The 63,335-nt window shown below is 39.2% G+C and overlaps 3 protein-coding genes across 4 annotated transcripts; all 3 read left to right on the forward strand.

The window, feature by feature from the left end:
- The first annotated feature begins 13,716 nt into the window (after positions 1-13,716).
- On the forward strand, positions 13,717-21,411 carry fam83b (family with sequence similarity 83 member B). The gene is made up of 5 exons (XM_022212144.2): positions 13,717-13,819; positions 16,166-16,639; positions 17,668-17,832; positions 18,349-18,473; positions 18,799-21,411. Exons 2-5 carry the CDS (start codon positions 16,190-16,192, stop codon positions 20,837-20,839), a joined length of 2,781 nt encoding a protein of 926 aa, XP_022067836.2. The 5' UTR covers positions 13,717-13,819; positions 16,166-16,189; the 3' UTR covers positions 20,840-21,411.
- Positions 21,412-30,762: 9,351 nt separating this feature from the next.
- On the forward strand, positions 30,763-55,787 carry hcrtr2 (hypocretin (orexin) receptor 2). The gene is made up of 7 exons (XM_022212148.2): positions 30,763-31,200; positions 46,467-46,645; positions 49,525-49,768; positions 50,706-50,821; positions 50,935-51,155; positions 51,401-51,522; positions 51,735-55,787. Exons 1-7 carry the CDS (start codon positions 30,990-30,992, stop codon positions 51,902-51,904), a joined length of 1,263 nt encoding a protein of 420 aa, XP_022067840.1. The 5' UTR covers positions 30,763-30,989; the 3' UTR covers positions 51,905-55,787.
- Positions 55,788-56,804: 1,017 nt separating this feature from the next.
- gfral (GDNF family receptor alpha like) lies at positions 56,805-60,686 on the forward strand. 2 transcript variants are annotated; one of them, XM_022212145.2, is made up of 9 exons: positions 56,805-56,991; positions 57,277-57,405; positions 57,833-57,988; positions 58,174-58,233; positions 58,339-58,654; positions 59,737-59,996; positions 60,083-60,157; positions 60,269-60,350; positions 60,446-60,686. In XM_022212145.2, exons 1-9 carry the CDS (start codon positions 56,955-56,957, stop codon positions 60,513-60,515), a joined length of 1,185 nt encoding a protein of 394 aa, XP_022067837.1. In that variant the 5' UTR covers positions 56,805-56,954; the 3' UTR covers positions 60,516-60,686. The 2 variants fall into 2 exon arrangements, with proteins under 2 accessions (XP_022067837.1, XP_022067838.1); XM_022212146.2 differs by having other exon boundaries at positions 58,177-58,233.
- Positions 60,687-63,335: the final 2,649 nt, after the last annotated feature.

The following is a 63,335-nucleotide window of genomic DNA, read 5'->3' on the forward strand; positions in this document are numbered from 1 at the left end:
AATTGCAATAAGACACTTGTTTGAAGTGGGATCTCACAATGATTTGTTTTCTCATAAGTGAAGCAATTTTTTTTCCCTATTTAACCACTTGAGAATAAAGTTTGAAGATGAAAACATACCAATGTATCTGAGAGTGCAATCCCTGAGCAAAAGAACAACTAAACACAGCAGAACTTGAACACAGTGGGGAAATACTTCAGAGTGGATTTTCTAGCCATTAAAAAAAAAAAAAAAAAAACTTGTAGCATCACAACTAATAGATGATAATGAATGTTTGCAGCTCTGTATTCTACAGAACCACCTGCAGGTCAAAGGCTGTGATAAAGTAAACGTCTGTTGATCTGACCTATTTTTCAATGCTCTTGTTGTGTTTGTAATAAAAACGGAGTCAGAATCTCAAGCAGGCACTATGTAAAAGTTTAAACTGCAGACAACCTGAGGGGATTCTTTTATACAGCAGGATTCTGCCTCTAAATCCTCCATACTGTAGTATGAGAGCTGCATAAAAATATGGACATAGAGAATACCTCATTAGCACCAAAACATGAATACACACTCAGCTCCAAATACAGGGTGGAAAAATAGAATATAAAATGCTTTAAACATGTCCAGTTCTCTCTAACATATCCAAGGTGAGGACTGGAGAGCAACATAGTCAGATCCTAGATGGCAAACATTAATGCAGAGTGCGTATTCTGCATTTACCAAATAATTCACACTATGTGAGTAGTCTAAACTCTCTGCTCATTGTACATGTATTGCTAGCTGTTGTTTTTGTACATGTGTAATATAAAAATTCATCTTCCTGAAGTTTTTTCTCCTTCCTTCACCTTCTATGAACTCTCCTCCCTTCTGGATTCCTGCAGTCTCACCTTCAGTGCAATAAGAGCATTTCAAACAGCAGAGATTTACTGAGGCTCAAAAGACACATTTAACGCAACAGCTTGTGTCAAGGCTTTTGAGTTTTGATGACTTCTTATTAAATTGTGATCCAGCAACAAACTGCAGTGAGTTAAGGGAATTAGATTTTCTTTCACAACAATATTTTTAATAACCAGTCTCAACCACCTGATATTATCAAGACATGTTAAAGCAGAGGGGCACTTGAAGTCTTCAAACCGACATGAATTAATGGAGACAAAAGCTTTAGCTGAATTTCAGGAGCAGGAAAATGTTTAAATAATATAGGAATTGTATTTTTAACTCTTTTAAAGCTCTAATGTATCATATACAAACCAGAAAAATCTCAGAATGCTTCAGTTCGCTACAGAGACCGGTCAAGTCACAATCTTATCCCAATTCCTCTTCCACTCCGAGCAAGTCCTGAAGGCATCCAGAATCCTTGCATGTTCTCTGTCCACTCCTTCCATATTGATGCAGCTTCCAGCCTAGGGGTTAACGGTCACTTAATCAAGGCCGTGGGCTAAAAATTTAAAAGTGTTTTCCGTCTTGCAACCATGCATTTAATTAAATGATGATAATAGGCCCATTTTATACCTTTTTATAGTGTGTTCTTTTGTATAGCAATACAACATTTCTGTCAGGTAAGTCCTATCAGAAATCATTTTGGAAAGAGAAATTCATCATCAGTGTTTAAACTGGGCCCTAATAAAAATATATTATTCATATTTTAGATGATCAATCAAGATATGGATTTCTGTCTTGCAAGCAGGCTGTTTTTTTTTCCAATCCATGCATAACAAATGCATGCCCTGAATATTTTTGTTCAATTTTCCAGTTTCACAGCACTTGAACTTTAATTAGTAAGTCACAGTTTTAGGTTCAACAGATGAGATTTAGTGAAATAGTTTACAGAAGCTCAGTGTAGGTTTCCAATTAATGAAACTCTCAGCTTGACACTTTTACTCTCTTTTAAATTCATATCAACAAACCCACAGGAGCCCTCAGCAAAGCTCAAGTGTTTACTTCAACACACAAACACAAATACTTGATGCAAAACTTGTAGTTTTTCAAATTATTCTGAAATAACAGTAAAACAGGGTTCAAAAAAACTCCACTCTCAGATCATCTGACAAAAGCCCAGGTAAGCCACTTATTCCCAACTATAACAAAAGTAATATGAATGCAATTGAAGCATTTTGAAATGATTCAAAGTGCAAGAAATAAAAACATTTGCTGACATGTCTCATGGAAAGAGCATATTTCTCAACTGTGTTTGTGTCTCAGAGGGGTTTCAATCAATTTGTGGTCTGGCACAGATAACAAAAGGGAAAACGGAGGAGAGCAATTTTGTACGACCTTTCAGCGAAATTCAAACACACAGACTCAATGTATTTGTTTACAGGAGGCGGTTTAAAACATGACCGCTCACTGAGATAAGAGCACAGAGTGTTAGAACTGCATGGACGCTGCATCCACAATCATTACACCTAAAAGTTGTACTTTAGTTTGAGGTTAAGGTTAGAAGCCTAAAAATACATCCCACACAGCAGCCACAGCATTTTGTGCTCAAATTACATGTTTCATCTGCAATCACTTGGCACCTCTTTAAAGAACGCTTTTGCTCCTGAGATGAAATCGAAGCAGGCAGCCTCGCATGCCTGATCCCATCAACCTATTTTCAAATTCAAAGCATGCCATTGTTTTGTTGATCTAGTCATTGAAATGAATTTTATTAGTTAATACTTGCAGTGTCATGATGGACCTTTATTCATAGCAAACACGAGGAAAAACAAAAGTCACATTCAATGACTTTAAAAGTGACATTCATCCGTTTGAGTTAGTTTTGGGTCCAGAAGTTATTCATCCTGACCTTTCTTGGCACTGCTATTTCAGAGTGAAAAAGTCTGAGCAGAGCAAAACATCAGCTGTCTAGGAGACTAGCTGGAGAGAGATTGCCAGTCTATCACAAGCCTACATATAGAGACAAACAATCACACTCACATTTATACCTCAATTAACCTCAGCATGTTTTTGGACTGTGGGAGGATGCCAGAATACCCGGAGAAGAGCCACACATGTGCAAGAGGAACATCCAAACTCCATGCAGAAAGATCCCAGACCCAGGCCGGGACACGAACCGGGAATCTTCTAGTTGCAAGGTGACAGAGCTAACCTCCGAGCTACTGTGCAGCCTTACTAGAAATTTAACAGAAATATTTTAAGAATTTTAAGAAATATTTTGAGTTAATAATTTCAATTTTCATTACTTTGTTAGCTCGAAAGCATTTAGTGAATGTGGGATGCCAAATATGGAATGGAAGCCACTGTCATCTAAGGTTATTTTTTTTTATTTTACCACATATTATGGCCATAAATGTAATATAAATTAATGTAATATTACCTATAAGCCATGATATATTTTTAACAAGTAAATGAAATGAATGCTGAACTATTGAATTCTCTCCAATTATATGCACAGAAGGATAGGAAATTAGATATCTGTAATGAATAACTTCAATCACAGTGTGCATACAGTCTTAATCACTGGACCTTGAGTCGGCGAGCAGAACCTTGACCATCGTATGTCATCATTAAGTATATGAAATCTGAGGAAAACACTGAATCTGCAGAAATGAATGAAATAACAATACTTTAACACGTTAGTCTCATACATAGCAGGGTTGTAATGTGCTCTGTACACTCTTATAACATTTATTTATTTATCTCTTTAAACTGCTCTAAATAACATTCTGTTTTGCAAAACTACACTGAGAAGTCTCTAATGTGGTCGAACACGTGCAGGCTCATGAGACCAAAAAACCTTAAAAGGCTAAGAAACACTTACATGCAGCCTTTTCATAGCTCTGGTCTGAACACATGAGTCAGTGGCCTTCTCTGATGAATAGATGTACAAACATGGACACTCCTTGACCTTTTCATTTAAGCATATCACATCACTTACATGCAAAAACACACTGCCACATAGAAGAAAATACATTTGATTTTAAAAGGAAATGCTCTCATAATGTAGTATTTTGGGACAGTAACACATAATGTAGTCAGTTTACCATGAAATCCATTCATTTTATTCATTCATGAGAACAAGATTACATTTTTATGTGTAACGCGCGTCATGTCAGCGTCTACATGTTTTGCTGCTGTGACTTGTGTACAGATTAAAGCGACACAGTGAATGTGTTTCTCCTCTCTTTATCAGATCCAGCTTTTCACTCCACCTCTCAGAACAGTCACTCTAATGCACACATTTCATAGTTCATAAAAAGAAAAGCAACATCTCAATAAATGACAATAAATATCCCATTTTTCGCCTTTGCAGTTCTTGTCCATTATGTGTGTTATGATCCTTTATTGTTCATGTTCCTAAATCCATTCTGACTTTCAGACAGCATCCTTACTAGGATGGATCTAATAACATTTCCATATCATTTCCAACAAGTCTGAGCTGCACTCACTCACATTAACAGATAGACTCACACAAACAACAGTAATTCGAGCTGCATGAAGTGACTTAAGGAAGGCCTTTTGTTTTCTTTTATATTACCACACCAATATCGGTCCATAAACATCACAGAGAGTGCAAAAATACACAACACACACAGCAAACCTTTGTCATTCGCTTTCTTTTACAATTATGAATCTGTTCGGCTTATTTTTTTGTTGAGAAAATGTTAACTAAAGTTCAGTTTATTGCTTCCAGCTGTTTGTAGGAGTATTTTCTTTGAGGTTATTAAAAACCTGCAGACTCAAACAGCAGTGGGATTTCTATGAAGGTCTTCAAAACAAGAGAGCTGCACACATGTAGAATAACAACAACAACACCTTCACAATGAATTAAAATATAAATCAGAGAAGGATCAGTCAGACTCAGAATCCATTGACAAATCACACTGTGTTCTTTTCTTCATCTCAGACAGATGAGCTATGACAGAGCCTCGGTTTATGAGCTCAATTTTTATCGTTTGTTTAATAGCGACTGTCCTCAGGGTGAGTCCTGAGTTTCATCACAGCTGTCGGTATATTTCTATTTTTATTGCTTCTAGAGCAGTCATTAGATTATCGTCACACACGGCCAGAATTTTCTGTTCTTAGGAATTAACTAAGCTGTCAGTTATTTGGGCAGTTTTACAAGCTTACTATTAGTTTAGAATCATTAAGTCAGTAGATCACTTGGTATCACAGGTGTTTCTAGCCCATTTTTGGGGTGCTCAAGCACCCCCAAAATTGAATCCCAGCACCCCTAAAATTTGAAAGATTTTTTTATTGCATGTCCTTTTTTAACAAAACCAGGAAAATGTAAAAACCATACAGTACTTGGTTGCTACATACTGTTTTAACAACAAAAACACAGACACCCCCCCCCCCCCCCCCCATCTTGACTCAAAAGTGGTTTGATCCAGCCAAACTAGAATATGTGGCACAATTCTTAACTTCTACCACTCAATACCAACACATTATTATCATTACAAGTCCTCATTTTTGCTGCATTTAATCATAGCTTACTGTTTATGTTGTTAGGTAGGAGTTAGCTGATGTTTTTTTTCCAGCTGGCAAACATTACAGGTGGTCAGTGTCTGTTTGAACTGGACTGAGAGAAGCTAGCTGTTGTGTCAGTGCAGATGTTAATATTAAAGCTAAGGTGCTACTGACTAGCTAACTGACTGGATGCCCTTTAAAATTATAACTCCTATTGTGTGTGTGTGTGTGTGTGTGTGTGTGTGTGTGTGGACAGACAGACAGACAGACAGACAGACAGACAGACAGACAGACAGCCTCATCATGGACATAAGATTGTTTTGTCGAAGAAAAGAGCCAGGTTCAGTAAGAGTTTAAGATCAAATGATCTATCTATCAAGAGTAATGTTGTAAGTTGGATCAATGTATCAATGTTTATATTTTTTATTACATATAAAATGCACTGTGTGGTTATTTGCCTTTAAGTTGACAGTACAAAGAGAGAGAGGACGTTATTTATTCGTATTCTTATTGGTATTTTTTCATATTTATGTAAATTTTCATCTAATTGAATACAATCTATTTGTGTATGACTGTCAGACCAAAGAGGGAGAGATGAAAAAGGGGAAGGAGAGAAGAGAGTGCAAGGTCAGGAAGAACCAGGTAAGAAAACAAACAGAGAATAGTGGCACGCAAAGCAGCATCTGTTAAAATGACAAAGAAAAACATTCCATTCACAATATAATTTTATAAGGTCCATTTTTGGCATTTTTGGTACTTAGTATAGGGGGCTGGTTTACTCCAGAAACATACATGCTGTTTATATGTATGTTGAGGAGCTGCTGTATCTAAATGAGTTGTCTTTTCCCAGAAATTAGGGTTATGATATGTTTCTTTTATGATTCCAGTGTATTCCTCCTTTGCTGTGACTCAGCATTTAAATAACCTTTACCAGATTGAATGGTTTAGTCACAGACTTTTTCAAAAAGTGTTATGCTTTTCTTTCACAAATGTGGGAATAAAATTGCGTTAAAATATACAAAACTGAAATGTATCTTGCATGGCCGGGCACCTCTGGGTGCTCAGCACCCCTAAAACCTCTGATCCTAGAATCGCCCCTGCTTGGTATATTATCTGATCTCCTGTGAGTGACAAACGTAGCATGCATATGCAGTTCTTTCATTTATTGCAGTGAGTATCTCTGAGAAAGCTGTGGATAACTTGAGTTTAAACGTGACTTAGGTCTGAATGACAGAATACTGTCACTTTAATGGAATGAAGAAACCTGCAGTATTATGTATCACATGTCTGAAAAGGACATATGTCAGACAGGTGTGGATCGATCAAGACTGAAAAAAGGCAACAACAACAAGCTACTTGTTTTATTTAATTGATATGTCAATGATTTGTCACATCTCCCTCTATTTCTTACAACAGATAAAAGCCTGCATTGACAAAATTAACTTGTGCTTACTATTTGCTTGTATAGTTTGAGGTGCTGACCATGTATTTATGTATATAGTGATAGATCGGAATCTACCATCGTATTATTAGTCAGTCATTTTCAAAGCCATTTTTTTTTCAAAGTTACACCCTATTTTCAATGAGTTAGTTGAGTTATTAGAACAATGATGATGCAGAAGCACATACGAGGATTTCACAGAGGAATATATTAGGAAACTGTGGTGGTGGAAATGGTTTCTTATGCCTTTTAAAGAGCATAATTGCCAGTGTTGTGGGAAATGGTTCATGCTCTGGTTGAGGTGCCTGCATGGAGGTAGGTGGGATCATGGGCAGAGTGTCAGTATCCTTCAAACATGCATTTGAGTGCGAGCAGCAGTGCAGATGCAGTGGTCTGTGAGCTTCTGCACAGGAGACCGTTCAGTCTGTACAGCGGGATGCGTGTGGGACGAATGACTAAAAATGTGTCTGACACTATTTGACAGCCGTACCTGTGGCTGAAACCCAACAACCCTGCCTGCCTGATGTCAAAATAGCGGGGGCATGCTTCCAGCAATTTTTATAACGTTGTAAATCAGACAATTTGACAGCATGTTTGGCTGTGGTTGGCTCAGATACTGGTTAGACAAAGAAATACATTCCACAAGGGTTAGCGCCAGACACCAGAACACTGAATGGAGGGGATCCAATAAGAAAGGACAACTTACAGCAAACATTATGTTAACTTGCAACAACGGTTCCACTCAGATTGCAAAGTACACTACTGGGTGTTCTGTTGCCATAAAATGACACCCCACTGTGTTAATGGAACAAACCTGGCCTGAGTGCAACCTTATCAGTATTTGTTTTCATTGTGTCAAGAATCTGAAGTAAAAACTCTCAAAGAAACTGCGTGCAAGCTTTTCATTTCTCATTGAAACAGAGCCACACTGAGCAGATGATTTTGCTTTTGTCAACAAGTTGAGTAACCTTGTTTGTTTTTCAAGGATATTAGACTGACTGAAAGAAAAATTAACTGCAGTGCAGATGGAGATATGCGTAAGATGTGAGTAAAGCATGAAAAAACACCCCACACATCTTAAAAACTTTGCGCATGAAGCACAGCATCATAAAAATGAACTTGCTCCATGTCAGCTCAGTGTCAGTGTGGTGCTTTGATGTTCTGCTTCCTAACAAGTGTTCCCAGCTGAGGAACAGTGTAGCCTGACATAATCAGTTGGCAAAAAAGCACAACTCCTACCGAGAGAAAACCAATAATAGGTTGTTTTCTTTCATCCCAAGCTCAACCTGTGTGGACACCTGTTATTCTGTTGTAGCCGAGGCAGAGGGGGTTGGATTGTGACCACCCTGAGACAGTTACACAAATGAACGGAGGCTGAGCAAAAAACTCTTTACAACAGAACAGTCTGCAGTATTGTTTTTCCTTTTTTTTTTTTTGTAGTGTGAAAAATGTGTGCTGGATTTTCATTCAGTGAAACTGTTTCCCACATCTCTCCTCTTTGTCCCTGTCGTTAGACCAGAAACTGTGCAGCTATATGTTATATAATTAGAATAAACTGTGTACGTATGGATGTGAGTTTGTGTTCAGCTAAACTTGATGCTCAGAAGTCACTACAATTCTACTTGTTATTTCCCTTCAGTGTCCATCCCTTTTCTTTTATCTATTTTTATCTTTATGCTGGGTGTGGATTCACCTCAGTTTGCGAACATTGTTTGCAGTAACACCATGTGTAAAGTTTACTTTGTGTATTGTTTGAACACAGTTAAAGAGTTAAAACTATTAGTAATGACATTATACAGTACAATCCTTTTAACAGCATGGTTATGTAAAGGTGATATCACATTTGGTCTCTTCACATGCCTAGGCTGTATATTAAAGTGTACGAAGAGTATGAAGAGCCAAAGCATAAATGACTTGACATGCATTCCTTCTACTAGCCAGCAGGCGGTGACATCTTCGCTTGCAAAAAGAAATATAGAAGTCTATAGAAAAAATGTTTTTACTTCCCATTTGATTTGTTACCTCAGTAAACATTTTCCTAATTAGATTATGGTCTAAATTGCTACATTAAGGTCTCCTTTAACGTATCGTGATGTTCATTTTGCAGATTATTTTTCAATTTAGAGTGAAAAAGATGATAAAACAAGGTGCTCATTGCACGTGGTTTCAAAAGAAAGAGGTAACAACAGCTAAATTCCAAAGTTGAGGCTTCAAAACGATACACACAAACTTCTGGGTGATGTCAAAGAAGATGAAATCCATCTCTTATATGCAGTCTATGGCTGATTCAGGGCTCACTGGCTTGCAGGGGCAGATGTGGGGAGTGACTCTAAGTAGTGAATTCCAGCCATCCATTATCGTTACATTGCTCAATCCTCATTAGAGTTGCAGGGGGCTGGAGTCTACCCCAGCTGATTTAAGGCAAAGACAGAGGACTCCCTGGACAGGTCACTAGTTGATTGCAGGGCTACCCAGAGAGACAAACAAGCACACTCACATTCACACCTACAGACAATTTAGAACTACCAATTACCTTAGCATGTTTTTGGACTGTAGGAGGAAGCCAGACAACCCGGTGAAAACCCAAGATGTACAGGGAGAAAATGCAAATTCCACGCAGAAAGATCCCAGGCCAGGACGTGAACCGGGGATCTTCTAGCTGTGAGGCGAGCCACCGTGTAGCCCTGCATAGTGAACTCTAAAATTAACTAGACCAGCCCTCAGTAGATGGCAGAACCATGCCCAGACCTCTAACTCCACAACTGAGCAGGGGACCTTAGACCGATCTTCAGTGCCAAGTTTGATTATCCTGACTTCAGCACTTGCAGAGATATCTGAAGGGACATACACACATACATACTTACCCAGCCAGGCAGATACCGAAGCGAATCCAGTAACCCCACTGACGTGTACGTCAGGCGTGGTTAATTGATTTTTTTATATGCTGTGTTCAGCTGTCAGAGGTGAAAGATGAGCCAATTAGCCTCACCATAGACCTGTGTGCAGTCACTGTGACTAATGCTAAGCTAGCTGTGGTTTCCATAAGTGGTTGTTGTCGGTAATTACCTGCAAATTTTAAACTGCTTGTCATTGAACAATAAAACCCTGAAAGTAGCAGTAGCTCGTCCAAGTAGAAATATAGCTCACTTGTGACCCACATAACCTGACCTCTTTTTGTCTGAGTGCATTTCTTATGCAAATTTGTCCTGGGAAATGGCACCTCAAACTGTGGTTTACATGTCAATATTATTAGACTGTTGTGGTCTACCCACGTTTAAACCCAAATCTTCCGCGTACAAGCCACACAACAAGGTGTGATCCGTCATCTGTAATAAACTGGTTAAACAACTCCCTTCCTCTGCTGTGTGCTTCAGTAGAGAGTTTCAGAACCAGCATTTACAGTTAAGCCTGTAATTTACATCAGTCGACACCTTTTATCTCGGTTTGTGGGAACAGGCTGTTGTGTTGCTTTCTATTTAAACACCATCATGATCTAGAGTGTTAATTTAATTCATAATAATTCTCCATGCATGGGGCTAGGCCATGAAATTAAATTAGAGTATAGTGTCTCTCAGTCACTGCAGGATATTTCTGAGCCAAATCTAAAATACTTAGTCCTTAAAGTCAAACACAGAGGGAACCCCAACACAAACGTATTGGTTTAATGAAAGACTATTGAATGCCTTTGAAACTAATCCATCCCCTTTCTATTTTGAGTTTACACAATGATCAGTTTCATGCTGATGTTTATCAAAATGTCAGTGGTGTGTTTGGCTGATTACAATCGCTTCACAGCAACACAACAACATGGCACTTGCTCAGACTTGCCGGCAGGAGCCGAGAACAGCCTTAGGAGCTGATCATGACGACAGGGATTGGGTGTCACAAAAGGTGACTCACAAGAGTGCTGCTTCAGGAAAAGAAACTCCCTGTGACTGAGTGCATACGTTACTTAATCTACACACACCCAGATTCAAGACACAACTGAACAATGGTGCGCAGATCTTGTTCTTCATGGCTCTTTTCAGCTGAAGAAATGTGGAACTACCAGAGGTGTTTGGATCTTAATAAAGGAGCAGAGCGTCCACATGTTATCACGCACTGCATGATAAGGCATCATGATAGCATTAGCATAACTTCCTCTAAGTCTTTGTCAATAAATGTGTAATTTGAAAAGTGGGGGCTTATAGGAGGCATGGCTCAGTGGGTAGAGTGGCCATCTTGCAACCGAAGGGTTGCCGGTTCGATCCTCGGCCCGTTGTGCTCATGTCGAGGTGTCCCTGAGCAAGACACTGAACCCCTAATTGCTCCTGATGGGTCGTGGTTAGCGCCTTGTATGGCAGCTTCCGCCATCAGTGTGTGAATGGGTAAATGTGATGTATCTTGTAAAGCGCTTCGGGTACCTTGCAGGTATAGTAAAGCGCTGTATAAAAACAGACCATTTACCATTTTTAATGAGATTGCAGCATATATCTACTTCTGCAAATTAGGGTCATTAATTAGTGTTATTGAGCATCATACTAGCACAGAGATGATTTAATTTCCTGCCCATATCACAGTGGTATACAATGGAAAGGACAGGAAAGGAGAAAATACATGTTCATATAGAAGTCAAATTATTAATGTAACTTGCTAATTACATTTTTCATTTTTGATAAAACGAAAAAAAAATATTTTCACACGAGAATTGATCAAAGATGACTGACAGTCCATCATCATATCTAGAGTTTTCTCTGATTTAGCACACTGTGAAGCTCGAAATTGAAAATACAATAGCCCATGATCAGAATTTGATTTCAATCTACTCTGTCTGACAGAATGAAAATGATAAGAGAAAAGGTTTTTCGAGTTTGATGGAAATTATTTTCAGCAGAAGAGATATGAAGTACTGATGAGCGTTGGAGGTGTTTTGTCATCAGACAGAGACAGTTTTTGCGCTAAATTATCAGCTTCTGGTTGTAGCTTCATATTAGTCAACAGATATGGAAGCATCACCAATCTTCTATGACTCGGCAGGAAAGCAATTTCCCTCAAATGCCAAATAGCTTTTTATTGCGTGAGACAATACTCAACCTGAAGCTACAGACTGTATGAGTGTCTATTTAACCCCCTGTGTTGCGTGTATCTGAGCGTTTAGTGCTGAGGTCAAGATGTTTGGGTGTGAGTGTTTATACTATGGTGTCATTTAGCCAAATGTTATTTAGAGCCTTTGGATAATTGATATGCAAACCTGGAGTGACTGGAAAAATGCTTTGGGGCTGATGACATCCGTTTTCTAAGGTTTCTCTTCCACAGGGAGGTAAAAACATTCCTCTTGTCAAAGTTACGTCACACTGCAAATGTGGGAGTCTGGGTCCATGCATTCCTTAACAGTTCAATTTCCCCTGAACAGAAAATGAAGATGTTATATAACTTTTGTAAGCCTGTATGTGCCAGTCATCAGTTCAATGTACAATTACAGTTTTGGAATCCCTGAGAGTTCCTATCTATGAAATGTCAGTTTGAAAAATGACAAATAGAAATGCTTTTAGAGAGCAAGATCTAAACTCTCCAATACAGACAGCATAAATTAAATCAGTATAAAAAGGATGACATTTTTCTATCCAGAATTACACACTCGAAATGTTTTTTTTTCAACGATTGCAAAAAGAGAATCTTACAAACGCTCAATAAAACTGATTTCACTTCAACACAATAGCTACATCTATGCACTCCATGTGAGATGCTATGCTTGTAGTTTCAGGCAGAAAAACAACACTTGAGAGTAATTTGTTCAGTAAATCTGATTTGTTTTCTCTTTGTAACTGAGGGAAATGAAGCTTGATAGCAACAATAGGAGCTAAAGGTTAATACAACAGACTGAAACACTGTGGTCCACTGATAAGATGTGAACTAGAATGATTTCCCGAAGAGCAGCAGCCTTTATAAAAGAAGCTAGTGAGTTCATGCCAACAGCGTTTAACATTTATATTTTGCCCAAATATATTTCCAAAGTCATAAGCAAACAACATGTACCGTAAATGTGACACATAGTGACACAATTTGAAAAATGAGTAATTGCTGCTTTCATAGGAAGCTGCCACTTATTATACAATAAATACAGACTCTGTGTTTGTTTTGTGTATGAAAATGTGTAACCGTCATTAAACAAGTTTTCACTGCTCACATTTGTGCCTTGAAGGAAATACTTGTTTAGTTCTCATTAAGTGAGAGTTAATTGGAGCACTTCTTTAGAAAAGATGTTACATGATGAGCCAGTTTGTCAAGACACTATTTCAGTATTGACTTGATGGAGCAAGTAATTTCAGATGTGAATCCATCCATGCACATTCATTCAATCATTTACACCCTCCTTAAAATAAGATTAACAACATAAGTTTGGAGAGCTCCACCCTGATATTTCAGCAGCATTTGTCATAAAGTTACAGCGAGTAACTGATCCTTGGATTATTTGAGTTTAATTTCATTTGCAAGAATCTTCTTTCTGAGAATCTTCTGATTGCTTTGAAGTTGTCGTGTCAGCCTATTTTGCCTCTCAGATTGTGAAAGAAATTGAAAACTGGAAGTAAAATGATGCAGCATTGTGTCAGTCTGGGTGCAGTTTCACAACTCTGGACAAAACACTGAGGAGTCCAGCGTCACTAACAGTGAAGTATTCATCAAAGCCTCTTTACATCTGACATTATCTTGATTTTCGTCAGTGTGTACTTTGTCCCCAGAGAGGGAAGGGGAGTGGCCAAATGCCTCAAACAGGTTTATGGCTGCCTGTGAGCAACTTTCCAGCCAGAGTATTTGCATGTCAAAACTGGAATCCACACCCTCCATCTGCAGACTGCTTATCATGTTGAGACACCTCCTTGCCTTTGTTTCTTCCAGCTGGCAGAGAGTGTAGCTTCTCCAAATATTGAACATAAGCTGAGCGTGTACAAATATAAAAAGGGATATTCTGGGAGCAGTCAAGAAGAAGTTCACAATCTAAATGTAAGTCACTGTTGTTGAGTATCAGATAATGATGTTGTGACTAAGCTCAGCATGCTTTTGAAGTCTCTAGCAAGCATTCTGCAAGAAGCAGCTGCTCAGTAAGAAAGTCAAAGGCCTCAAGTGAATTCTCTGAACAGTAATAGAATGTGTGAATAAATAGGCTGTTGGTATAAATTTATGTTTGTCTTATGCTGCAACCTTTAAGCTTGAGATATCACTTTTCTGTACATATACGGCACAGCATTGCTCCTAGAGGATCTTTGATCTGTGAAACTTGGTTCAAAATGTAAATATTTTATTAGATAAGCATAAAAACTACGTCTCTTTAAGATCCTTTAAAAGTCACTCGAGAACAAAAAGAAAAGACTGTGCTTAAGCTGATTATAGTGAAGCCTGCATTTTCTACATAACACTCAGTGTGAAAGTAAACTGCCCACTGAGACTTTCTCACACCGTTTTATTGCCGTACAGCTTAAAAAAAGCAAGACTAAACCTGTGTCTTTGCTCCCTAGATATGTCAGATAACATATAATCTGTACTGAAGCTTACATGCTTCAAATGTCACCTGTTTCTGTCTGACTGATATACACGTTTGCTTTAAACCACTGCTGTTTGAGGGGATTTATAACGTCAAATACCATCGAAATTTCTTAGATATGAAATTGTGGTCTGTTTACTTTAAGATGTATGTGTTTTAAGTGACATTAATCTTTAGAAAAGGCTTCATGCAGCCTCTCTTGAACTTGCAGTGTGTTCATGCTGTTGTTTTACTGATACAAAAAGGACAACAAATGTCCTACTTGAGCTTCAGATTATAGTTTAAAGGTGCAATTTTCTTTATTACAAAAGTACATATTTGCATAGTTTTCAATAGAATCTGAAGGATAAGTTTGAGAACTAATTTTAAAAAGCTTCACTGAACTCCACAGTAATGCAATTACTGAAAGCAGTTTATTCTTCCACAGATATGACATTAATTTCCTTGGCTTAATTTTACCCCACCTTAGCTTGAAGTACAGCAATAACATTCACCCCTTGGGCACACACAGCTACTCATCCTTTTCAATTTTGCTGTCTGATAATGCTGAGCCAGTTTTCATGATGTGACTTGTTGTAAGGGAGTCACATTTTTATCTATAGGATCATATAAGGTCTTGAATATATTGTTCAAGGCATGAGCTCATCACCAGGTTTTAATGATCAGCCACTTTCCTTACTAAATTGGAAAATGCTGATTTCTTCCCCCATTTAGCAGTTATTCCCAAACAAAACGTTATAAACATGCTCAATACGCAGATTCTCAAGATGTGTCGGTTACACTGCATTTATCAGTGTCTTCTCGTGAAACTTATCAGATGATATCATATCTTATGATTCATTGCCATTTGGGAATTGCTGCTTAGCTATTCATTAATCAGCACATAGTTTCTATTTTCTTTCCCACGAGTGATTTCCTGCATGGCAACCTGGTACACGTTAAAACATCAGAAACCATTAATAGCACAGATTTAGTTAATAACATTTTTCATTTTGTGCTTCAGTCAAACAGCAGGTCATGGAAGGATTGTTATGATTGCACTCAGACTGTGCAGTAAAATTATCTTTTCAGAATACTCGAACAGCTGCCATCAGATTTCTTTGAAATCCACATGGTCCAGTAAGACAGTAGTAACACTAGTAACACACAAGACAATCTGAAACAATTATTTCAATGAGACCACTTTATGCATACCATAAAAAACAGAACTGTGTTTTATAGCTCTTTGTGTTTAATGAGTCCATGCATTGCATACTGTACAAATTAAGGTTTCAAAAGAGTTTTTAGTTTAATTTTAATTTTCAACCAAATTACAGATTCTCCTTGTTAAGTTTAAAGTAATAACTGAAAAACTGAAAAAAGTATTAATTTACATGTTAACTATCAAAAAAACTGTCCAAATAAATAAATAATATTGTCTACATCACAAATCATTAGTGATACAAATAGTAATTCATTCTTTAGTTACACAGGCTTACTGTATTTTAATCCACTAAAATATTATTATTTTATAGATATTTGCTGTTATTTACACAGTTTCTAAACATTATAGTACAGCACCCTTGCTAACAGATGTTCACAGTCTTTTCTGTATTGATTTTACAGTGCATTATAGTCGACAGATTAATGCATATACCATATTATAGCTTTCTAATATGGCCTTTATTGTAGATTGACAATTCCTTGTTCTACATTATCATTCACTTTGCCTCATTAAGCTCACCATGAGTCAACATTTTCCACCCTGTTCTAATGTTTGTTCTCTGATCCCCTTACATCATGTCATTGATTTCCATTATCTCTAACAGGTCCTGCTGAAATAGTCTGGAGCGATGGATTCTCCAGAGTTCTCCCTATTATCGTCTTTACGGGGAGAGTTTAAATCAGAAGATTATATCCAACCTCACTATAAGGAGGCTTATCGCCTGGCCATCGACTGCCTGGTGAAAGACGGCAGAGACAGCTACCAGGAGTTTCTCAAGGGAGAACGTGTTGGGAGCTTCCTGTCTGAGGATGAGATTCTCTTCATCACTGCAAATGTGCAGCAGCTACCACCTCAAAACCACGCAGAGGAAACCAATGGAGCACCAGACACTCAATCATCCTCAGGGACGTATTGGCCTGTCCACTCAGATGTGGCCGCACCGAATTTGGACTTGGGCTGGCCGGAGGTCATGCACGAAAAGCTGCAGACAAATATCGATCTGCTCTATCACCCCCCCAGACAAAACAGTCCAACTGTCAAAGAAATGATCCGAAAGCGAATTCAGGAAGCCAGACAGGTAATCAAGCTTCCTGCAAGAATGTGCAAAGACAGACACACACAAATAACACTGCACTGTGATGTGATCATGCTGATATACTTCTGTCTCAGAGATCCTCCGCAGTATGTCGCAAGCAGTTTTCCCCTGCAGGCTGTTCCACAGACATCTCTCGCTCTCAGTGTTCAGAGTTAAGGAGTGTCTGCTGGGTGGCTGAGGTCAAAATCTGGTTCTGCAACTCACCAGTGTGAGATTTGAACCACATTTACAGTACTACCACAACATTGTAGAGTGATTTATTTGATACAGTCATGCTTCAGGTGATTTTTGGACTGTGTAAAGATGAATCACGAACTAGTTTTATTGCTCAAAATGTTGGTAAAGACGCAATTAGTCCTGGTTCATCTCTGTTACAATTGTTGTAGCTCATAAATAAACCAACAAACAGAGCAGAAGACTGACAACAACAGGATCAGACCCTTATGTTTCTTTATTCATCTCTATTTCCCAGATTAGTGTAATGTAAAATACACCATACTGAACAACAGCTGCACTCTATCCTAGCTGTCAGAACTGCAATTGAAGGGTTAAATAATAATGATTTGAATGTATTTATTTTTTTCAGAATGCCACATAGATGATTAAGAATGAGTAATACTTCGCATGGTTCATCAAAGGGGCAGTCACAAACAGGCTTCACAGGAAATTAAATGAGGAAAAGCAATTAATTTAAGCAACATGCAATAATGGTCACCCAATACTTCATTACATGCTACAGGAGTACTGCTGCTGCTTCATAACATTTCATTTTCAGACTCACTGAGACATAATTGACATTCACTTGGTCCTTCAATACTGAAAAAAATACTAACAGTGAGGAGTAGAAAAGGATTTCTGATGAATAAAGGCTTTCCTTTGCCAGACTCACAGTTACAGTTTATGTTTATGTCATCTACAGATTTCTCAAGCGAACACTAATTGAATGCTCTATACTCACTCTGGCATGTTAAATGCTGATCGATCCTGACTTGTTCATTTTGTCGTCGCAGGTTGTTGCCATTGTGATGGACATGTTCACTGATGCAGACATATTCAAGGAAACTGTTGAAGCTTCTATACGTGGAGTCCCAGTCTACGTGCTTTTGGATGATTTCCACTTGAAAAGTTTCCTCAAAATGGCTGAAAATCAAGACGTAAAACTTCAACAACTAAGAGTAAGTTCCTGTTGTAAAGCATTTATATGATTTATAAATGTATTTTTGTTGATTTTAACGTTCTAACATACATAATCTTGATGATGATGCAATGTGGATACTAAGACATCTCATTCATAGATGTGCTTTTGTCTATTTTAATCATTCACATTTATACTACAGATACATTTACATGCATGCAAAGATGTCCTGACTGATTTTTACACAGCATGACCTTTCTGAAAGCCTCAGTTCTGCAGACCTGGTTGCTCCTGTTTATTGGGTGGAGTCATAGTTATTGGCACGAGATAATAAAGATTCAAACACACCCTTAAACTTTCCATCAGGTGAATATTACATGCCAGTAACAACAACAGCAACTCAAGCTCTCAACAAAACATCAGATTGACCTTTTCTGCCCAGTGCATCCTATTCTTCTCAGATGTTTAACTGATGATGGATGTACTTAACGCCTTTTGAAACATTGAACTGCGATAAATATTTTCTGATATTGTCCTTTTACTGCTCTGTCCACAGAACATGAGGGTGCGCACCGTGAAAGGTCAGGATTACCTCTGTCAATCAGGAGCTAAATTTCACGGGGCAATGGGGCAGAAGTTTCTTTTAGTCGACTGCCACACTGTGATTTATGGCTCATACAGGTAAATAAAAATGTAGTGTAATAGGAGCTTTCATAAAGTGAAGCCCTGCATTTACCGTCTCTCTTTCAAAAAAATTGCTGTCATCAATTCTGATAGATCTCTTTTGATACAGTTGAATACGTTCTTGGAAAATTAATATTTGTAGAAAATGTGGCGGCATTTAAGGGGAAAGAAAAAAATATGTCAGTACAACAGTTGTTTAAAAGCAAGACTGAAATCTTTTGAAATTATCATTATTAATTTCTTCTTCTTTTTAAGAGAATTATACCACACATCAATTTGTCCTCACCGCATTAAATGAATAAATGTTCATGTTTGTTCACAGCTTCACTTGGTCGTTTGAGAAGCTCAATCTGAGCATGGTTCAGGTCATCACAGGCCATCTGGTGAAGTCCTACGATGAGGAGTTTCGAACACTCTACGCCCGCTCGACTGTGCCAGCTGAACTGCGTTCCTCAGAGGCCTTGTTTCAACGCAACGGGCCACATGGGCTTCTGTCGACATCTCATTCTACACCTAAAATTGAGCGCAATGACCAGTTGAGACACACTCTGGACACAGTCTATCGGAAGACCTGCGAGAGGAACTTTGGCTCCAGACGTTTTGAGGACAAGCTGCTTGAAGAAGAGGGTAGCACTCTCGGTCCCATGATTGAGAATGGCATCGGCGTTCACAATCACGTGCCGCAATTTCATTCTCCAGACACAATGAATTTCTTGAAAAGGCACAGCTATGCTGGCGAGAGACAAGATGGGTTCTCCCCACAGAACATCAGGCCAAGAGCTAGCAACTGGAATATATCTAGAGATACTGTAAACGGACCAAACAACTACGCTATGGATAATTATTTACAAGTGCCGCAGATGCACAGAGGTCAAAACATGCGTCAGTCCTACAATGGTAATGATAAACAGGTTCTATCAATGCAGCAGAACATGCCAACACTGGAGAATACATCCAAGTCGTTCATGCGCACATGGAGGATTGAGTCTTACCTTAAAAACCCGGATGTCTCTTTTGGGAGCTCTTGTGACTATTTGGACCAGTTTGAACAACAGGACAAAGCGAACAACTTCATGCAAGGAAGGATGAGGTCCTCTCTTGTTTTCAGGTCCACCATACCTGAACAAATGGAGCCAAACACGCACATAAACAGCACTCCTGCTGGTCTGAGCCCCTCAGCAGCCACAAACACACCATTTCACTACTCATCGATGCAGTGGAGTCCAACCGACAACAGAGGAAATAACGAAGAGTTCATGTTAAAGAGGCAAAATTCACAGATTTTGGATGACCTTCACAGTAATGCGGGTTATGGTCCAGGTAGAACCTCTTACCTCTCCACATATGCCAGCTTAGGCAGAAATAAGGGCACACAGATCATCACAAACCCTGATATCCTGACTGACAGTTGGAACAAAAGGCATAGCGTGGCAGATCCGAGATCAAACACTGAGTTCACGCATGAATCATCAGGTCAGATGCGTGGAGCTTTTACAAGGAAGCAAGTGAATAGAAGCACTGCAGGAATCAATGAGCATAATGGGGGATATAGGTCAAATCTGAATGAAGATCAGAGGTCTGTCTCTCATTATGATGTCAAGAGTATCACAAGCACAACGAGCCCCAATGCTCACATTTGGCAGGATCCACCATGCAGGACTGTGTCTGCAGCAGCCCTGGATGTGAACAGTAAGGATCTGAAAGACAAATCCAGCAGTGCAGGCTCTCATTCATCTCAGCATTTCCTTAAGAAGAGCTCCAAGAAAATAAAATCCTTATTGAATATACCAGAGAAAAAAGAAGATTCGATTAGAAGCATGGAAGCACTGAGTCTCAAATCGGGTGAAAGCACAGACACCTTAACTGCTGAGGATGACGAGAAAACATCGTACGGTCAACGAAAACTTCACCACAGCACAACCAGCTCAGTCAGGTCCTCTTCGCGGGTTCAGAGGAATGGGTTGGAAGACGACCATTTGAAGTCCTCAAAGCCGCGATTCAGAACAGAGGAGCTGCAAGATCTACCGCAGGTGTGTCTCCCCAAAACTAGCGCTCAGAAGAAACCCACTGTTCTCGACAAAGGCGTGAGGTCCGGCCTCGATGCAGGCAGCTGGAGCAAAGATCGAGGACCTGAGAATCGCATGTACAGCCGGTTCGAGCCTTTCTGCTCAATGGAAAAGAAACACCCTCTACGCAGTACACACAGCTTTGGAAGCACACACTCTCAGGAGAAAACCAAAAGCCCTTCTAAAGGTGAGATAGCTATTGAACACAGCTTTAGTCGGGCTTCACGAGGGCAACACGAGAACAGGCTGGAGAAATTCTTTCACAGAATGGGAAATCTCATAAACAAGAACAAATAGTGACAAGCGCACAATCTACACAGGTCACTTATTACAAAATCACACTGGACTGGTGACATTTGCGTATTATTGGTATTTTCTGTGTTTACTTGGGAAAATGCTTTTAGGAAAAAGTTTACATTTAAACCTCTGCTTTTTTTTAATGTGTTTGAATGCACTGATGAATGTCAATGAAAAGAGTATATTTTATATGTATATATGGGCCCGATCTTTTTTTTTTTTTAAAGTTCAAAACACCCGTTAAACTGTCTTCATGTCTGCTCTCAGCTGGTGTCAGCCTCTGCCATAAATTCAAACCCTGTCAAAAAGTAATTGCAGATGCATTTACAAGTGTCATATGTATATAATTTATTGCTGCAGATGTAGATGTGTGCACATACCAAAGAGCTGTTACTGTAGTCACAGGACAATTCTACTTAAGACAAACTAACTACACTTGATGAAAAACATACATACTGCACCACATCTTTACCATTTATGTCAGACAGGCTGTGTGAATGCTAAGGGGTTTGAAATAAAATTGTAAAGTACATGTTTTGTTTTTGTATAATAAAGTTTTGCACATTTTTTTCCCTTTATTAAGGCTTTCTTTTTCAAAAGATGCCATCTAAGGATTTGTTTTATTTAATGAGCATTGTGCCTTGAGGCAAATTTTCCTGTCCACTAAAAGAAAAGTACAGTGTGTGTGCCCTCAGCAGACACTCAGGGATGATTCAAGGATTCCATACTTTACTCAAGGGTTATTTGTATCTCTGGGGTTGTTTTATGTCTCTAAATGTTTTTTCCCTCTAGTTATGTTGTGATGATGAACATAATTACTGAATGCGCTGTGTTCCAAAGCAATGTTCTTTGGAATGAACGTTGCACTGGAAATGTTCAGGGGTAGTTATGGCTGATAATGTTCCTGCAACAAGAGAGACTGTGTCAAAGCATAATTATAGACAGTAAATAGTCACACTACAGAAATACTACACAAATTGTTATTTGTTGAAGAACACAAACGCATTTTTGCCAGATTGGTTCATTAGTTACATTTAATAACAAAAAAATATATCAACATTGTTAACTGAAGTCGCAGTTTGGTCATCTTTATACTTTGTTCTGTCCTATTGTAATTGAATAAAAGGGTATTTTCTAGAAGACACTGTTACACTCAAGATAGACTTCAGAGAGCAACATCACCTCCAGTCCAAAACTTTCTATAATTCAGAGGTATTTTAAAGTTTAGTTTCAGATCATTAGGAAAAGTTTTGGGTATCTCAAAGACATAAGATCCATTTTAGTGAACTTTCTCTTCATGAGTCTGATAAAATGGTCATGAAAATGCTGGATAATTATGATTCTTTCTACTGAAATAACATTTTGTGAAGTTCAGCTTGAAAATTTAGTCAAATGACATTTTTACAGATGTAAAAGTTGAAAGGAGGAAAGGGCTATTTACTAAAAAACAAACTTGACAGGAGGAGAAACTTTTTTTTCGTAGTGATTGCAAAAGGGAAAACCTTTTTGACGGGGCTTAACACATAACACATAGTTTCACTGTTCTTTCACAGATGGATGAAACTGACAGAGAGGTATTTCAAACATTTAACTCAACAGACCAAAATGTGTTGTTTGCTGGAATGTAACACAAATGGAAAAGTGCACGAACCAACAACATTTTATGTAAAATAACATCATCAACATCAAGGACAATTAACAAAGGCCAGAAAAGATATCCAAAATAATTTAACTGATGATTAAAGGAAGCAACATAGATTGTAGAAAAACCTACAGATTGGAGAAATGTAAAGGCATTTTTGTGTGTAGCGTTTACAGATAATGGATGGATGATATTATACTTGGTAAAAATAATGAAAAAGTTGTGTTCATTGCCTCCTCTCAAGTTTCTCATTATATGACATAACTCATCATCTGAAAAAGACTTCAAGGTCTGGAGTTTACTTTGAAGTTTAGTCCTTTGGAGTGTGACAAATAATAAACTCTTTTAAACCTGTCATCAGCCTTATTTGATCACAGTAGAGACTAAATTACTCGACAAAACCCACAACAAAAAATATACAAAATTGCAGTGATTGGAGTTTCCTTGTAATTAGTTTCTCTGTATAAACATAAATATGTTGTCGAAGATGGTTGTTCAACATCCATTTAAGCCCAAATTACCTCCTACCACATAAGTAATGTGTCAAAGAAACAAATATTGACCTTTTACTAATGGGAACCAGAAAACCAAATAAAGATACACAAATAATAATTTAGAACTCAACATGAACACTCAGGTGAGGTTAAATTCATTTTATTTGTTGTGTCCCCTCCTCCAGTTTTACTGTCTTTATTTAATTTACGTCACAGAACTTTTTGGGTTTGCTGAAGGGAAAAAACACTTTTCAATATACCTGGCACTTTTAGACAATTATTATTATTATTTCCCAAGGTCAAACTGTTCTAACTGAAAGTCACCTCAGTTGTGAAAAGCTTGTAACAGACAATTTTTACACTCACTATTTTGTAGTGATTTTGCTGCATATTGAATTGGAGTTGCTGTAAAACAAAAAATAATAAAAAAGAAAGTAAATGGGAAATTATATGAATGTATTGCGCAAATATATCCAGATAAAGATCCAAGCAGAACACATGAGAGACTCATTCAGCTGAACACTACCATCATAACATCAGTTATCGTTACAAATAGCAGCTGTATGCACAGAGAATATTCAGGTTCGACCTATGCTGTGCAGTGTTGATGACAATGATCAGGAACTTCAGGCATCTTTTCTTAGATCACCTGTTCTCATAGAACTGAGTTTACAATAAGTAATGTTTCTGCTGTCACTTGTACACAACCAACTGTATTTAGGGCACTAGCTTACAGTTTGCATTTTTGTACAATAGATACGATCATAACTATTCAACCACCTTTAAAACAAATGTTATAAAGTTAAAAGAAAGTTTAAACCAAAAGGATATTAAAGCTTTGTAAGAAGCACAAAAGATGAATACAGTTTTCTCTAAAAAAGCCCCATAATCAAAATTATTCAGCTGCCACAGCTGGTATTTTGTATCATTTTACTTTGAACTTATATAAAAACCTTGGAAAGTTTCTTTCAAGCTTCTTACACCTCTGTTTTGGAAGCTCTTATAATCATCAAAATGCATTCAACCATTCCTTCATCCTTATTTGCATTTTGTATTTGATTTGTGTATGTATCCATTGACAATACATAAACTTCAAGCAAATCCACATACAAAATTTCCTTTTGGTGCCATTAACTAAGCTTCCCTATCTAGATTTCCTATCAGTTTGTGTTTCCATTAAATTCGATAAGAACCCAACCTCAGCCTCAGTCTAAACAGCTCGAGAAGACTAATCATAACCAAAGCTCTAAACACTGAAGTAGCAACACTGTAAGAAGGTATGCACTAATATCAGTTTACCACAGCAAATGATCAGGTGTCTTCACTTATCTGACAACGTGGACTGAGCGAAAACTGCTGGCAAGTAACGATAAATAGGTCAAATAGTTGAAATGCAGAAGTCAGCTGCTGCTTGGTATATCATATGTGGTTTTCTCTCCTCTAAATCTGTAGCACTCAAAAAAATGTATAAGGAGTATAAAGAGTATGTTCACAAACAATAGCTACAATATGTGATGCAGTACACTCATCAGAGATCCTCCTCTTCCTCTTCCTCCACTTTGTTCACAGCAGATGCTCTCATTTGTTGACAATTTTGAGCATGTGAACTTTTTAGACACACTAAAAGCACACCTTCTTCCTCTAGATACAGAGTCTGACAGTGCTGCTGATATTCCAGAGAGTCTCATTGAAATGCGGCTCACCTGCAGCTGCTGACGTGGGTTGATAAATGTGACCCCCTATCATTTTGCTTTTGCCCCATTGTTAGACAGAAAGGAAAGAAAGTCCAGCTCACACAGTCCCTTGGTAGCCTGGTTGTCTCCTGACTGCTCTAGGTGGTAGGCAGCTGTGTCTGCAGTGGAGATCAATCTGAAAGGACAAATAATAGAGGGGTTGCCTCCTTTTATGTCTGCAGGCAGGCACAGGAATATTCAAGAGCAATTTCAAATAATGATTCTATGAGATGGATTTTTACATGCTCATTCCTCAGAGCACTTTTCTCTTTTGAAAGATTTATTTCATTAACATAAAAATATCACAAATTTGACCAGTTTCTGATGTGCACCAACATGATATTTTAACATTTCTCACACAAAGCTGATCCCATCTTTGACATTTTGACAGCCGCATGCAAAAATAGCCAATAAAAGAAACATATAATAATCACATTGACACAAGGGCGTAGGTTTGGTCTCAACATTGGTAGGGACGATATAACAGCAGAACCTGCATGTACACTTTTTGCTGGGGACGGGACATTAATAAGACCAAACAGATTGGGTGAACGGGGGTCAGGGCTGCATTTCTCACGAATATGAACCTAATTAATTGATAAGCTAAATGATCAATGCAAAATAAATCTGTATTGACTTATACTAACTTTCATGTGTATTGGTTCAGGTGATAGTAATTAAATACATTTTAATTAATAAATAAATGCACTAATAGGTATTTGGTTTCAAAAGTGTAAAGTCACAACATGCTCTAGCCTTCTTTCCTTCTGAACCAGGCCGTTGACAAGAAGAAAAGCAGTAGCATGTGTTTTTTTTTTTTTTTTTTGACTGTCAACACTTTCCTGTGAAACACAGACTGGGACCTGGGACTGTGGGTTTGGGGTGTCAAGTCATCAGCCAATCAAACGCACGTTTGATTGGACCGGCACATTCAGCAAGTGAAAAGGGGTAAATGTAAGTCTGAACCTGGTCTGAACATAATGAACATAATTCACTTAATAATGGTAGGGTCAATTCTATCCTTACAACATATGGGAAGACAATCAAAATTACCTATATAACTGAACTCATTATATACAGTGAACCCTCATTTATCACGGAGGTTACGTTCCAAAATGAACCCGCGATAGGCGAAATCCGTGAAGTAGTCAGCTTTATTTTTATTTTTTTTTACAGTTATTATACAATACTGCACTTGGGGGAGCGCTGCAGCTGCAGCCAGGTGGACGCCGCGGCGGTACTCTTGCCTCAGAGAGCGGGCCGGCTGAATCAATGAGCAGTCGGGGGTGGGGAAGGCTCGCACCTGTGCTCTTCTCCTGGGGAGCGCGGCTGCGGTGGCCAGAGACGGCTGGGGACCATGTCCACTGTCTGGTTGACGGTGGGGGAAAAGAATAATGCTGCTCCGTCGGCTCCGTCTTTCAGGGTATCTCACTACATGGAGACCAAGGAGAGAAATCATCCAGCGCTCCACAGCAGGCAGCGCTGGCCTGTATGGCAGAGGAGACCAGGCGTGGAGACTGTTCACGTTGGTCAGTCCCTTAGCCAATCAGGATGCAGAACACAATGCACTGTTTAAAAAAAAGATTAAAAAACTGCACTAAAAAAATCCGTGAAACAGCGAAGCCGTGAAAGGTGAACCGCGTTATAGCGAGGGTTCACTGTAATACAAATAAGGTTGCTTAAAAATTGGTGGGGACAATCTGACCCTCTTGAAAAGTTGGTAGTGTTATGTCCCTACCGTCTCTATGCAAACCTACGCCCTTGCATTGACATCAGTTGTCCTGTGTTCTACCACCGTGCTCCACAGCTCCACCTCTTGGTTACAGCCAAACCACCTATTTCAGTCTGTACCAACTTAAACACACACACACACACACACACACATATACACACATTTTGTTTCAACCGCCTGAATTAAGTGAAAAGACAAGCAAACATGTCAGTAAAATTTTAAAAATTGAAAATAGACATTAGCATGGAAACAAAAATCACAACACTTACTGTTTTGGGATCATTTCCTGTTAAATCATCAGGGGCTTTTGCTTGATCATCTCTGATTTGCTTGAAACTTATTCATCATAAACATTAAATATTTAAAACACTGTCTGTAAAATTTTCGCTTGACATATCAAATACTTAATTAAAAAATTGCCCATCGACCCGCTTTAAGCATGTTTTGCTCCGAAATTTGAGGTGAGCTGTTTGAACCACTATATCTCAGGAGCCATTGATGATAAAAGCTGTTATTTTTCATCATGTCTTTGATTCAGATCCTCACTGGATCTGCAATATTAAACGAATAGATCAAATAGTGTCTGATCATGGGTGAGCTGATATATATAAAACAGTCCTGAGCACGCATTAGCAAAAAAATGAATAATGGAGAGATTAACTGACGATATTTTCGGAACCATATATATCTGTATGTGACAATAATACAAAATAAAACATAAAATGCTGTTTGATATCAAATACTTGGTCACAAATATCAAGAGATTCATTTTTGGTGAACTTTCAGAAGTGACTGAGCAGAGATCACAAGCAGCTGTATCAGAAAACAAAACTTTTACTATTATGTAATATACGTATTGAATTCATGTACTTATTTGAAGAGATGTTTGAAGATAAACTCTTCTAAATATACATGTACTCACACTTCAACCTTCTGTACAGTTTGTGTCCAGGTTGTGACATCTTGAAGGCGACATTAAAGTCTTTAAGGCCAAGTTTACTCTCAATGGAACACGCTGTGAGAAATACAAGTGAAAATTTCAGGTTTTCCACCTTTAATAGCGCCTGATTGTGTGAGACGATAACAAGCATCAGACAACAGTGTGAGCTTCCACACAGTGAAAACTTAATAGCTGCATGCAACTGTGCAATCACTTTTCATGGCAGTTTTCTCCACTTTTTACTCAGAGATTTTGAATTGTGAATGAATGTTCTCAGGCAGTAATAGAAATGGGCTGAAAATGAAATTCCAGGTTTCCCATGTAACTTGCATAAGTTATGTTCTTCTTGGTCTCTCATGGCCCATGTGCTTCTGATAAATCAATGTATCAGCACTGATTATGTGAGATTTCTATCACAGCTGTGATTCAATAGTAAACACATAGCAGAGGTTTAATGAGTATAGATCTTAGGTGTTATACATATTCCTCACTGTGAGCATCAATGACAAATATATTTTTTTATGGTGAGCACAGCAGGAAACTAATTAGCTGGCCTTTAGGAAGAAAGTTAAAGGAATTCTGCAGGAGATAAATCTGGGCTCATTAAATACTGGCAGCAAGCAAAAAAAAAAAGAGAACAAAACTTTTTACAAGAAGCGGTGCTTTTCTTTCAACATCAGAATGAGAAATTTGTTATGTGTATGTAAAAAAAAAGAAAGACAGAAAATAGATTCACTGTCAGCCATAAAGTTTTTGAAAACAGCTCGATACTGTCAGGTGTCCAGATGAAGATGAAAACCAAGACAAAAAGATCAATATGAACAACGGATTGGATTTGGCCTTCTTGTATTGAAAAAAAAAATGACTGAGATGTTAAGCCAGACACTTTCACAGCAACTCGGTCATTTTACGTGACCAAAAAATAAATAAGTGGAGTCATGACTTCACAGGTGGGGCGTATTTCAAATATTCTTCTTTTGTTTAGTTGTGCAACCCTTTTCAAACATTTTGTCTTTACATATGATGTGAGCACAGAGATGGGAAGCTTACCTACATTATATCTGACACTTTTGTTTCGCCGGAGGCTGGTTTCCAAAAATACAGAGTTTCTCTTCTTTGTTCTTAGTATAAATTGGACTAAAGTAACAAAGATCTGCAGGATCACAGCCATAGTTTGTTTCTACTTCTCTGTTACTGATAATGGCTAAAATAAATTGTTATAATTTGCTAGGCTTTAAAAAGTAGTTGATTGAAATACACCAGCCTAAATTCATTTATTTATGCTTTTTTTTTTTTTTTTTAACTCCCAGAGGGGAAATTCTGTTTTTCACATATCCCCCCATTTGGGAGAGTCAGAGCACAAGGTCAGCCATGGTACAACACCTCTGGAGCAAGAAGAGCTAAGGGCCTTGCTCAAGGGCCTGACAGTGGCCACATCAGGGTTTGAACTTCTGACCTTCAGATTAGTAGTCCAGAACTTAACCGTTGTGCCACCGCTACCCCAAATAACTGTATATCTGTAATGAGGAGGAAAACAAGCAGACAAATAGGTTTGCAAATTGGTGTAAGGCTGATATTTAATTTGATTCATTTTCATATGAACTGATTCACCCTCTTTAGCAGCTACAATAAACTGACTGCACCACATGACTCTCACCAAACTTAGTCAGCTGAGACACTTAAAGGAGGACTTCAACATTTTGAGAAACACACGTATTTGCTTTCAAGCTTTGAATTTAATCAGAAAATGCACACCCCTTTAATGCCACTTCCACCAAGCATTCACAAACCAGGGACAAACACCTTGTTATGTGACTTTCTTAAGTATTGCTCTCTATGTGAGATGCATTATACATGAAGATTGATGCCACTCATGTATAAGTATACAGCAGGCTATAAGTGGCCTGCCAGCACAATCACATTTGTACTTCACAGATTTTTTTAAATTTGTAACTTTCTATCAAGTGTACTATCATTCAATTCATTTGAATTTTTTTATAACACCGGTTTGCAACCTCATCATGACCAGTACCTGACCTTACAATGTTACGAGGGAAAAACCACGTCCACAAAACACGTGTAGACCTCCTCAGCAACTCTGCAAAGGTAAAGAGCTTGTAAATTGTTCCACAACCAGGACCAGAATCCACATTACAAGTCGAGTGAAAGATTTCATTTTGCTGCCTTCAAATACCTGGTTTATTGAATGCATTTCTTTTTCTGCTTCCCACCAGCTGAATCCACTATCCCTCAGCGTCAGAAGGAAATCTATGTTGCAAACCACAGGCAAGGCTCTTGTTGTAACCTTTTCCACTCTTAACTTCCAACTAATCATCTTGTTTCAAATTGATTCAAAGAAGAGAATGTAATTAGTAACTAATCTGATGGGGACAAATATTTGTTAACCATTACCATCTCTCTGATACCGCAGTGCTTTCAGATTTGTGAATGAATCCATTTTGACCCCAACTTTCAGCAACCTTGTGTGCAGTTTTATTGCTTTTTGACTGCATGCTTCCATCAGTTTTATCAATCTCGGGCCCCTTTCCTCACCAACAGCATCTTCACTAGTTACATAATTTGCTTAGAATTTCATTTTCAACAAACCCAGTCAGATACCGTGCAGCTCAAACAACGAGATGCTGGGATGCAGCAGCATGTTGTGAATATTCATTATTCCTATTTCTTTGCACTACAGGACTGTTCTCAACTCCTGACGGTGAACGCACCAGTAGAATGACTCCTAAAGACAAAAACAGAGAAACATAGCAGAGATGATGCACAACATAGTGATTCCATCATAAATTAGCATATTTACCACTCAGTCCTTATCATCACACAATTATACAAACATTTTGAGGCGTGACTGGAGGCAGATTGAGGTAATGCATTTCAATGAAGCACAGTATTATGTATACAGCTCATGTGATTATATGCCGGTTAACTGGTATTTGAATTGATCTCCAGTCATCCATGGATTATTTATTCATGCATTTATTCATTTATACCTTCTTCAGACGGTTGTAATAGAGTTCTGCACTGAATTTAATGTATATGTAGCTGATGCAGCTCAGTATCCAGTCAGCTGAGTCCAATCATGTACAACATATTGTTGATCATATGTACTAGAAGTATTCAGTGATCTTAAATGCAACATCAAAATGAACAATCTCTACATGAAACTTTTGCAGGGATGCAAATGATATCAATGAAGTAAATGTGTCCTGGTGTTGCTGTGCCATAAATACAATATTACCAAATAATAATAATATCAGATGTCATATCAGAAGCAGGAATGTAAGTGAAAATGATACACATAACAGCCAGCTTTTGCTTTCAGTCAGGCTTTTACCCATCCCATCTTCCCTCTCAGTATATTTTCCTTAAATGAGGGGGTTGGCTGTTGCAGCTCCTCACTCTCTACAATCAGCTGCTGTTGACCCTGTCACGGTCCTGCCTGCAGACGGAGGGAAATCAGCGTCACTTTGACGAAGTCAGTGGAGCGTCTTATTACCGCACTACAGTCCTTGTTGGCTCTGAACTCACCGACCTGCGGTCAGTGCGATCGACAACTGAAGATTTAACAGAAACTTAAACACACCTCGAAGGATGTCCGGGATCACTGGGAATTTAGATTGCGAGGAATGTTTCTCTTCTGCACATGTGGCCAACAGCACAGATGTGCACTCAGCTGTGGACGAGGATGACGAACTTCTGAGATACATCTGGAGAGAATACTTACACCCCAAGCAGTATGAATGGGTTCTGATTGTGGCTTACATCATCGTGTTCTTCGTCTCACTCATTGGAAACTCCCTGGGTAAGTTGCATCGTGTGTATTGCTTTCTCCAGTCATGCGTAACGAGTCTCGCAAAAACATTAAAGCAGACTTTGAACAACTTTTTGGAAGGGCAGAATGGACATATTGCTGCAAGGAAATGAAAATCTAGTGGCACGGTGATGGAAATCTAGAGAAGTGCAGTTGTTCTTTGATGCTCGGTTATCGCAGCGGTGCATCTGCTGACTGACGGAGAAGGATCAAGGAGGATAAGTCACTGCGTGCTAAGTGCTTCTGAGATTTGGACACCCGCAGATGTGGACACACATTGTACAAATAACACCGCTCATTTCGTGCTGTGAGGGTGCACGCATGTACGCGCGCACCTTGCTGCCGCCACAAGTAATGGAAAAGGCTTTTTGCGCGCACTTTGCTTAGACTGACACTGTAAATAATATTGCTTTTTTTCAGTTACATCGCTCAATTTGATCTCCTCTCTGGTCTCCATCATTCATTTTCGGGCTGTTTCGTTGCTGCTTTTAGTTCTCTGGTGCATTTGGGGACACCCCTCACTCATACTGGTGTAAGAATAAATGTCATGAGCATTTCTGCCATTCAACCTCAAACGGAGTCGAAGTGACCGTGTAGCTGTGTCTCACATTTGTATTGCTAGGTGTCATTTTAGTAACAGAATTGGACTCTACTGGTAGTGCCCTGCTAAAGCTCTATTGTCACAGTTACTTAAACAACCTGCTCTTTTGATCAATTACAGCTTTAAGGTTCTTTGCACAAGTCATCTTATTTTAGCATCTGAAGTTCTTTTAAGGTACTTTTTAAAAAAAAAGAAGAAGAGGGCCCTTCCTGCCTGTAAAGTGTCTTTGAGTGCCCAAAAAAGTGCTATGCAAATAAAATGCATTATTATTATTATTATTATTATTATTATTATTATTATTATTAGCTGTGCATGATCCCTCTTCAACTCTATCAACTCTTAAGTTAAATCAGCTGCATGATGGTAGACATAGCACTTGAATACTTCAGTAACACTACATTTTCTTTCTTTTTACTGGAAACAAGAAGCCCATGCTTAAGCAGAATACTCACCTAAACATCTAAAGGTAGTTGAATCTGTTAGTTACTCCATGAGCTATGCAGAAGGTCCAGAAATCTAACTCTTCTTTCTGTTTTCCAGTGAAAATTGCATTGTCTGTCTAATAGATATAGATGATATTGTCCTGTGTTTCATCAAAATAGCATTTCATTCATCAGTTTTGGAGCAATAGCTGACAGGTTCTCATTATGATCATTTCCGTTTGACATGGAAGTAAGGTGGTAAAAATTGTAAACAGCAAAATACAAGGCTTTTAAACTGGTCTTAGCCTCTCTATGTGCTTTTGAGTTGCAGGCATTGTTTTCCACTGACGCTTGCTGCAGCTTTACTTGCTGTTAACAGCAGCACTCTGACTGAAAGGAGATCACACAAGCAATAATTTCAAAGTGCACACAGAGATGTCAATATATTTGGAGGAAAACTTCCATCAATGATGGTTAAGATTTTGTTTGACCTTCTCAAAGATTATAAGTTAAACAGTGAGGTGTGAGGAGTGCAGCTGGGCCACTGTAAGATGTAAGGAAAAAAATTAAACGCATACTAATGATGTCAACAAGGTTATTCCATCAGCAGAAGGTGCTCTGTAATTGCATCTACTGGAGTTTTGATGGTTGTATTTTAATTTTTCTAGCATGTACCAAGTACTCTATTGGAATTTGTAGTGAAGAACTGAAAGTATGTATTCACTTAATGAGGTTCTAGATGTTTGAGGCTTTTGGTTGCTCTAAATTACACAATATAGTATCTTAACTTCAAACAGCCTTTTAATTAATTTAATATTTCCCTTCTTATAGTTTCTTCCTTAACTCCTTGATGCCTGAATAATATTAGATACATAGATATGTATAATAATAGTAACAGTGTTAGAAAGCCCTCATATTTTGATTAGGATGTTGCCAAGGTGGTGTTTTATGTCTATTTCCTCCCTTGTTGATAGTATGTTTGTGTTTTTTACGTAATGTCCTTGAACGCACCTCGTCGTTTTCTCCATAGCTGCACAGTTCACTGGTGTTTCTCCTGTGTACATGTTGAACTGGATGCTTGTTGCATTTTTTTTCCTTAAACCTGCTGTGTGTAAATGAGCGAAGGTGAGTGGTCGTGTGTTCCACCAGTAGAGTGTAATTATGTACTGTTCAGTGTTACTTGTTCATCGTAGAGGCACTTTACCTGACGGACATTAGCTTAGCGATTAGCCCACCTCGTTAACTGTCAGCGTGCCTGGTTACCGCTAATGTTATGAGATTGAAACGCTTAACCATGAGTAATATTTTGCACATTGTTATTGGGTTCATGTGCATTTGTTATTATTTCTTAGTATTAGTTTCCTATGGTTATACTTATGGTGAATGTGTTACTGATTCAGTATTCCTGTCTGTGATGTTTCAGAACCACAGCAAGCTACAGTTATCTACAGTGCTGCACAGCACAGCTATCTGCTACTGCAATAATAATCATTAACCTGGAAGTCTGGCTCCCGTGTTCTTTAACTGGGACACATCATACCTTGCGCCACTCTGCAAAATACCTGGAGACCCTCTCTCCTTTCTAAACAGATATATAATAATTAGGTCCCATCCCGACCGGTCCTACGAGAAACCAGTGCTTGCAAAAGGTTCTGAGGTACATATTGAATATGCACAAACTGGCGTTGGGGGATGGATATGCTATCTTGGCTGCAATCTGAATTAAGGTTGGTTGTTGCTAGAGGTACGGACCCGTACCCGTAGTGGTATGTTGCAAATTGGCGACAATGGGCATCAAGGGGTTAAAGCTGCTATAACTGTGATTTTGACATTAACACCAAACAACTGTGTTTATATGAACAGAGTTTTAGTGGCAAACTTCGTAAATTGTTACCTTTTCTGTGTCTGCACTTAGCTCTTAAAATGATTTCTTACCCCTCAGTTCACTGTTGTGGTATCCCAAACTCCAAATTGACTGTTTTTGTTGACTCTTTTTTTTTAAATCTCTTGAGCACAGCAGACATCTGTTTTCAAGGAATAGCTCTGCTTTACACAACCTGCACAGCAGTAAACAGAATTCAAACAAAGTTATTGACTATATGCTGAACAATGTGCGCTTAGCAGTTGAAGAGACAGATATTTCCCTCAGGAGTTGGTACAGAGAGAACACAGCTAATGATACAGTAAGCACTGTAGTTAACTTAATGGGGAAAAACAATGACTAATAATTACTTTTCCCTGTGTACTTCTGGATGTAGGAATAGAAGCGACTTTTTTCAAGGTTTCCAAAGTAGTTTTTAAGAATCAGTGTTTACAGCTTGTTTCAAAAGGCTGGCGATGGCCGAAAAATTAGTTCTTGTAGATTTAATTATAACAACACAGTAATGTTAAGATTCTAACAAGTTAGTCCTGTTGCTCACTTTCCCAACCCATTTTTTTGTGTGAGAATCACAAATAGGAGATCACCCACTGGCATCTGTTTGGTAAACTCTGGCGCCCCCTTACCAAAAGCGTAATAGCTCGATAAGATATATTTTTTTATTTGTAAGGTTTGTTCTTAAAATAGTTTCTTGCTTCAGGTTGAAGTCCAGCTGTTACCATCCAGAGGCTATATTACCAGCTATCAGCCAGCAGCAGATGTATGCCTCTAGGTTTCCTTTGGCTTTTGAGATAAGCTGTGTTCATTTAATGACTGCAATGAAGGAAATTAAAGAGATCTTTGAAGCAGACTTGCATACAGTACTTGTTGCTGCAGCAGCCACCCACAAGCCACAGCCATAGGTGTAGATCTCATGGAGACATGCACATATTTAAAGCCTATCCATTTGTTCCCCTCAATCAAAAAAATACAAAAAAAGATGATAAAAAAAGAAACAAAAGGCTTTTATCTTAAAAAACTACTTTAATGCTCACTCATAGAGGCAACAATGGTTTTATGCGTGCTGTTTAAATTGTCACCTGATGCCTGAAATTGGTCTTTTTCTTTACATAAATAAAGACATTTCCACCATAAATTGATGCAGAACAAGCACAGTTCTATGCATACAAATTCTGAAAGTAATGGAAGTAATGGAAAAGCTTATTACTTGCACTTTGTGTAGACTGACATTGTAAATCATGTTGTTTTTTCAGTCACAACTCTCAATTTGTGTCATGGCTCCCTCATCTCCTGCTCGGCTCTCAGCCTAATTAGAGACGGCTGCGAAGGAGCGCAGCTGGCTGTAATTGGCAATCACCAGCAGTTAAAAGCCTGGTTCTCCCCACTACGCTTTGCTGGGCCATTGACTGTGCTTTCCCCGTTTGGATTACACCTTTGTCTGGACTCGCCCAAACCTGGATACTCCTCACCTGCTTCGTCTTCTTCCCCTCTCATCCTGGAACCCGCTTCTGCTCGTTTTCCCTTCCTCCGCTCTGGCGTCTGTCCACTCCTCAGTCTTCGCCATAATCCTCACCCCCAGCTTTCACAGTTTAGCTCCTCACCTCGTCTGCCAAGTCTCCAAGGACTTTATGTGAGTTATTTTTCCCATTAGTTTTAGTTTAGTCTAACCTTACTAGCAAGTTGATTTCTCACGATATTTGTGAGTTCACAAATCTCTCAAGAAACCGTCTTGCTCCGCTCCTGCCTTCACTTTTCGTACAGCACCAAGTTGGTTCAGGCCAATCACACAGCAGTGTTCGTGTGTGGGGCGGAATATCCGGGTGTGAAGACGACACCAAGCGCCAGTAGATCAAAACAAACACGGCAACGGAGGACAACGATTGTGTAGATGCTGCTATTAAGTCAGTTTTAGCTGAATCTCCTATCGCTTCTTTGAAGGAAGAACAACGAGAGGCGCTTTGCGCATTTCTGGATGGTAAAGATGTTTGTGCTTTTTTACCTACGGGTTTTGCTAAGAGTTTAATCTACCAATTGGCTCCGCTCGTTGTGACGATCCCGCGATTGGCTAAAAACAAACCTGTCAGAGGCGGGACATACTGTTGCATTGTCCAATCCGTGCCTCTTTCCTCCGAACGGATTTACATGGAGCGGTCCCAGATTGATATTGTGGAGTACTACACAATTCTAAATCTGGCTATTGCCAGGTTAAGTTTAGTCCCCCGGTGGCCATGAGCCGTCATCCTTGGTTTCAGTTTCAGTTCCCTGTTGTGTTTTTTTTTTTTTTTTTTTTTTTTTTTGTGCCTCCCTTATGGAGTTCCTTTTGTTTTATTTTCTGTAAAATAAATAAATAACTTATTATTAATTCACTTGCCTGCCTGTCGCCTGCTGCTTGGGTTCACTCCACGAGTTCTAACAATTTGATCTCTTCTCCGTTCTCCATCATCCATTTACGGGTTGTTTTGCTGCTGCTTTTAGTTCTCTGGTTTCTGACATTTACTGGTGTAAGAAAAACCATTATAAGGTGCAGCATTTCTGCCATACAACCTTCAGAAGAGCCAAAGTGATTATACAATTACTGAAAAAATGTGTTTAATATGTCCCCCAACAGCATTTACACCCATGTCCACTAAAAACTACAAAACTGTTGAAAGTTGTAATAATTTCCTAGATTATGATGAGTTAATAACTTGGAATATTGGTCTCAGTTCAGTCTTTTTTTTTTTTGTGTGTGTGCGTTGTCTAACATCACAAATCTGTGTTGCTGAGCAAGGATCTGATCTTGTATTGAATTCAAACTACATTTTTAAATAAAACAAATTGGCTGCACAAAATGCTAATTTACAAAAGTAATGTGGGTGGATGATTGTAAGTAGAAATGATAAAATAAAACCTCCTTGTGGGGAAAAAAAAGAACATTTTATGTCCTTTTTTTTTAAACAAATATATTCATACAAAGCAGGATGATGCAGAGTTGGACGTCATCGTAATTCAACAAGTGGCTGACATGAAAGTGGATGTTACTAATACTACTATTTCTGCAGTTAATGGAAATAGCAGAGATGTAGTAAATCTTTAAAAATCTGCAAAAAAAAAGAGGAAAAATTCAAATGGATGAAGAGAAGGCTTTGTGATATCAACTATGTCTCACAAATAGACCATCTTTATTAAGCAAACTCCTTTGTTGCTTTGAATCTAAAAGGTTGACCAATGCTTACCATTATGGCATTTGTGAATACATTTTAGAAGAAATGTGACCCATGTCCAGAAGTATACAGTGACTGAATATAAACACAGCCACGATTAACTAACTAATGTCAGGGATATTATTGATTTTTGGTGTTAAAATCATTTAAGTAGCACATTTTTGCATCACTTCCATAAAACTTAACCCTGTACAGTTATTATTAATGGGGAAATTAGCTATGGGGACACAAATCTCTTTTTGTACAAAGCTATAAACATTTTTATAAGAAGTTTATGTGAAGCTGGTCATTTTAACATGGAGCTCTATGGAGACTTGCTTGCTTTTTGAGCCAGCCTCAAGTGGCTCCTTTAGGGAACTGCAGTTTTGGCTTCATTTTTCAGCCTGTTTGGTTGGATCACGTTTTGACTTTTGTTTGCCGATGCCGTTTGTTTCTTTCGGGTTTTCTGAATGTTTGCTAAGTGTTTTTTTTTTTTTTTTTTTTTTTTTTTTTAAATCACCCACTTCTTTATTTTGTCTCACCTCTATTGAGCTTTGAGTAGGTGGTACATAACAGCGCCTGTGTCCTTGTTAGCTCAGGATTTTGTATTGACGGGTACTTGAGAGGGTAAACACATGGGTAATAGAAACTCAACAGAAAATTTGTGTTTAAAATCAGCAGCTGGATCGTGTTGCATCAGTTTTGTTAATTAATAGATACATTTGAGCGTGAAGTCCTATAGTAATCATTAATTGTGATTCCAGACTTTTTTTTACTCATTGTTTCAGGTTGCAAAATTAAGAATTAATAAATGTCCTAGTTGTGCAAATAATGACCAAAGAATCTTGGTCAAGTTAGCACAGTGTGATATTTTCTGTCATTCTAAACATTTTTTCCATATATGCTCCTACTGCTAAAACAAAGACATGCATACATGGACAAAGGATTTACAGATTAGTGTAATCCATCCTGTGAACTTATTTCTTATGTTTTGTGATACCACGTTAACACTAATGATTACATTTGATCTTGATTAAAACATTTGAATCCCAGCAGCTAACTATGCTACCACTGATTTTGTAAGTCACCACTTTGAAATCTATTAGTAGTTATTCAGAACTAATAGGGTGTTTACACTCAAAACGAGTCATACATGTGCAAATAGTTCCTCATTGAAATCTGCTGCATAATCAACCCTTTGGTCCCCTTCAGGGAGTCATTTGATTTAATGTAAGCATTAGAAACACTAATGGAGCTTTAATGCAGCAGCAGTGTCCTCTGCAGAATGATTTTTAATGAGGAAAATATTGCTGATCATAACTAAATTGACCTAAATCAACATATTTAATTGTCAGCTTGATGAGCTAACTATTAAACTGTTAGTCTCACAAACCTGATTTAAGGTATGTACATCAGCGAGAACCAGTGAGAGAGCCAGCATAGAAGACTTTAATTCTGCTTAAATCTAATTGCCTCTGATAAAAAACAAGAACTGGAAAGGTTGGAGTTGTTGACATTTGAGTAGTACTGAAAAACACATTTTGTCAGACCATGGAGCCATTGATCAGTGACTTTGTCATAAATTTGTATGGGCATTTTTCACTACCTTTATGGGGTGTATTTGCACAATACCTTGCAGTAATGTATATACATTTAATTGCCCAAATGCACTGTATTGACTGTTGTAGACATTTTTAATGAAAATCTTTATCATCATCAGGCATTGTCAGTTCAGAGTAATTTTATTGACATAATCGGACTGATCCATATTGAGTTTTTCATGCAGCTTCTGTAATAGTTTTAGTTATGTGCACTCTTTTCACCCTGCTTGTCCTAGAGTGCGCAAGAAAAGCACTCAGAGAGGGAAATACTCCGCCTAGGCTGCTCAGTCTTTGTATCATTTCCAACGGATGAAATCTTTAATAAAAAAATTACCTTGCGCAGAGAACAGGCATCCTATGCATATGTACGTTATGTACTGATACCGAATTGAGTGACCTAAAGCAGGCGGCGGGAAATGATTGGACTTGGAAACACCCCCACAATTTAATCAATTCTTCCCAGTGGATTTGTAGTAGGATCGCAATCATGTGATCGTCAGCTAGCAGGTGACGTTGCATTCACTTGTTGTCATAGTTACAGTGACAGTGTGACGCTACCTCGCACTGGGAAATCCTTAACAAATCTGTGGATCCAGACTATAAGCCTCATCACTGCCAAAATCTAATCAGGTGGTCTCTGCATCATTTCTGACCTGCCCTGAAATTTTTGCCCAAATCCGTTATTCGGATCGTCACATAACTCCGCTGCGTTCTTTGGCGATTTAATTCTAATGATTTATATTTTTTACAGTGGTTTGACATGACGTCAAACAGGACTGATTGAAGAGGTTAATGATAGGCAGAGCACAGATTGCTGCTACTGGCAAGGCAGCGACAAAAATAACGTGCTTTTATTTCCAGGCCTTCACTCAGTTATAGACATGTTTTTGTCAGCAGAAAGAGTGGCAATGTTGTTACAAACTGCCACTCAGACACCCATTTTTGATTCACTTTCCTGCGGATTTACTCGTCATTAGTTTTGTAGAGCTGCAGCTTGATTAAAGGGGGACCACAAAACTCCCACTAACAAGTTTCTGTGTACCCAGATGAGTCCTTAAGGCACTTGACCGCGTGTCCTTGGGTTGCCTTCACAGAGGGCATGAATGTGATGTGAAAAAGGAGCAGTCAATTGCACAACAACTGAGGAATTCTTACAAACTGCCACGGGCCAAACTGAACATAGAAAGTGTAAACTGATTCTTTCTAATGAGTTGTGTGACTAATTAAATGCAGACTTTTGCCAAAATATATGCAAAAATATGCAACTAGAATAATCTAGAGTCTTGTAATTGTGACCACAGACAATCAGAATATCGTTTTACCTCATCTGGGCGTCAGGCTTTATGCCTTCAGGCTTTGTGCTCAGTTAGCAGTCGCAAAAAACAACTTGAGGCAAACACAGACAAAACAAAGATGTTGCCGCAAATACGAAACTAATTTTTTTCAAAATAAGAAAATATAGGTTTTTGACATATACACTGAGTTTATTCAAAGATGAATTAGACGCTGTCCTGACTGGTTGACTAATTTTGTGCATTTTGTTGGCTCATTCATGAATTGTTTGTTCATCACCTGAGTGGTTCTGTTGAGTCATAACCTGGCAGGTGTATAGCCTACAACCTTCAACTATCACTGTTACTTTGTTGCTATCCCAGAAGAATGTGAATTCTTTGAGTGGTTTCTCACACAAGAACATCTAATCTACAATCAGTAGTCACAGATTGCTTTGTGTAGATGTCTGAGTGAAATGCAGCAGTTCTTCTTTCTCACACTTAAAGTCTAATGTATTACATTTAAACTGATCATGATGAGTAGCAGATTCTGTAGAAGAGACTGGTTCAGCCTGTAAGCAGCTGTTTGTGGAGGCCTTAAAGATTAAAAAAACAAAACAGTTGTTTCGAGAATGTACTTGCTATAGATTTTACCTTTACTTTAAGCTGTTTCATAATACATTAAACAGCCAGATGTGTCAGATTCAGGGCAGATTGACCTACATCCTTTCTTCAAATCAAGACTCCTGCAAAGATTCAGATCTGCCATATCCACCTTACAAGATTATAGTTTCTGGTGTTTGTCTGATATTCTTGGACTCATTCTTTGTCTCTTTAGCCCTGGATCTCCTACCAACTCGCCTTCTCCCTGGATTCTGCAGTGGATCTGCTCACCTTTGGTTCCCACATTTTGGACTTTCTGCACATCTCAGCTACACTTTTATCCATGTTCTGTGCTGTGGAATTTCCACAAAAAGTCAATTCACAAAGAGGGGTTGCCCATGAGAATGATTTACTGGCGATAACTGTGTGCATGTGGGCCTTCAAAACAAAGGAGCCAGAGATATAACATCACACTCAATCTTATGTGGAAGTCTGTCTCTCATACCCCTCCCGGAAGAGGAAAAAAAGGTCGGGGTCATTCTCTGACGTTTCCTTTTTCTTACAGCTCCATTAATGAGGCGCTCCAAGGCCTCCACAGAATTATACGTGTGGACTTGCAAGAGACAGAATTAGACCTCCAGTGCAGTCCAAGGCCTCATGGTGAGCACAAGAGTGGATGAGAGACAAACCTTCACATATAATATATGAACTATGCAAAATAATAGCCAGTGATGGCAGTAAAATATCGTACACTAGTAAAATATGGAAGTTCCATCACGCTGTGCACAGCCAGACTCCAACCTGATTCTTCAGAAATCAGTCATTCTTTCTGCTCTGCTTTTTGATATCCCATCCCTTTGAGCAATAAATATTTATCTCACTTCCTCACTCCACTCTCCTTGTCCCTCTATCTATTTACCCGGCTAGCTATAGCATGTAATGTTGCTGCCTGCTTCTGAACACATGTCTAAGTTCAGCAAAGCAAACAAGTGTGGAGTGAATGCTGAGGACAGTATTATTCAGCCTTTTCTATGAGGGGTGAAAATGACCCCACGGCAGCTTAAGGTATAAATTATGATTTTTATCCTGCATCCTTTCATAATTCACTAGATAATTAATTAAATGATTACAATGAAAATCCTGAGCTGTGAGATGAAGGGGTTTTATTTCAATAGAATTACATACATTTTAAAACGCCAAGGGGGTTATATTGACCCTGTGGCGGTTGTGGTTTTATTTCAGAAAATAGTTGAGGCTTGAATACGATGCAATGCCGTTGCTTGCATCAGTGCAGATCCATTTACCCTCCAGAGATATAATGTATTGTGTCACTCCTTCACGTGTGGTTTTGAGAGATGAAGCATGATCTAGTTTGACTGTGTTTTGTGACAGCGCCTGTAGCATCTTGGTTCCTGCAGCGGCATGAAGAGCTTTAAAGGAGGCACTGAGGAGGAAAAGCAGCTTATTCACATATTTCCGCAGCAGAAGACACATGTTCATGCAGGTGGAGTTACGTACTGTAAGTGCTGATGTACACAAGAAAGGAATGCAGCCAGAATGTTTGTCTACATTGTAGCACTTTGTAATCAAGCATATGCGTATTAAGGTAATATTAGTTCTTTTTTAGCAACTTCGTTGTAGCTATAAACACAGCAGTGATCAAACTGGCACTGAACTATATTTTCATTTGACTGCATCCTCCCTTTGATCTCCTGTGTAGTTCAGTCACACTCTAGACTTTTCATCTTTTCAATCTACTGCAGCTTTAGATGCACATTTTAAAGTGGTGATACGACCCTATGCGTAGGGCTTCAAAGGCCCTTGAATGTGACAGCTGTCAATGAACATAAACAGATCCACAGAGCCCTGAATGCACAGAGGAGCAAACTTAAGAGCCACAGAAATAGTCTGGACTGTGTGGGTGTAAACAGCAGTTTTGACTGACATGTCCCACTCTCTTCTGTTCCAGATTTTAAGGCAGGCAAACTTCCACCTTCTTCATCATTCATATTAGCTCATTATGTTCAGTGAGGCAACTTGAAGGTGAAATCATTCATGTCAATAAGGAGCCTCAAGCCAAACGGATCTGCTTCCTGTTGCTGATTGACCCACTTATCTGGTATAGATCTCAATTTGATTGACATGCAGGGCGACAAGCCAACATTTCAATGTCACAGTGTGACAACTATAGGTAAATTGACTGAATTCCACTTGTCACCTGCATCTGTGCTTTTCCTGCTGTGACAAGTCAAAAAGTGAAAAAGTCACTCTGAAGGTGCCCCGTGGTTTCTGGCACCGACGTGTTAGTGACAGATCCTTTAAAGTCTCTAAGTTGTGAATTGGATGTGCCTCTGATCTGACTTTTTTTCTTGGCACATTTCCTTGTCGATGCATAGTCAGTCCCTCCTTTGCCCGGGGCCGGTAGATGCAAACAAGGACTGTTCATTTACCACCTTATAAATCCAGATACCTAGATCTTGACATGCAGCATTGTTGCGAGATAATTAATACTGTTCCCTCCCTGATGTGCTAATTGGTATACTAGATAGATAGATAGATACTTTATTAATCTCCAAAGAGAAATTCACAATACCAGCAGCATGAAAGGCAGAGAACATGAGAGCATGTAAGTTACAAATAAGACTATATACAAATAAGACTATAAAAAATATATAAACATCTAAACATCTGGCAGTTCAATAGTGCAGTAATGCATTTGTGCAAAAAGACCGTGTGTTTCAGTCTGTAGCAGTCTGTTTTTTCACACTTTAGTCTAGCATGTAGATGTGAGTGTGTGTGTGGTAAGGTGCGTGTGTGTGCGTGGTGTTAGTGTGTCGTGAGTCCGGAGTTTTTTTCGTTTATTTTGTCCATTTTATCGCCCTCCCCGGTTGGTGTTGAAGAGCCGGATGGCGTGGGGCAGGAACGATTTCTTCAGTCTGTCTGTGGAGCAGGACAGTGACAGCAGTCTGTCACTAAAGCTGCTCCTCTGTCTGGAGATGCTGCTGTGCAGAGGATGACTTGGATTGTCTATGATGGACTGGAGCCTGTTCAATGTCCGTCGCTCTGCCACTGATGTTAGACTGTCCAGCTCTGTGCCAACAACAGAGCCAGCCTTCCTCACCAGTTTTTCCAGGCGTGCAGCATCCTTCTTTTTCAAGCTGCTTCCCCAGCACACTACTGCGTACATGAGGGCGCTCGCTACTACAGACTGATAAAAGATCTGTAGCAGCCTCTTGCAGATGTTGAAGGATGCCAGCCTTCTGAGGAAGTACATGCGGCTCTGTCCCTTTCTACACAGAGCATCAGTGTTGGCAGTCCAGTCCAGTTTGTCATCCAGCTGCACTCCCAGGTATTTGTAGGTGTGGACCACCTCCACGCGGTCCCCTTTGATCATGACCGGTTCTGGATGCGGCCTGGGTCTCCTAAAGTCCACCACCATCTCCCTGGTCTTGGTGGTGTTGAGTAGCAGGTGATTGGAGTCACACCATGTGACGAAGTCCTGGATCAGTTTCCTGTACTCATCCTCCTGTCCACCCCTGATACACCCTACGATGGCTGTGTCATCTGCGAACTTCTGCACATGGCAGAGCTCCGTGTTGGACTGAAAGTCGGACGTGTACAGGGTGAACAGGACAGGAGGGAGTACAGTTCCCAGCGGTGCTCCTGTGCTGCTGGCCACAGTGTCGGACCTGCTGTCCCCCAGCCTCACGTACTGAAGTCTGTTGGTCAGGTAGTCAGTAATCCACGCCACCAGGTGTGTTTCAACTCCCATATCTGTCAGTTTGTCCCTGAGGACCAGTGGCTGGATTGTATTAAAGGCACTGGAGAAGTCCAAAAATGTAATCCTCACAGCACCACTGCCTCTATCCAGGTGAGAGAGAGATCGGTGGAGCAGAAAGGTTATAGCATCCTCCACTCCGGTCTTCTCCCGATAAGCAAACTGCAGAGGGTCCAGGGTGTGGTGGGTCTGTGGCCTCAGGTGGTGTAGCAGCAGCCGTTCCATGGTCTTCATCACGTGGGATGTCAGGGCGACCGGCCTGAAGTCGTTCAGCTCACCAGGATGTGGTTTCTTTGGAACTGGAATGATGCAGGATGTCTTCCACAGCTGGGGAACCCGCCTCTGTCCCAAGCTCAGATTGAATATGCGTTGGAGGGGGTGTCCCAGCTCCCTCGCGCAGGCCTTCAGTAGTCTCGGGGATACTCCATCAGGTCCTGCAGCTTTGTTGGGGCGCAGCCTCTTCAGCTCTCCCCAGACCTGAGCTGCTGTGATTGTCATGGGAGGTGTTATGGGGGGGAGGGGTGGTGTCCTCATCTGTGTTGGTGTTGGCTTGTGGGGGAGTGGGGGCTGCTGTGTTTATAGGTGTGGATGGGTTGGGGTGGTCAAACCTGTTGAAGAAGTGGTTAAGCTGGTTTGCCCTTCCCATACCCCCCTCAGTGGGGACACTTCTCTTGGAGCTGCAGCCAGTGATGGTCTTCATCCCCTCCCACACCTCCCTCATGTTGTTGGTCTGCATCCTTTCTTCTATTTTCCTTCTGTACTGCTCCTTTGCCTCCCTGAGCTGCACTCTGAGTTCCCTCTGTATCCGCTTGAGCTCTGACGTGTTGCAGGAGTGGTAGACAAATACACAACTAAGTTGAGGGCAGAGGGCTTCTTTCCCCCAGAAGGCCTCATTTAAGAGGTGGTTTAAGGTAGAATGTAAAATGCAAATATGAATGCCAGGATGTGACGCACCTATCTAATTATAGGTTTAATCTAATTTGCATATGCAGTTGATTGGCATCCACACAATAACATTCCATACTTTGGTTCTTAAACATGCAGACACCTCATACAGCGGTGCTCTCAGGTGCTTCTTTCTTACTGAATGCTAATTCTCTAGTGCGTTGCCACCAAAAATAACTTGATTGGCAGCAAATGCAAGAGCGAGGGTCAAAGCAGGAAATTAGTCTTCTCTACACTTATTAGAGACATCTTCAACCCAGTCTTCATGTGCTTCAAACAAGTAAAAAAAAAAGAAGCTAAGATTCAACAAGATGCAGCAGTTAGTGGTGAAAACGTGGTGGTTTGAATTGTAAATAGAAGCACATAGGCAGATGTGTACATAATCTTCAGTAACTGGAGCTAATATTTTCAGTGTTGTCTAATTTTATTGCTTCCTGGAAATACATCTTTTCCAGGAAAAAAAAAACTTCCGCCATAATTCAGAGGTATTAAGATTTTTTCAGCCTTGACATACTTTTCCCACCTGCCGTCCAAATCCTGTTTGCCAGTTTGCGCATTGATTTATGCCATGTGGGGGTATGAATTAGTGAATTAGTTCAGAAGCAACAGCTGTTTCTCTGTTGCACACCATACAGTTTGACTTTGCATCATGTATTAACCTAGTGCAAATAAAAGGAATATCTTTCACTATCTTTTCAGCTGTGTTCACAGACACACAATTTAATCAACATGCGAGCACAAACGTTTTTCTGTTTTCTGTCTGTGGAAGGTCTGTGTGGAATTTCTCATTGGTATTTTGCCAACTGGAACAAAGGCATCAACAACAATGTAATTATTATTTTCTTCAAACTGTGACTGTGATTGACTGCATGCCTTCAGGGCATTGGTGGCTAGCATTAATTCTACAGCACTAATGTGATGAGTATTAGCATTTATAGAGTCTTTGGACCGTCTTTAATTGTGCATCAATTTCAGTTTGTTTTGCAGTGTGGAAAAACCGTCACATGCGCACCGTGACCAACTACTTCATAGTGAATCTTTCCCTTGCTGATGTATTGGTCACCATCATCTGCCTGCCTGCCAGTCTTGTTGTAGACATCACGGAGACGTGGTTCTTTGGAAAGACTCTTTGCAAAGTTGTCCCTTATCTGCAGGTAAGAGGTGAACTCTAACATCTAATTTTCAAACATGATATTAGAAAGTCTGCTCTCATCAAAACCAATTCATCTGTAAAATGTTTCTAAACACAAGCCAAGGATTGTATTTCTACTATTCTTACATTTTTCTTTCGTTGTAGCCATGAGAGTAAAAAATTGCTTTCACATATCTAATGGTTATCCCATGCTGAGCCTTGGTCAAGTCATTGGCATTACTATAATGTTTTAAATTCTACTGTAGTGTTCCTAAGCTAACACATCAAAGAAAAGGAAATCACACATTTTACTCGATATTGTTGGACTGTTGATCTGTGGTGAGAGCATAAATCAAAATCCTACATTTTTCAGTCCAAATCCTTTGTTACATTTGTGTGAAAGTGGACGGTTGCTGTGTGCAACAAGTGTGCAACGTGTTCTGGATGGATGTAGCTGTAAACCAAAGGATGGTATTTATTCCAAACCGAGACAAATCTTCTGCCCTGTAGTATAGCTTACCATATATATTGGACCCCGTAGCCCTGGATTAGTAGGCTCTTTGAAGGTCTTCATGGTCTCATTCACCATGTTTACTGCTGTGCTCTTTGTGCTTGCTGCTGCCACAGTATTTGTAAAGATCTTGACCTGCTGCTTTGTTGAACCCAGGAGAATCTAATTCTCACTCTGGAAGTGCATTTTGCATGACAGTCTTTTTAGTTGGGTTCATCACAGAGTGCTACAAAGGATAAACACAACACATTGCGTAATGTTTGTAAAGGGGTCTATACGTCAGACTACAGCTGGTAACAGGATTAAGCTCATCCATGATCTCTCAACATAACATGCATGCAGGTGGCAAACAATCAGCACAAGTGAGCAGCGTTGGGGAAATTGCGTTGTTTTAGCCCAAATGTGACGTTGTGGTTTTTGTAGTTCCATAAATACAATTTTAAAGGAAGTGTAGTATAGAGTATGCTCTTTTTGTTGACTGAAACAGCAGTAGCCTTTCTGGAGCGGTGTCATTCCCAGCTTGAGACGCTTCTTTCTGCTGCACCTTCACCTCAAGCTCTATTCATGACAACTGAGAAGCCAATGAACAGAATTGCACTAAGCTGCAAACACTGGCATTCACCAAAACCTTTGACCGCTCTGGACTACATGAAAGCTCCTGTTTGCTTCCAAACATTTGCTCATATTCTGGGTATTTTCTGTATTTGTCTGTATCAAAAAACTAACAAAACTAAACCAATAATATGCTGCTCATCCGTCTCTCAACACCGTCTGTGGCTCTCAGCCCAAACACACATTGCTTCCTACATACTACTGTTCCTTGGGTAATAATGGTGCACATGTTCATAGTGATGGAAGCAAAGGTTAGTATTATTGATATTTGTAGCTTTTGGACCACGTGGCAGAGGTTAACCAGTTCTTCTAGCAGACTTTGGCTACACAGATAAAACTTGTCAGTAGATTCACTTTTGCTTTTAGTATTATCTTACGATTTGACGCAAGTATGTAGTATCAGAAGACTTTTCACATATACTTCATCTTACAGTGCAACTCATGGCTGCTCTGCTCTGTGTCTGTAGGTTTCCTTGTGTCTTCTATGTTTGCATCATGTCCAACACACTCATTGCCATCCTGGGTCCATCTTAAGGCAGCCATACCAAACTCAACATACTGTGTCTGACAGTGCACCATTGATTTTCTGTCAGGCAGAGGGCAATTATATGGGGATTTGCCCCTTCCTGCCGACAGTGCAATGTTCTCAGCCCTGTTCTTTTACACCTTTTAAATGAAGCAGAGCCAAGGTGATAAACATTTCAAAGTAATGGAGTTGAACATGTATTTCCCACAGGATCTGACCCCCCACAATCCACAGGGTCTGAACTCGGTGTTGCTTCTGTGAACCGAATGAACTCATTGAAATTCCATACATGTATAATGCACTTTAGTTGGATAAGAGCATTTCCAACATAGAAGGCTTTCTATAGATGAACAGGCCATGTGATCTCCCGTTGGTTCAATTTCACAGATCCATGATTAAAATGCCACTTCACATGTTTTGTTCAGCCTTCTCAAAAGTGTCCTTTGCAGCAAGGCAGCTATGCAATTTATATAGTGGTAGAGTGAACCGCCCTCCATCAAGGAGACAAGACTGAAGATGGAGAAGATTGCTGTTGGTCCTGCTGCTCTGTCATACTAACTGAATCTTGCTCTTCTGCACTTAGACCCACTGCCATTTAAGACTTTACAGCTCAGGTGGAAAACTCTTTATTAGGCTCAGTGTATGCCTGACCTTCACAGAGATTAATGTCAGTGCCATCATTGTATTTTTAAGAATAGTATTGCCATTCTGATTCACCTTGAAAATGAAAAAAACAAAACAAAACGATAATAAATCAGCCGTACAATATCTGCTCTGACGCCATCAGACAAGGCCAGATTCAACATACTATATTGCACATTTGATAATGTATGCTTTGCCATTCATCATTTTTGAATAATTATGCTGTATTCTCTCTATTGGAATTAATTGTTATTGCAGACAAAGAAAAAGACACGTTTATTTCATTCTCTGGTATATCTCTATTTATACCTGTGTCAGATCAAAAAGACACAAGGCCAATGCTCTGTTGTACCTGCCCTGGAAAAATCAACTGAAAATAAAATAGAAAAGCGTTTCACCAAAGTATTTCTTCAGAGCCATGCAAAGTCTCCAGCAAATACAAGTTTTAAAGAAGACAGGTGACTGTCTTGTGTGTCACATTCACAGCCTTGAATACAACAAGAAGTCATGGAAACTATTAGAAAAGTACTAGTATTGAGAATAGCGTTCCCAGATTACGTTTATCTCTATTTAACTGGTGTTCCCTTTTTTTTTCTTTTCTTTTTTACAGACAATCTCCGTTTCAGTGTCAGTCTTAACACTGAGCTGCATTGCCCAGGACCGCTGGTATGCTATCTGCCACCCGCTGATGTTCAAGAGCACAGCCAAGAGGGCTCGCAAAAGTATTGTTGTGATCTGGGTTGTGTCGTGCATTATCATGATCCCTCAGGCTATTGTGATGGAGTGCAGCAGTCTGCTACCTGAACTCACAAACAAGACCAGGCTGTTCACAGTGTGCGATGAACACTGGGGAGGTTAGTTTTTTTTTTATAAACTGTATCTCAAGCAATGTGAAAACATCTTGTCGATTGTGTCCCTCACTGTCAGAAGCCCTGGTTGAACCACTAACAGGCCAACTGCAGTTACATGTGTTTTTTTTTTAGTAGCACCTCAGTAGAGCCTTATTCAGGCTGTGTGCTAAAATGTGCTCGCCTCACACCCGTTGGCATTAAATAATAACATTGTCAGGGCTGAGCGCCATTCACAGGGTTAATGAGGGTTTAAAAAGCAGGCTGTGTTGCTTTTGATGTACCAATCAGTTTACCACGATGATTGAAGTCCTCAAAGGACGGAAAATCTTACAAAGGGAGAAAGCTTTTCAGTGCTCCCCCTTTACTGTGCTACAGTAACTGAGCGAGGATATTTATTTGGCACCTTTGAAATACCGGATTCCTTACTTTAAGAAGCCTACTGTTATCACTGTAAATGTGCTGTACAAAAATGGAAAGATTGGCTGGCATAGCAACAGTGATAGAGGATGAGAGTCTTACCAAGTGCTCATCCAGACAGCTTTCAATCAAGATTATAGTTGGGATTTTTGACAATACATTGTAAGAAAAAGAAAAAGTTTGCGGTTTCTGAGGAACAAATCAGGAACAACCTGACAATTAATGAGCAGCTTGTGATTTGCTTCAAATTGAGGACTAAATAGAATGAACTGATGAGTCAAAGTTATCGGTTCCTTGTCGTACTCCTCTAGCAGATTTTGTAAAAGTAACATCCACGTGACAGTCAGGACCCAAGGTTTCCCATCAGGACATTTCATTTTCAATAGATAATCAATTAAATTCAATTTATCTGCCAGTGGTTTTAATGTCGTGGTTCAGTTCAGGTCCTTTCATCATTTCCTTCTCGATAACTAACATTTTTGTGTATCATATTGTAAAGTGTGTCCTTGAATTCTTTCAACAGCTGAGATCTACCCAAAGGTGTATCATACCTGTTTCTTCATTGTCACCTACTTCGCGCCATTATGCCTCATGGTCCTTGCCTATATTCAGATTTGTCACAAGCTGTGGTGTCAACAGGTGCGTATTCCAGAGCTTTTTGTTTAAACAAGGCCATGTTCATACTTAATTATCACAGCTCAGTGACATTCGGTGCTCGCATTGTCAGATGCATTTGCACATTTATTCCACAGATTCCTGGAAGCACATCAGTGTTGCAGAGGAAGTGGAGGTCCATCCAGTGTTCGGCTCCGACTGCAGGGCAAGGAGAGTCCGTGAGGGTTCAGACCAGCACAGTCTGTGCAGAGATCAAACAAGTCAGAGCCCGACGTAAGACAGCGCGCATGCTGATGGTGGTGCTCTTTGTTTTCGCTCTGTGCTACCTGCCAATCAGCGTGCTCAATGTCATGAAAAGGTAATGGCATCTCCTGAGCTTTGCTGCCTCTGAAATAAAAAGACATTGAAAGGAGACCAACAACAGATTGCTTTAAACCGGGGCTCACGTTTTGCTTTTTTTTCTCACCAGTTTCACATTTATTAATGCAAGATGCAGCTTGTTTGAAGTGCTTACGTGTTGCATGTTTTCATGATACAGTAAAAAAAAAAACAACAACAACAAATGAGTTTTTAATGAACACCATGTCACGATTTTCCCTACAGAGTCTTTGGGACTTTCAAGAAGATAAACGACAGGGAAACAGTGTATGCATGGTTCACGTTCTCACATTGGCTCATATACGCCAACAGTGCAGCAAATCCTATCATCTACAATTTCCTGAGCGGTAGGTTTATTTACCTGCCTCGTCTCTCAGAGTGGCTGCGTAGGTTCATTACTGCCCTCTAGTGAGCAGAATCCCTACAACATCACAACTCAACACTTTAAATTCCTCATCTGACATAAAATAATTGAAATAAAATAAAGATGTTGTTTCTGATCCAATGCGTACCGAAGCTTCAAATTGAAAACAGATCTCCTGTTTTGTGTTCTCTCCAGGGAAGTTCCGGGAGGAGTTCAAATCAGCCTTTTCTTGCCATTGTTATGGCCAGGATCCAAATCGAACAACAAGAATAAGGAAGAGAACGAGCACAGACAGCCGAAAATCCCTGTCAACTCAAGTTAACAACGTGGACAACCTGTCGCGCATATCGGATCATATTGTGTAGTCTTATAATTCAGATGGGGAGCGCTTACAGCCAACTCAGGCTTCAAAGGACACGATTATCATTAAGGTAGACATGTGAGAGATGTAAAAACCTGATTAAAAACACAGCTTGTGCTAGAAAAGAATCGGAATTATCGTTTTATGTAGTCAGTTTCATAAGGACACTCATGAAACCGTGAGCTCAAGAAAAGTGACAACAGTTTCCTGAAGACTTTCTTTTTTGTTTTACAATCTCTTGTAATTCACAGAAACTGTCTATTTATTACAAAATAGGATGTCTAGTATTTATTATCACATGTCACATGCGTTTTATGATGCACAGCTAGATGAAATAACTTAAATTGGATTTTCAGTGATTGTAAATTGTTTTGAATGTATCATTTTATTTTTGGTCCGGTGACCAGAGTCAGTATTGTACATTATCACAGGTGACAGAAAGTGTTTATTTGTTTGTTTGTTTTAAGAGTTTTTACAACAGTAAGAGAGCAGGTGCTACAGAAAATAATCCAATGCTTGGTAATTTGTGATTATGTGCATTAAGTGTATGTAAATGACGGCAGGTCAGGTTATGAACAGCCATCAAACTGCTGAATATTCAGTGGAATTTCTGCATGAATGTGTCCTGGTGGACCTCATTAAAACACCTCTTTCTTTCAGTCGACTCAAACATCATCTGGCATCACATCAGCAAAATGACCATGTATATCACTGGAGCAAAATTGGATTTTAAACAGCATGAGCACATGGAATAGTAACCTTTAAAATGTGAAATCCAGAAACGGGAATGTTTGGAGTCTGCATGTGTGCCTGTGTGGGTTTTTTCTCTGGATGCTCTATTGGCATTTAACTGCAGATTCTATATTGGCTGTGAGTGTGAATTGTTGTCTGTCTCTCTGCCCTGTGATGGACTAGCGACTTTCGCGGGTGCAGCCACCTCTCACCCAGTGTCAGCTGAGACGGTCGGTTCACTGTCATTCAACGCATTCACAATTGGAAGCTGCTCAGTAGAAAGTCTTATCTGATATTGTGCAGCTCCTCTAGACCTGTCTTGGAGTCAAAGCCCTTGCTAAGAGGCATCTCTGTGAAGCATCTAAATGAGGCAGCTTCAAACACTGCTCCTGCACGCTCGCCACCAAACACACAACACATCAAATATTCACTAAGTGAAGGAATACAAATGTGAATAAAAGTTCTTCAAATGCAACCAACAAAAAACAAGCATTAATCATCATTGTAATCAGTTGAAGAGATAAGGCCAATGTTAAACACTTTGCTTCAATGCAAAGGGACAAAAATAATGGAAATGGAGATTTGTCACCAAATCAAGCTCATCAAACTGAAATAACAATCAGGAAAAAGCAAAAGTCACATGAAACACGAAAACAAATAATGCCATTTCCCAGTGACAGAAAACAAAGATGGGGAAAGGATTCTCAATAGGTCAGCGTGATTTGTCATCAGTGAATCGTGGCCTGACTGGTGTTGATTGTGATTGGGCACCAATCTGCTTGTTAAGCTTTGTCGGAATTATTATATTTCGGGTCTTTGTGGATGACACTTGATATGTAGCTGCCGGTAGCTTTGATATTCATGCATATTTAAAGAAATAAAAAATAAATCTCACACTAACATGATTGTGGGAGCAAGGAAGAGCATGTACTTGACTTTATGACAGCACTGCTTTGATTCTCAGCCTGACTGTGCACTTCCACATTGTTATTACCCCCAGTGGTAGTACAATGCACATTTGCTCTTATTTCCTGACTACTGTTTAGACATCTCTCCATCCATCCGTTATCTTTACACCGCTTAATCCTCATTAGGGTAGCCGACTTAGGACAAAGGGGGCAGGTCACCAGTGTATCACAGGGCTAACAGAGAGACAGACAAACTCATAATTTAACCCCAGCATGTTTTTAGACTGTGGGAGGAAGCTGGAGTACCTGGAGAAAACCCACGCATGCACATGGAGAACATGCAAACTCCATGCAGAAAGATCCCAGGCCCAGGCCAGTACGTGAGCCAGGGATCTTTGACCTGTGACAGTGCTAACCACTACGCCACTGCGCAGTCTGTTGCTGCACAGCTTATGAAATTATCTTGAACACTTTTAAACATCTACATTTTACTCTCGCCTTTAAATCTCCTTAAAGCTATTACAGTAAACCTCTTTTTTCGTAGTTTTTGTTACGTACTTTGTATATTGTGACTTTACATTTTGTCATGCACTTTTTTGATTTATCACCTTGACTTCATTGTGCAGCACTTTGATCAATATGTGTTGTTTATAGTCTTGACTTATCTTGCTCAATATACTCTGTTCTGCTCTTTAAGATGTACTCTCCTGTATTTAAATTAATTTTGCCACATTTTAATTGCAAAAGTACATTTTCGAACTCTGACAGATACAAAGTTATTGTTAAGCATTCTGTATAATCAGAAATATTGTATGAAACGGGTATACTATATATGTTTGAAAATTATTAATGAGGTACGAGTAAGTCAGTTCCAACTAATACCTAAATGTAGTTGTAGAATATGAAACAAAGAAGGAGCGACTGGGTATTTTGGCTATGCCCATAAGTTGGAGAAAATTATTTTTTAAATCTGCCATGATGTTGGAAAATCAGTTGTTTACAGTGTTGGAAAGCAGCCTTGCATTCTTACTGCATACAGTTATGAACTCTCAAAGATACAGCTGTATAAGAAAGTCTCACCATAAACTCTTCCATAACCTGAATATCAGTCCATAAATGTTTTGAACCACAAGTGATGTCTGCTTACTGTATTTATTTCATTTGTTCTGCACAGATGTGGTTTGTTTACAGTGGGAGCCCACAAGTTGTGATGCTCCAATAATGTAGATGGAGTGTTATGATTTTTTTTTTTTTTACTTCATGTCTATTGTATGCATTAATTTTACCCCTTTTGTCAGTGCTTTGTGGTGTGTTTGGAGCCTTCTCGTTTCCGTATTTCTAAAAATTGCTGTATGTCTTATATTTTTATCTAAATTGTCTACAAATAGTGAATGTTTTTAAAGTTACTGTACTTATGGCTGACACTATGACACAACATGGAGTTTATGGACTTTTCAAATGCAGTTAAACATGAAGTATTAGTTATAATTTACTACACAAATACAAGTTCAGTGAATTTCCCTTCACAGTTCGCACGCTGCATGTGTGCTTAAAAATACAATCTGGTTTTCAGGTTGGTCGCTGACCTGTTCTGTGCAAGAAAGGAACGATGTGTTAACAATCTAAATATACTTGAAAGTTAAATATCTTTCTCCAGAATTGCAAACACCATCTTTAAAAATACACAACACGAAAACTAACAAAATCTTTATTTATTTCAAATACTTAATGAGGAAACTTGCAATCAGATCTTCTTTTTCCCCTTATAGTGGTATTTCTGCTTTGATGTTTTTTATGACCAGATCAACAGTTGTCTTTCTATAATTTTTTTAAATTATTATTTTTAGCATGGCCAGCATGCAATAAAAAATATAGATGTCAAAGGCTGCAAAATTCAAATTAACTTTCTTGTATCCATACAGAACCATAACACAATACTGTCATCTCAGGGCACTTCAAAACCAAACAACTTCTCTCCAGCATGCAAGCCAACAATTAAACTTGCTTTTGTCACATTTACTTATTTGGAAACACGCTGTCTGACTCTCCAGTGTCTACTCCATCACATCCCCACTCAGTCATCTTATGTGCTCTCAGCTTAATCTTATAGATTGCTTCATTAGCTCTTTATCTCGATGTTTCTGTTCTAGTGAGATTTGATTGTGTATTAATTAACTGTCAGTTCACTCCTCACAGTGCCTGATATCCTGCACATCTTTTACAAATAAAGTATCTGGCTACAGTGTGTATCTTCTGTCTTGTCTTTCTGTCCTGTTTTCTGCAAAAACACACACATTTTTTTTAGCACAATAAACCAAACAATGACATGGGTTTACAGCAACTAAGCTTTGTATTTCATGTTTGCCGAAGACTGGCCAGAGGTAAGAAAATGCCTTCTTGTGCTAACTGAGAAAATGTGACTTGAGAAAATGAATAAAATGAAAATGATGTTGCGCTCCCCTTTAAGCCACATAGAGCAATCCCACAACAGAGTTGTATCTGTCAGTCCCTACTTCAAGTATCGGTCTGATGAACAGATTTTAATAATAATGTTTGGTAATGATACACATGTTTAAAAAAATACTGTGCTGTGAATTCTGTGATATAGTAATAAAAAGCCTTGGTGTCACTCTCTCCATGCTGAAAATCACAGACACAGAGAGAGCTTTCTTCCTGAAGGGGGCGGGACAGCAGCAGCTCAGCTGCATTCAAGGTTACAGACACCGAGAAAGCTTATTTGAAACCAGGAGTTATACCATCATGGTGAAATTAACCATCTCTGTATTTTTAGCTGGAAAAAATAAAAGACACAGTCTGGGGACATGTGAGACATCTGGAAGTTGATGAGAGAAGAGCGAAGCAGTAATGTTACAGGTCAGAAAATCAAAACTGTGAGCTGAAGAACCCAAATCACTGCTGATATAAAAAATCTTTATTTTGCACCTTTATCCTCTAAACATCTACCTCTGTTTAAATTATTATTTTTTTCTATTTTGCGTACTCAAATTGAAAACTTTAATTGCATCTTAATAATGTGAATAGGTCGCATTTGCTGTCTTCATTTACCCTAGGAGGGATTTTTCTGAATTGTCAGGTTAACAGTTATCACATCCAGCAGACAATTTTGGCTGTAAAGAAATATTGTGATTTAACCCTTATGTACTGTACATTCACCAAAAAGTCCCACATACACTATGATTTCACGGAATCAAAGATTTGTTTTTGTTGTTCTTTTAGATCTCTTTTATTCGTGGATGTGATTTTATTACACTGTCCAGGGTACAGCCTCCAGTAAATGTGTTACATCCTGTTGACTGTGGGTGGTGTATCCCAGCTAAGTACTGACACCAATAAGAGGGCAGATCAGGTGCAGTAGAGCTTCACTTGTCCTCTCACATCTTTACAACAGCCACCATGCAGCTGATCCAGCTGGAAGCTGCCTTCTTGTTTGGTGAGTCTAAGCCAGCGAAAATAACAGATCTTGGACAGAAAATGTATTTTTCTTGAAATTTAAACTGGGAGTTAATGTATTTAAACATAGAATTGCATGTTTTGTTGTCTATATTGCATGTGCAGTTACCCAAAGTGAGTCTACACTCAGTTTTGTTAAGAATCCATAGTTTCTCTGAAAGTACCTTTTGTACAAACATTTAAGAGAAATATTTTAAAAAGCTTAATAAAATGCTGATGAATATCATGAAATAAGTTGTGTTATTGCAATGTGCTTGCATTTCAGCGATTGTGATTCCTCAGATAACCAGTAACAGCATCACATCTCCAGTTTCTGACTGTTTGGCTGCTGAGAATACCTGCATGTCAGACTTATGCGAAAGCGAACAGGCATTTTACGGAAGCATCTGCGAAGGTAAAAATGACAAGTTTGCTATTTCTGTTTGGGGGATTGGAAGATGTTGTTACCCTTACAATTTTATAGTGGCAGTGTAAAGGTGATTACATGAGACCATTAGATTAAATTGCACTTCATGGAATATGGCTTAAATGTAATAACTGAGGCAATACCCCGGAGCTAAGTGTATAAAACCAAATAAATAAATTATAAATAGGTCATCTGTAGCCTCTAAAATATACAGTGTGTCTGTTTTGACTTTAGAATCCTGTATTTCGATAATGAATTCAATATATAAATGTTTACCTCAGCATATAAACAGCCTTCACAAGGGAAACCATCAGAGCAGCAGGCACATGGGAAGCACCTGCTGCACAAACAAGACCTTGCACGCTTATAGAAAATCCTGTTTTTCTGCTTCCCTCTTGTGTTTGTGTTATTGAAGATGAAGGGTGCCAAATAAAAGGCTCTGAGGTCTGTAACATGACCATCCAGACCATACTGGACCAATTTCCTTCTCTGCGAGGGTGTGTGTGCGCCTGGGAGGAGGATCTTTGTGATTCTATACAAGTGTTGGCCTCACAATGCCACAGAAAGCCAGGTGCAGTATTCTCAGTCATATCCGAGATAAGCAGTTAGAGGTGAAATTACATTTTTGTTTACCAAAGGCGATCTGATGTATTAACAAAGACTACTGTGCTGCAGAATGAGTGTTGTGAACAACAGGTTGTTTTAAACAGCTGTTTGCTGAGGAGGCGATAATCATGTTTCCTATTATTTGGACAGCAGTTCAGCAGAAGAGAAACACAATGATAGACTGGCAGTCAAGCGGTTTGTTAGGTTATGGTAAGTATTTGACTTCAGCTGAAAGGTAAATAGTGCAGAATTCACTTTATACAAACGTGATGTTTCTAAATTCTTCAAACTCATTCACTCCCTTTCTTTTTGTAGTATATGATGGTGCTGGATCCTGCTTGGACCGAATTAGAGTTTGTGTCAGCGATGCAGTTTGCAACAGACACCTGGCACCGGTTCTTCAGGCATGTATGGCGGAGCAGTGCGACAGTGAACGCTGTCAGCGAGCAACTCAGCAGTTCTATGGCAACATGCCGCAAAATGTTGCAGAGATGCTGGTCATGTGTGAGTGTGAGGCTTCAGATCAGAGCTGCCTGCAGATGACAATGGGTCTGCACAGTGGTGCATGTGGAGACGAGACCCGGATCTGCCAGGAAACACTCTACCAGTGTGTTAAGGACAGAGACTGCAGGTAAGTTGTTCTCCAATACTACAGGAAAAAATCATTTGTTATAAAAGGTTGTTGTGAGTGGAAGTGCATTCCGTAGCTCAGAAATATTATAGAAGCATAAAATTCATAAACAGGCACATCACCGCCAAAATGAGATGCAAATGAATTGTGTATTGAAGATGAACTGTCAGAGGCAACAAAAGAAGCTGCCAGAAATACTGATTCTGGTAAACAGATGAGAAGGTAAAAAAAAGGTCTTGAACACTGACTGTTTATGCAGAAGAAGGAGAGCAGGGGAGTCAGTAATTTGTTTCTAATGACCAGTTATGTATTTGTGACAGACGATCAAGCAAGATGGTGCAGGAAGAACATTAACGTATACGATGTGGCCTGGTTCTAGTTAGGGATCGTGACGATGGGGAGATTGTTGAGATAAAATCGACAGCCAGTTTATTTAGAGCTTATTTAGAGCCGTGACGACAGCGTGGAATGGCAAAACTGGCAACCCTCTGTGAGCAACGGAAACAGGGAGAGATGCGAGATGAAAAAAAATTGCCAAATGGGTCACTGGCAACCTGGTGCCAGTAATGGAAATGCAGGCAGTGGAGGAGAACTGGAACTAAGGAAATATAAGATATGGTTTTTGTAGTGCCGTTACCAAAATCCCTGTGCAATTTGCTTTCCATTCACCTTTTTACACATAGGTAGCAGACAGATACCATACAAGGTGCAAGGTGCTGGTCTGACAATCAGGAGCAATGTCAGCTTTACTGATTTTGTCATGTGGATGGAGTGTTTGTTTGGACCCACTGCAGCAGGAAAGTGCTTTTTGAAATTGCTTAATTTGACGCTGAGTTGTCACGGGGCGCATCTCCAATTTGCAATCAGAAAAGCTTCTACCGGCATTCTTTAAAATGCCATCATCATTTGTGCTTTGACTTCAGCACTTGCCCCTGAGACAAAATACACAAAATTTTAATTAAACAATACAACGAATGTGGAATTATACCTGAATATGAGTCTATCATATCAAATAAACACCTATTATCCAAAGTAAAGCACCAAAATGACAGCATGTAACACACGCTTTCTTCATTTACCAGAGATCTGTTAAGCACTTTCCAGTCCAAGTGTTGGAGCTCTGAAGGTGCACAATGCAGCGACAGTGACCTCCGAAGAGATGAATGTTTCAGCCAGATGGATCCAGCTGTCATGCTCGGCACGGATTCTGAATGCAAAATGACCTTCTTGGCTACATTGGGCACAGCACTTCACTATCCTTGTACATGCAAAGGAGTTTACAATGACAAGCTGCTGATGTGCAATGCGATTCATGATGTCCTTCATAACAGATCACGTTTCAGTGAGTATGATTTTACTATCCAAACAGGCACTTTAATACTAGTTATAACTGGAATCATTTTAAAGAATTGTGATGTGTTTTTTTAGTTACATCTTGGAAAAGCAGTAGGAGCCCCTTTAAACCTCCTGAAAGTAATGCTTCTGAACAGAGAGGATCACATGGTAAGTTTACATTTGAAATTCAGCCTTTTTTTCCTGGTGAAAATATGATTAAAATGCATCTGACTTCATCAAAACAGGCTTAAATACTTTGAACATGTTTTGTCTTTTCAGATTATCTGCTGTATGTTTTCGCAATAGTGCTACTTGTCGGAGTTATTGTAATAATGCCTCTGGCGGTTGTGAGTAAAATATGGTAAGTAGATCAACAATAAGCCAATGCAAAATGTAATGATAGTACAACACCAAACTTTTTCCAACTTCCCCCCCCCCCCCTCCTTTGTGTCGTAGGATGCTGAGACGGAGAGATAAAGCTAAATTTCACCATCCCGAGAAAAGCAGTTGTGTTGTTATTTTCTGATGTGTGTTCCTCTTGACATGCCACAGCATAAAAATAATGAACAAATTTTTAGGTGACGGCAGAGGTGAAGTGGTTTTCTGTTGCATGCATTGCTGTTGTTGTTTTTTTTGTTTATCTCAGTGTTGATAATGATGTATAGTTTGCGAAAGATTAAAGTAAAGATGCTTTTAAAAATAATGCAATCAATAGTTTGTTTATTTATTTCATTTCACAGCTCACTTCGTACAAAAACCAGCAAACAGAACTAATACTAGATCCGATCTATAGTTGGTGTGAGCAACACTCAACCTGGGTTCACTTGCATTTTTCAAGGTATTCTGCAGGTGGTCGATCATTCTGACAACGGGGCTCTGTAGGGCCCATACCATCTGCTGCAGGACTCTCTGTTCTTCCTGTAAGAGATCGATGGTTCTTTAGCATCTGGCTGGTTGTTTGGAATCGTAGTTATGCTGCAGAATAAATTCGGGACTGATCAGACACCTCCCTGATGACATTATTTGATAGACAAGAATCTGAAGTACCTAAAATTGTTGCACACAACATATCACAAATCCATTCAAAGATATAGAACTGCATCATGAGATATGAATTATTTTGCTTGTTTTCTGCTGCTCTTTGTAACTGATGACAATGTTGCCACAAACTGTAACCTGGCATTAAAAACATGTACTTAGATGGTTAGATAAACCTGTGTTTTTGCAATTATTAATGTAGTCATGACATCTGAAATTTCCAAGATAAATGACAGCGTGTGAACTCAAAGCATTGTACACAGATCACACAAGAAATGTTTCTTTGTACGGCAAAAATCTATCAAAGGCCTGAAGATATTAATCTGTCACGCTGAGTTTCACCATCAGTCACTGTACGAGGCAAATCAACACATCTGACACATGTGGGATTGATTTATGTTATTGTTGTTGGGGCTCTGTTCACGAGCCAACAGATCTATACAGGTTGAAGAGCTACAGCTTCATCAAACCACTGCAGAATATCTGAAGCTACATGCTGTGTTTTTATCTGCTGATAAAACAACAACACTCTGAAAAAGCTTCCAGTTTATCCTTTGAGGAGGCTTTCTATAGAAAACGTGAAAAGAGGATGTAATCTTATTGAGAAGAAACAACAAATGCAGCTTTTTCTGATGTGTTTTCTTTGAATTGGCTGCAGTTAAGGTTAAAGACCATCAAATGTTTTAAGCTGAAGCTCGAAAGAGAGAGAATAAAATTTGGCAGGAGAAGGGAAATTCCTTAGTTTGGAGGCAGCTGTTGAAAATGTCCTTTCAACAAAACACTTAGTGTGAGATGATGTCAGACATCTGACTGTGTGATATACAGAGAGGAGGCAAAGAACAGCAGAGACAAGCCTCATCAGTGCTTTGCACACAAACAGCAGCAGGGAGGCTGAGCTGGGAGTATTATGTTGTCTCTTTTGTGACCTTGGTAAGATTCTTTTCCTCATCTTTGAGAATGATTTGGACACTCAGACACTCAGACACACTTATTTGTGACAAAACATATAGTTGAACTGCAGTAATCAAGATGAGTGGATGTGAAGTTCTGAATGACTTCTTCAGGTCAAAAACACAAGGAATTGTTTGGAGCTGATTTAAATTTAATTCTGCTGTGTGTTGTATTTGATTATCCTGCATCAATGTGGAATAAAAGATACATGTTTTTTTACGAAGTTAAGCTGCAGTTAAAATAATATTTTGCAGTTTCAATAACTTTAGATTTATTGGCATTCCGCTGCATAAAGACTTAATCTCTTCTGGCTTCTGTAAAGAGGCATGTCTGTTAGTTTACTGAAATAATTACACTCTCGAGGTAAATGTGGATAAGGATCCATTGCAGTTGTGCTTCAACCCAAATTAAGCTTTATCTTTTTTTTTTCCTCCGTCAGGCTAAATGTTTACCTCGGCCTGAAACCCAGAGGGCCTAAAAGATAATAATAAATGTCATATTGTGGGTATAATTTACAGTATTATCTTGTGTATTGTCTGTCAGTGTATCCGTGGGCTAAAAAATAAAAAATAAATAAAGGTAGAGTCAGAGGGAAGCATGGATAAAGAAGTAAATAAACAATATCGGACACTACCAACTGCATTAAGCATGAATAATAAACTGACAATTCAGGGCTTTTTTAAATGCTGGGGAACAGTGTTTATAAGAAAAAACAGCAAAGTTTGACATGCTTAGCAACTACTGGTTGTTTAAATTCAATGTTCCACCTCATCAATAACCTCTGTCTGGATATGATGAAGAAGAAACCCACACAAACAATGGATGGACTCTGCAAGTAAACACACAACCGCACGCAAACTCAAAAGAACCCCACTGACTGAAATCTAACACATTCTTTATGTGAGGCTACAATGAGTGAACTGTGAGAATCAGGGAGGAGAATATAGTTATTGGAGAGGAAGGTCAAGGATGCTGGGTTGGGGTTTGTTTTGCTCTGGATGCCCTTTTTTCTTTTTCTTTCATGTCTCCTGCTCATTGCAAGAGAATGGGTATAAACTTAATAACTCCAGTAATCCAACAAACCATTTTCTCCAAAATAAAATGAGTCATCTCATATTTTTTCATCTGCTGTGCTTGTCCTCCTTTTCTTTTCTTTTTTTATTTCCAACATCCCTCAGCAAAGCTGTGCCAATATCTCTCCTTGGGTCAAACTGTGGTCTTAAAGCACCACTCTTCTAGTCACTTGGGGCAGGGCTGGAGTGGGACTCATTTTCAGCCCTGGGCTTTCATGCCTCAGACCGGCCCACTTTAGATCACGACCTATTACTATTAAAATCATGTAATTCTAGCCTTGCAT

This window comes from Acanthochromis polyacanthus, chromosome 15, assembly GCF_021347895.1.
Source record: "Acanthochromis polyacanthus isolate Apoly-LR-REF ecotype Palm Island chromosome 15, KAUST_Apoly_ChrSc, whole genome shotgun sequence".
Lineage (NCBI taxonomy): Eukaryota > Metazoa > Chordata > Actinopteri > Pomacentridae > Acanthochromis > Acanthochromis polyacanthus.

What these genes read in the sequence shown, in the direction of transcription:
- fam83b (XM_022212144.2), top strand. Translation starts at nt 16,190, where the DNA reads ATGGATTCTCCAGAGTTCTCCCTATTATCGTCTTTACGGGGAGAGTTT. An exon ending in GAATTCAGGAAGCCAGACAG is followed by an intron (nt 16,640 to 17,667) that starts GTAATCAAGCTT and finishes TTGTCGTCGCAG; the next exon opens with GTTGTTGCCATTGTGATGGA. An exon ending in TAAAACTTCAACAACTAAGA is followed by an intron (nt 17,833 to 18,348) that starts GTAAGTTCCTGT and finishes CTCTGTCCACAG; the next exon opens with AACATGAGGGTGCGCACCGT.
- hcrtr2 (XM_022212148.2), top strand. Translation starts at nt 30,990, where the DNA reads ATGTCCGGGATCACTGGGAATTTAGATTGCGAGGAATGTTTCTCTTCT. An exon ending in ACAAGCTGTGGTGTCAACAG is followed by an intron (nt 50,822 to 50,934) that starts GTGCGTATTCCA and finishes TTTATTCCACAG; the next exon opens with ATTCCTGGAAGCACATCAGT. An exon ending in GTGCTCAATGTCATGAAAAG is followed by an intron (nt 51,156 to 51,400) that starts GTAATGGCATCT and finishes TTTTCCCTACAG; the next exon opens with AGTCTTTGGGACTTTCAAGA.
- gfral (XM_022212145.2), top strand. Translation starts at nt 56,955, where the DNA reads ATGCAGCTGATCCAGCTGGAAGCTGCCTTCTTGTTTG. An exon ending in GGAAGCTGCCTTCTTGTTTG is followed by an intron (nt 56,992 to 57,276) that starts GTGAGTCTAAGC and finishes CTTGCATTTCAG; the next exon opens with CGATTGTGATTCCTCAGATA. An exon ending in AAGCGGTTTGTTAGGTTATG is followed by an intron (nt 58,234 to 58,338) that starts GTAAGTATTTGA and finishes TTCTTTTTGTAG; the next exon opens with TATATGATGGTGCTGGATCC.